We start from the raw sequence: 65,828 nt of genomic DNA, 5'->3' as shown, positions 1-65,828 counted from the left end.
CTCAGTGCTCGGGGTCCTGGGTGCTCCGTGCTCGGGGTGCTGGGTGCTCAGTGCTCTGGGTGCTTAGTGCTCAGTACTCAGGGTGCTGGGGGCTCAGTACTCAGGGTGCTGGGGGCTCAGTAATCAGGGTGCTCGGTTCTCAGTATTCAGGGTGCTGGGAGCTCATTCTCGGGGTGCTGGGTGCTCAGTGCTCAGGGTGCTGGGTGCTCAGTACTCTTGGTGCTGGGGGCTCAGTACTCAGGGTGCTGGGTGCTCAGTACTCAGGGTGCTGGGTGGTCAGTGCTCGGGGTTATGGGTGCTCAGTACTCGGGGTGCTCAGTGCTCAGTACTCAGGGTGCTGGGTGCTCAGTACTCAGGGTGCTGGGTGCTCAGTGCTCGGGGTGCTCGGTGCTCAGTGCTCGGGGTGCTGGGTGCTCAGTACTCGGGGTGCTGGGTGCTCAGTGCTCAGGGTGCTGGGTTCTCAGTGCTCGGGGTGCTGGGTGCTCAGTGCTGAGGGTGGTGCTGGGTGCTCAGTACTCAGGGTGCTGGGTGCTCAGTGCTCAGGGTGCTGGGTGCTCAGTACTAAGGGTGCTGGGTGCTCACTACTCAGGGTGCTCGGTGCTCAGTACTCAGGGTGCTGGGTGCTCAGTGCTCAGGGTGCTGGGTACTCAGTACTCAGTGTGCTGGGTGCTCAGTACTCAGGGTGCTGGGTGCTCAGTGCTCAGGGTGCTTGGTGCTCAGTGCTCCTGGTGCTGGGTGCTCAGTACTCAGGGTGCTGGGTGCTCAGTGCTCAGGGTGATCGGTGCTCAGTACTCAGGGTGCTCAGTACTCAGGGTGCTGGCTGCTCAGTGCTCGGGGTGCTGGGTGCTCAGTACTCGGGGTGCTGGGTGCTCTGTACTCAGGGTGCTGGGTGCTCAGTTCTCGGGGTCCTGGGTGCTCAGTGCTCAGGGTGATCGGTGCTCAGTACTCAGGGTGCTGGGTGCTCAATGCTCAGGGTGCTGGGTACTCAGTCCTCAGGGTGCTCAGTGCTCAGGGTGCTGGGTGCTCAGTGCTCGGGGTGCTCGGTGCTCAGTACTCAGGGTGCTGAGTGCTCAGTACTTAGGGTGCTGGGTGGTCAGTACTCATGGTGCTGGGTGCTCAGTACTCAGGGGGCTGGGTGCTCAGTGCTCAGTGTGCTGGGTGCTCAGTGCTCAGGGTGCTGGGTGCTCAGTGCTCGGGGTGCTGGGTGCTCAGTGCTCGGGGTGCTGGGTGCTCAGTGCTCAGTGCTCAGGGTGTTGGGTGCTCAGTGCTCAGTGCTCAGGGTGCTGGGTGCTCAGTACTCAGGGTGCTGGGTGCTCAGTACTCAGGGTGCTGGGTGCTCAGTGCTCAGGGTGCTGGGTGCTCAGGACTCTATGTGTTGGGTGCTCAGTACTCAGGGTGCTGGGTGCTCAATGCTCATGGTGCTGGGTGTTCAGTGCTCAGGGTGCTGGGTGCTCAGTGCTCGGGGTGCTGGGTGCTCAGGGCTGTGGTGCTGGGTGCTTAGTGCTCAGTGCTCAGGGTGCTGGGTGCTCAGTGCTCGGGGTGCTGGGTGCTCAGGGCTGTGGTGCTGGGTGCTTAGTGCTCAGTGCTCAGGGTGCTGGGTGCTCCGTGCTCGGGGTGCTGGGTGCTCATTGCTCACGGTGCTGGGTGCTCAGTGCTCAGGGTGCTGGGTGCTCAGTACTCAGGGTGCTGGGTGCTTAGTGCTCGAGGTGCTCGGTGCTCAGTACTCAAGGTGCTGGGTGCTCAGTGCTCAGGGTGCTGGGTGCTCTGTCCTCGGGGTGCTCCGTGCTCAGGGTGCTGGGTGCTCAGCGCTCAGGGTGCTGGGTGCTCAGTGATCGTGGTGCTGGGTGCTGAGTGCTCAGGGTGCTGGGTGCTCAGTGCTCGGGGTGCTCGGTGCTCAGTGCTCAGGGTCCTGGGTACTCAGTACTCAGGGTGCTGGGTGCTTAGTACTCAGGGTGCTCAGTGCTAAGTACACAGGGTGCTGGGTGCTCAGTGCTCGGGGTGCTGGTTGCTCAGTGCTCAGTACTCAGGGTGCTGGGTACTCAGTGCTCGGGGTGCTGGGTGCTCAGTGCTCAGGGTGCTGGGTGATCAGTGCTCAGGGTGCTGGGTGCTCAGTGATCGGGGTGCTGGGTGCTCAGTACTCAGGGTCCTCAGTGCTCGGGGAGCTCGGTGCTCAGTACTCAGGGTGCTGGGTGCTCAGTACTCAGTGCTCGGGGTCCTGGGTGCTCCGTGCTCGGGGTGCTGGGTGCTCAGTGCTCTGGGTGCTTAGTGCTCAGTACTCAGGGTGCTGGGGGCTCAGTACTCAGGGTGCTGGGTGCTCAGTGCTCAGGGTGCTGGGTGCTCAGTACTCTTGGTGCTGGGGGCTCAGTACTCAGGGTGCTGGGTGCTCAGTACTCAGGGTGATCTGTTCTCAGTACTCAGGTTGCTGGGTGGTCAGTGCTCGGGGTGATGGGTGCTCAGTACTCGGGGTGCTCAGTGCTCAGTACTCAGGGTGCTGGGTGCTCAGTACTCAGGGTGCTGGGTGCTCAGTGCTCGGGGTGCTCGGTGCTCAGTGCTCGGGGTGCTGGGTGCTCAGTACTCGGGGTGCTGGGTGCTCAGTGCTCAGGGTGCTGGGTGCTCAGTGCTCGGGGTGCTGGGTGCTCAGTATTGAGGGTGGTGCTGGGTGCTCAGTACTCAGGGTGCTGGGTGCTCAGTGCTCAGGGTGCTGGGTGCTCAGTACTAAGGGTGCTGGGTGCTCACTACTCAGGGTGCTCGGTGCTCAGTAATCAGGGTGCTGGCTGCTCAGTGCTCAGGGTGCTGGGTACTCAGTACTCAGGGTGCTGGGTGCTCAGTACTCAGGGTGCTGGGTGCTCAGTGCTCAGGGTGCTTGGTGCTCAGTGCTCCTGGTGCTGGGTGCTCAGTACTCAGGGTGCTGGGTGCTCAGTGCTCAGGGTGATCGGTGCTCAGTACTCAGGGTGCTCAGTACTCAGGGTGCTGGCTGCTCAGTGCTCGGGGTGCTGGGTGCTCAGTACTCGGGGTGCTGGGTGCTCTGTACTCAGGGTGCTGGGTGCTCAGTTCTCGGGGTCCTGGGTGCTCAGTGCTCAGGGTGATCGGTGCTCAGTACTCAGGGTGCTGGGTGCTCAGTGCTCAGGGTGCTGGGTACTCAGTCCTCAGGGTGCTCAGTGCTCAGGGTGCTGGGTGCTCAGTGCTCGGGGTGCTCGGTGCTCAGTACTCAGGGTGCTGAGTGCTCAGTACTTAGGTTGCTGGGTGGTCAGTACTCATGGTGCTGGGTGCTCAGTACTCAGGGGGCTGGGTGCTCAGTGCTCACGGTGCTGGGTGCTCAGTGCTCAGGGTGCTGGGTGCTCAGTGCTCGGGGTGCTGGGTGCTCAGTGCTCGGGGTGCTGGGTGCTCAGTGCTCAGTGCTCAGGGTGTTGGGTGCTCAGTGCTCAGTGCTCAGGGTGCTGGGTGCTCAGTACTCAGGGTGCTGGGTGCTCAGTACTCAGGGTGCTGGGTGCTCAGTGCTCAGGGTGCTGGGTGCTCAGGACTCTGGGTGTTGGGTGCTCAGTTCTCAGGGTGCTGGGTGCTCAATGCTCATGGTGCTGGGTGTTCAGTGCTCAGGGTGCTGGGTGCTCAGTGCTCGGGGTGCTGGGTGCTCAGGGCTGTGGTGCTGGGTGCTCAGTGCTCAGTGCTCAGGGTTCTGGGTGCTCAGTGCTCAGTGCTCAGGATGCTGGTTGCTCAGTACTCAGGGTGCTGGGTGCTCAGTACTCAGGGTGCTGGGTGCTCAGTGCTCAGGGTGCTCTGTGCTCAGTACTCAGTGTGCTGGGTGCTCAGTGCTCGGGGTGCTGCGTGCTCAGTGCTCAGGGTGCTGGGTGCTCAGTGCTCAAGGTGCTGGGTGCTCAGTGCTCAGGGTGCTGGGTGCTCAGTCCTCGGGGTGCTCCGTGCTCAGTGATCAGGGTGCTGGCTGCTCAGTACTCAGGGTGCTCGGTGCTCAGTACTCAGGGTTCTCAGTGCTCAGTACTCAGGGTGCTGGGTGCTCAGTGCTCAGGGTGCTGGGTGCTCAGTACTCAGGGTGCTCAGTGCTCAGTACTCGGAGTGCTTGGTGCTCAGTACTCAGGGTGCTCAGTGCTCAGTACTCGGGGTGCTGGGTGCTCAGTGCTCAGGGTGCTCAGTGCTCAGTGCTCGGGGTGCTGGGTGCTCAGTGCTCGGGGCGCTGGGTGCTCAGTGCTCGGGGTGCTGGGTGCTCAGTGCTCGGGGTGCTGGGTGCTCAGTGCTCGGGGCGCTGGGTGCTCAGTTCTCGGGGTGCTGGGTGCTCAGTACTCGGGGTGCTGGGTGCTCAGTGCTCAGGGTGCTCTGTGCTCAGTACTCAGTGCTCAGGGTGCTCAGTGCTCAGTGCTCAGGGTGCTGGGTGTTCAGTACTCAGGGTGCTGGGTGCTCAGTACTCAGGGTGCTGGGTGCTCAGTGCTCGGGGTGCTCGGTGCTCAGTACTCAAGGTGCTGGGTGCTCAGTGCTCAGGGTGCTGGGTGCTCAGTCCTCGGGGTGCTACGTGTTCAGTGATCAGGGTGCTGGGTGCTCAGTATTCAGGGTGCTCGGTGCTCAGTACTCAGGGTTCTCAGTGCTCAGGGTGCTGGGTCCTCAGTACTCAGGGTGCTCAGTGCTCAGTACTCGGGGTGCTGGGTTCTCAGTACTCAGGGTGCTCAGTGCTCAGTACTCGGGGTGCTGGGTGCTCAGTGCTCAGTGTGCTCAGTGCTCAGTGCTCGGGGTGGTGGGTTCTCAGTTCTCGGGGCGCTGGGTCCTCAGTGCTCGGGGTGCTGGGTGCTCAGTACTAACGGTGCTGTGTGCTCAGTGCTCAGTACTCAGCGTGCTGGGTGCTCAGTACTCAGAGTGTTGGGTGCTCAGTACTCAGGGTGCTGGGTGCTCAGTGCTCAGTGCTCAGGGTGCTCAGTGCTCAGGGTGCTCAGTGCTCAGGGTGCTGGGTGCTCAGGGTGCTGGGTGCTCAGTGCTCGGGGTGCTGGGTGCTCAGTGCTCAGTGCTCAGGTTGCTGGGTGCTCAGTGCTCAGTGCTCAGGGTGCTGGGTGTTCAGTACTCAGGGTGCTCGGTGCTCAGTGCTAAGGGTGCTGGGTGCCCAGTACTCAGGGTTCTGGGTGCTCAGTGCTCGGGGTGCTGGGTGCTCAGTGCTCAGTGTGATCAGTGCTCAGTACTCAGGGTGCTGGGTGCTCAGTGATCAGGGTGCTGGGTGCTCAGTCCTCAGGGTGCTCAGTACTCAGGGTGCTCGGTGCTCAGTGCTCAGTACTCAGGGTGCTCAGTACTCAGGGTGCTGGGTGCTCAGTGCTCAGGGTGCTCGGTGCTCAGTACTCAGGGTTCTCAGTGCTCAGGGTGCTGGGTGTTCAGTACTCAGGGTGCTCAGTGCTCAGTACCCGGGGTGCTGGGTGCTCAGTACTAAGGTGCTCAGTGCTCAGTACTCGGGGTGCTGGGTGCTCAGTGCTCAGTGTGCTCAGTGCTCAGTGCTCGGGGTGCTGGGTGCTCAGTTCTCGGGGCGCTTGGTGCTCAGTGCTCGGGGTGCTGGGTGCTCAGTACTCAGGGTGCTGTGTGCTCAGTGCTCAGTACTCAGCGTGCTGGGTGCTCAGTGCTCAGAGTTTTGGGTGCTCAGTACTCAAGGTGCTGGGTGCTCAGTGCTCAGTGCTCAGGGTGCTCAGTGCTCAGGGTGCTCAGTGCTCAGGGTGCTGGGTGCTCAGGGTGCTGGGTGCTCAGTGCTCGGGGTGCTGGGTGCTCAGTGCTCAGTGCTCAGGGTGCTGGGTGCTCAGTGCTCAGGGTGCTGGGTGTTCAGTACTCAGGGTGCTCGGTGCTCAGTGCTCAGGGTGCTGGGTGCTCAGTACTCAGGGTTCTGGGTGCTCAGTGCTCGGGGTGCTGGGTGCTCAGTGCTCAGGGTGATCAGTGCTCAGTACTCAGGGTGCTGGGTGCTCAGTGCTCAGGGTGCTGGGTGCTCAGTCCTCAGGGTGCTCAGTACTCAGGGTGCTCGGTGCTCAGTGCTCAGTACTCAGGGTGCTCAGTACTCAGGGTGCTGGGTGCTCAGTACTCGGGGTGCTGGGTGCTCAGTACCCAGGGTGCTGGGTGCTCAGTGCTCGGGGTGCTGGGTGCTCAGTGCTCAGGGTGATCGGTGCTCAGTGCTCAGGGTGCTGGGTGCTCAGTCCTCCGGGTGCTCAGTGCTCAGGGTGCTGGGTGCTCAGTGCTCGGGGTGCTCGGTGCTCAGTACTCAGTGTGCTGAGTGCTCAGTACTCAGGGTGCTGGGTGCTCAGTGCTCAGGGTGCTGGGTGCTCAGTGCTCGGGGTGCTGGGTGCTCAGGGCTGTGGTGCTGGGTGCTCAGTGCTCAGTGCTCAGGGTGCTGGGTGCTCAGTGCTCAGTGCTCAGGGTGCTGGTTGCTCAGTACTCAGGGTGCTGGGTGCTCAGTGCTCGGGGTGCTCGGTGCTCAGTACTCAAGGTGCTGGGTGCTCAGTGCTCAGGGTGCTGGGTGCTCAGTCCTCGGGGTGCTCCGTGCTCAGTGATCAGGGTGCTGGGTGCTCAGTACTCAGGGTGCTCGGTGCTCAGTACTCAGGGTTCTCAGTGCTCAGTACTCAGGGTGCTGGGTGCTCAGTGCTCAGGGTGCTGGGTGCTCAGTACTCGGGGTGCTGGGTGCTCAGTGCTCAGGGTGCTCAGTGCTCAGTACTCAGTGCTCAGGGTGCTCAGTGCTCAGTGCTCAGGGTGCTGGGTGTTCAGTACTCAGGGTGCTGGGTGCTCAGTACTCAGGGTGCTGGGTGCTCAGTGCTCAGGGTGCTGGGTGCTCAGTACTCTGGGTGTTGGGTGCTCAGTACTCAGGGTGCTGGGTGCTCCGTGCTCGGGGTGCTGGGTGCTCATTGCTCACGGTGCTGGGTGCTCAGTGCTCAGGGTGCTGGGTGCTCAGTACTCAGGGTGCTGGGTGCTTAGTGCTCGAGGTGCTCGGTGCTCAGTACTCAAGGTGCTGGGTGCTCAGTGCTCAGGGTGCTGGGTGGTCAGTCCTCGGGGTGCTCCGTGCTCAGGGTGCTGGGTGCTCAGCGCTCAGGGTGCTGGGTGCTCAGTGATCGGGGTGCTGGGTGCTGAGTGCTCAGGGTGCTGGGTGCTCAGTGCTCGGGGTGCTCGGTGCTCAGTGCTCAGGGTCCTGGGTACTCAGTACTCAGGGTGCTGGGTGCTTAGTACTCAGGGTGCTCAGTGCTAAGTACACAGGGTGCTGGGTGCTCAGTGCTCGGGGTGCTGGTTGCTCAGTGCTCAGTACTCAGGGTGCTGGGTACTCAGTGCTCGGGGTGCTGGGTGCTCAGTGCTCAGGGTGCTGGGTGATCAGTGCTCAGGGTGCTGGGTGCTCAGTGATCGGGGTGCTGGGTGCTCAGTACTCAGGGTGCTCAGTGCTCGGGGAGCTCGGTGCTCAGTACTCAGGGTGCTGGGTGCTCAGTACTCAGTGCTCGGGGTCCTGGGTGCTCCGTGCTCGGGGTGCTGGGTGCTCAGTGCTCTGGGTGCTTAGTGCTCAGTACTCAGGGTGCTGGGGGCTCAGTAATCAGGGTGCTCGGTTCTCAGTATTCAGGGTGCTGGGAGCTCATTCTCGGGGTGCTGGGTGCTCAGTGCTCAGGGTGCTGGGTGCTCAGTACTCTTGGTGCTGGGGGCTCAGTACTCAGGGTGCTGGGTGCTCAGTACTCAGGGTGATCTGTTCTCAGTACTCAGGTTGCTGGGTGGTCAGTGCTCGGGGTTATGGGTGCTCAGTACTCGGGGTGCTCAGTGCTCAGTACTCAGGGTGCTGGGTGCTCAGTACTCAGGGTGCTGGGTGCTCAGTGCTCGGGGTGCTCGGTGCTCAGTGCTCGGGGTGCTGGGTGCTCAGTACTCGGGGTGCTGGGTGCTCAGTGCTCAGGGTGCTGGGTTCTCAGTGCTCGGGGTGCTGGGTGCTCAGTACTGAGGGTGGTGCTGGGTGCTCAGTACTCAGGGTGCTGGGTGCTCAGTGCTCAGGGTGCTGGGTGCTCAGTACTAAGGGTGCTGGGTGCTCACTACTCAGGGTGCTCGGTGCTCAGTGCTCAGGGTGCTGGGTGCTCAGTGCTCAGGGTGCTGGGTACTCAGTACTCAGTGTGCTGGGTGCTCAGTACTCAGGGTGCTGGGTGCTCAGTGCTCAGGGTGCTTGGTGCTCAGTGCTCCTGGTGCTGGGTGCTCAGTACTCAGGGTGCTGGGTGCTCAGTGCTCAGGGTGATCGGTGCTCAGTACTCAGGGTGCTCAGTACTCAGGGTGCTGGCTGCTCAGTGCTCGGGGTGCTGGGTGCTCAGTACTCGGGGTGCTGGGTGCTCTGTACTCAGGGTGCTGGGTGCTCAGTTCTCGGGGTCCTGGGTGCTCAGTGCTCAGGGTGATCGGTGCTCAGTACTCAGGGTGCTGGGTGCTCAATGCTCAGGGTGCTGGGTACTCAGTCCTCAGGGTGCTCAGTGCTCAGGGTGCTGGGTGCTCAGTGCTCGGGGTGCTCGGTGCTCAGTACTCAGGGTGCTGAGTGCTCAGTACTTAGGGTGCTGGGTGGTCAGTACTCATGGTGCTGGGTGCTCAGTACTCAGGGGGCTGGGTGCTCAGTGCTCAGTGTGCTGGGTGCTCAGTGCTCAGGGTGCTGGGTGCTCAGTGCTCGGGGTGCTGGGTGCTCAGTGCTCGGGGTGCTGGGTGCTCAGTGCTCAGTGCTCAGGGTGTTGGGTGCTCAGTGCTCAGTGCTCAGGGTGCTGGGTGCTCAGTACTCAGGGTGCTGGGTGCTCAGTACTCAGGGTGCTGGGTGCTCAGTGCTCAGGGTGCTGGGTGCTCAGGACTCTATGTGTTGGGTGCTCAGTACTCAGGGTGCTGGGTGCTCAATGCTCATGGTGCTGGGTGTTCAGTGCTCAGGGCGCTGGGTGCTCAGTGCTCGGGGTGCTGGGTGCTCAGGGCTGTGGTGCTGGGTGCTTAGTGCTCAGTGCTCAGGGTGCTGGGAGCTCAGTGCTCGGGGTGCTGGGTGCTCAGGGCTGTGGTGCTGGGTGCTTAGTGCTCAGTGCTCAGGGTGCTGGGTGCTCAGTGCTCAGTGCTCAGGGTGCTGGGTGTTCAGTACTCAGGGTGCTGGGTGCTCAGTACTCAGGGTGCTGGGTGCTCAGTGCTCAGGGTGCTGGGTGCTCAGTACTCTGGGTGTTGGGTGCTCAGTACTCAGGGTGCTGGGTGCTCCGTGCTCGGGGTGCTGGGTGCTCATTGCTCACGGTGCTGGGTGCTCAGTGCTCAGGGTGCTGGGTGCTCAGTACTCAGGGTGCTGGGTGCTTAGTGCTCGAGGTGCTCGGTGCTCAGTACTCAAGGTGCTGGGTGCTCAGTGCTCAGGGTGCTGGGTGCTCTGTCCTCGGGGTGCTCCGTGCTCAGGGTGCTGGGTGCTCAGCGCTCAGGGTGCTGGGTGCTCAGTGATCGGGGTGCTGGGTGCTCAGTGATCGGGGTGCTGGGTGCTCAGTACTCAGGGTGCTCAGTGCTCGGGGAGCTCGGTGCTCAGTACTCAGGGTGCTGGGTGCTCAGTACTCAGTGCTCGGGGTCCTGGGTGCTCCGTGCTCGGGGTGCTGGGTGCTCAGTGCTCTGGGTGCTTAGTGCTCAGTACTCAGGGTGCTGGGGGCTCAGTACTCAGGGTGCTGGGGGCTCAGTAATCAGGGTGCTCGGTTCTCAGTATTCAGGGTGCTGGGAGCTCATTCTCGGGGTGCTGGGTGCTCAGTGCTCAGGGTGCTGGGTGCTCAGTACTCTTGGTGCTGGGGGCTCAGTACTCAGGGTGCTGGGTGCTCAGTACTCAGGGTGATCTGTTCTCAGTACTCAGGTTGCTGGGTGGTCAGTGCTCGGGGTTATGGGTGCTCAGTACTCGGGGTGCTCAGTGCTCAGTACTCAGGGTGCTGGGTGCTCAGTACTCAGGGTGCTGGGTGCTCAGTGCTCGGGGTGCTCGGTGCTCAGTGCTCGGGGTGCTGGGTGCTCAGTACTCGGGGTGCTGGGTGCTCAGTGCTCAGGGTGCTGGGTTCTCAGTGCTCGGGGTGCTGGGTGCTCAGTACTGAGGGTGGTGCTGGGTGCTCAGTACTCAGGGTGCTGGGTGCTCAGTGCTCAGGGTGCTGGGTGCTCAGTACTAAGGGTGCTGGGTGCTCACTACTCAGGGTGCTCGGTGCTCAGTACTCAGGGTGCTGGGTGCTCAGTGCTCAGGGTGCTGGGTACTCAGTACTCAGTGTGCTGGGTGCTCAGTACTCAGGGTGCTGGGTGCTCAGTGCTCAGGGTGCTTGGATGCTCAGTGCTCCTGGTGCTGGGTGCTCAGTACTCAGGGTGCTGGGTGCTCAGTGCTCAGGGTGATCGGTGCTCAGTACTCAGGGTGCTCAGTACTCAGGGTGCTGGCTGCTCAGTGCTCGGGGTGCTGGGTGCTCAGTACTCGGGGTGCTGGGTGCTCTGTACTCAGGGTGCTGGGTGCTCAGTTCTCGGGGTCCTGGGTGCTCAGTGCTCAGGGTGATCGGTGCTCAGTACTCAGGGTGCTGGGTGCTCAATGCTCAGGGTGCTGGGTACTCAGTCCTCAGGGTGCTCAGTGCTCAGGGTGCTGGGTGCTCAGTGCTCGGGGTGCTCGGTGCTCAGTACTCAGGGTGCTGAGTGCTCAGTACTTAGGGTGCTGGGTGGTCAGTACTCATGGTGCTGGGTGCTCAGTACTCAGGGGGCTGGGTGCTCAGTGCTCAGTGTGCTGGGTGCTCAGTGCTCAGGGTGCTGGGTGCTCAGTGCTCGGGGTGCTGGGTGCTCAGTGCTCGGGGTGCTGGGTGCTCAGTGCTCAGTGCTCAGGGTGTTGGGTGCTCAGTGCTCAGTGCTCAGGGTGCTGGGTGCTCAGTACTCAGGGTGCTGGGTGCTCAGTACTCAGGGTGCTGGGTGCTCAGTGCTCAGGGTGCTGGGTGCTCAGGACTCTATGTGTTGGGTGCTCAGTACTCAGGGTGCTGGGTGCTCAATGCTCATGGTGCTGGGTGTTCAGTGCTCAGGGTGCTGGGTGCTCAGTGCTCGGGGTGCTGGGTGCTCAGGGCTGTGGTGCTGGGTGCTTAGTGCTCAGTGCTCAGGGTGCTGGGTGCTCAGTGCTCGGGGTGCTGGGTGCTCAGGGCTGTGGTGCTGGGTGCTTAGTGCTCAGTGCTCAGGGTGCTGGGTGCTCAGTGCTCAGTGCTCAGGGTGCTGGGTGTTCAGTACTCAGGGTGCTGGGTGCTCAGTACTCAGGGTGCTGGGTGCTCAGTGCTCAGGGTGCTGGGTGCTCAGTACTCTGGGTGTTGGGTGCTCAGTACTCAGGGTGCTGGGTGCTCCGTGCTCGGGGTGCTGGGTGCTCATTGCTCACGGTGCTGGGTGCTCAGTGCTCAGGGTGCTGGGTGCTCAGTACTCAGGGTGCTGGGTGCTTAGTGCTCGAGGTGCTCGGTGCTCAGTACTCAAGGTGCTGGGTGCTCAGTGCTCAGGGTGCTGGGTGCTCTGTCCTCGGGGTGCTCCGTGCTCAGGGTGCTGGGTGCTCAGCGCTCAGGGTGCTGGGTGCTCAGTGATCGGGGTGCTGGGTGCTGAGTGCTCAGGGTGCTGGGTGCTCAGTGCTCGGGGTGCTCGGTGCTCAGTGCTCAGGGTCCTGGGTACTCAGTACTCAGGGTGCTGGGTGCTTAGTACTCAGGGTGCTCAGTGCTAAGTACACAGGGTGCTGGGTGCTCAGTGCTCGGGGTGCTGGTTGCTCAGTGCTCAGTACTCAGGGTGCTGGGTACTCAGTGCTCGGGGTGCTGGGTGCTCAGTGCTCAGGGTGCTGGGTGATCAGTGCTCAGGGTGCTGGGTGCTCAGTGATCGGGGTGCTGGGTGCTCAGTACTCAGGGTCCTCAGTGCTCGGGGAGCTCGGTGCTCAGTACTCAGGGTGCTGGGTGCTCAGTACTCAGTGCTCGGGGTCCTGGGTGCTCCGTGCTCGGGGTGCTGGGTGCTCAGTGCTCTGGGTGCTTAGTGCTCAGTACTCAGGGTGCTGGGGGCTCAGTACTCAGGGTGCTGGGTGCTCAGTGCTCAGGGTGCTGGGTGCTCAGTACTCTTGGTGCTGGGGGCTCAGTACTCAGGGTGCTGGGTGCTCAGTACTCAGGGTGATCTGTTCTCAGTACTCAGGTTGCTGGGTGGTCAGTGCTCGGGGTGATGGGTGCTCAGTACTCGGGGTGCTCAGTGCTCAGTACTCAGGGTGCTGGGTGCTCAGTACTCAGGGTGCTGGGTGCTCAGTGCTCGGGGTGCTCGGTGCTCAGTGCTCGGGGTGCTGGGTGCTCAGTACTCAGGGTGCTGGGTGCTCAGTGCTCAGGGTGCTGGGTGCTCAGTGCTCGGGGTGCTGGGTGCTCAGTATTGAGGGTGGTGCTGGGTGCTCAGTACTCAGGGTGCTGGGTGCTCAGTGCTCAGGGTGCTGGGTGCTCAGTACTAAGGGTGCTGGGTGCTCACTACTCAGGGTGCTCGGTGCTCAGTAATCAGGGTGCTGGCTGCTCAGTGCTCAGGGTGCTGGGTACTCAGTACTCAGGGTGCTGGGTGCTCAGTACTCAGGGTGCTGGGTGCTCAGTGCTCAGGGTGCTTGGTGCTCAGTGCTCCTGGTGCTGGGTGCTCAGTACTCAGGGTGCTGGGTGCTCAGTGCTCAGGGTGATCGGTGCTCAGTACTCAGGGTGCTCAGTACTCAGGGTGCTGGCTGCTCAGTGCTCGGGGTGCTGGGTGCTCAGTACTCGGGGTGCTGGGTGCTATGTACTCAGGGTGCTGGGTGCTCAGTTCTCGGGGTCCTGGGTGCTCAGTGCTCAGGGTGATCGGTGCTCAGTACTCAGGGTGCTGGGTGCTCAGTGCTCAGGGTGCTGGGTACTCAGTCCTCAGGGTGCTCAGTGCTCAGGGTGCTGGGTGCTCAGTGCTCGGGGTGCTCGGTGCTCAGTACTCAGGGTGCTGAGTGCTCAGTACTTAGGGTGCTGGGTGGTCAGTACTCATGGTGCTGGGTGCTCAGTACTCAGGGGGCTGGGTGCTCAGTGCTCACGGTGCTGGGTGCTCAGTGCTCAGGGTGCTGGGTGCTCAGTGCTCGGGGTGCTGGGTGCTCAGTGCTCGGGGTGCTGGGTGCTCAGTGCTCAGTGCTCAGGGTGTTGGGTGCTCAGTGCTCAGTGCTCAGGGTGCTGGGTGCTCAGTACTCAGGGTGCTGGGTGCTCAGTACTCAGGGTGCTGGGTGCTCAGTGCTCAGGGTGCTGGGTGCTCAGGACTCTGGGTGTTGGGTGCTCAGTTCTCAGGGTGCTGGGTGCTCAATGCTCATGGTGCTGGGTGTTCAGTGCTCAGGGTGCTGGGTGCTCAGTGCTCGGGGTGCTGGGTGCTCAGGGCTGTGGTGCTGGGTGCTCAGTGCTCAGTGCTCAGGGTTCTGGGTGCTCAGTGCTCAGTGCTCAGGATGCTGGTTGCTCAGTACTCAGGGTGCTGGGTGCTCAGTACTCAGGGTGCTGGGTGCTCAGTGCTCAGGGTGCTCTGTGCTCAGTACTCAGGGTGCTGGGTGCTCAGTGCTCGGGGTGCTGCGTGCTCAGTGCTCAGGGTGCTGGGTGCTCAGTGCTCAAGGTGCTGGGTGCTCAGTGCTCAGGGTGCTGGGTGCTCAGTCCTCGGGGTGCTCCGTGCTCAGTGATCAGGGTGCTGGGTGCTCAGTACTCAGGGTGCTCGGTGCTCAGTACTCAGGGTTCTCAGTGCTCAGTACTCAGGGTGCTGGGTGCTCAGTGCTCAGGGTGCTGGGTGCTCAGTACTCAGGGTGCTCAGTGCTCAGTACTCGGAGTGCTTGGTGCTCAGTACTCAGGGTGCTCAGTGCTCAGTACTCGGGGTGCTGGGTGCTCAGTGCTCAGGGTGCTCAGTGCTCAGTGCTCGGGGTGCTGGGTGCTCAGTGCTCGGGGCGCTGGGTGCTCAGTGCTCGGGGTGCTGGGTGCTCAGTGCTCGGGGTGCTGGGTGCTCAGTGCTCGGGGCGCTGGGTGCTCAGTTCTCGGGGTGCTGGGTGCTCAGTACTCGGGGTGCTGGGTGCTCAGTGCTCAGGGTGCTCTGTGCTCAGTACTCAGTGCTCAGGGTGCTCAGTGCTCAGTGCTCAGGGTGCTGGGTGTTCAGTACTCAGGGTGCTGGGTGCTCAGTACTCAGGGTGCTGGGTGCTCAGTGCTCAGGGTGCTGGGTGCTCAGTACTCAGGGTGCTGGGTGCTTAGTGCTCGAGGTGCTCGGTGCTCAGTACTCAAGGTGCTGGGTGCTCAGTGCTCAGGGTGCTGGGTGCTCAGTCATCGGGGTGCTCCGTGCTCAGGGTGCTGGGTGCTCAGGGCTCAGGGTGCTGGGTGCTCAGTGCTCGGGGTGCTGGGTGCTGAGTGCTCAGGGTGCTGGGTGCTCAGTGCTCGGGGTGCTCGGTGCTCAGTGCTCAGGGTCCTGGGTACTCAGTACTCAGGGTGCTGGGTGCTTAGTACTCAGTGTGCTCAGTGCTAAGTACACAGGGTGCTGGGTGCTCAGTGCTCGGCGTGCTGGTTGCTCAGTGCTCAGTACTCAGGGTGCTGGGTACTCAGTGCTCAGGGTGCTGGGAGATCAGTGCTCAGGGTGCTGGGTGCTCAGTGATCGGGGTGCTGGGTGCTCAGTACTCAGGGTGCTCAGTGCTCGGGGTGCTCGGTGCTCAGTACTCAGGGTGCTGGGTGCTCAGTGCTCAGGGTGCTGGGTGCTCAGGACTCTATGTGTTGGGTGCTCAGTACTCAGGGTGCTGGGTGCTCAATGCTCATGGTGCTGGGTGTTCAGTGCTCAGGGTGCTGGGTGCTCAGTGCTCGGGGTGCTGGGTGCTCAGGGCTGTGGTGCTGGGTGCTTAGTGCTCAGTGCTCAGTGTGCTGGGTGCTCAGTGCTCGGGGTGCTGGGTGCTCAGGGCTGTGGTGCTGGGTGCTTAGTGCTCAGTGCTCAGGGTGCTGGGTGCTCAGTGCTCAGTGCTCAGGGTGCTGGGTGTTCAGTACTCAGGGTGCTGGGTGCTCAGTACTCAGGGTGCTGGGTGCTCAGTGCTCAGGGTGCTGGGTGCTCAGTACTCTGGGTGTTGGGTGCTCAGTACTCAGGGTGCTGGGTGCTCCGTGCTCGGGGTGCTGGGTGCTCATTGCTCACGGTGCTGGGTGCTCAGTGCTCAGGGTGCTGGGTGCTCAGTACTCAGGGTGCTGGGTGCTTAGTGCTCGAGGTGCTCGGTGCTCAGTACTCAAGGTGCTGGGTGCTCAGTGCTCAGGGTGCTGGGTGCTCTGTCCTCGGGGTGCTCCGTGCTCAGGGTGCTGGGTGCTCAGCGCTCAGGGTGCTGGGTGCTCAGTGATCGGGGTGCTGGGTGCTGAGTGCTCAGGGTGCTGGGTGCTCAGTGCTCGGGGTGCTCGGTGCTCAGTGCTCAGGGTCCTGGGTACTCAGTACTCAGGGTGCTGGGTGCTTAGTACTCAGGGTGCTCAGTGCTAAGTACACAGGGTGCTGGGTGCTCAGTGCTCGGGGTGCTGGTTGCTCAGTGCTCAGTACTCAGGGTGCTGGGTACTCAGTGCTCGGGGTGCTGGGTGCTCAGTGCTCAGGGTGCTGGGTGATCAGTGCCCAGGGTGCTGGGTGCTCAGTGATCGGGGTGCTGGGTGCTCAGTACTCAGGGTCCTCAGTGCTCGGGGAGCTCGGTGCTCAGTACTCAGGGTGCTGGGTGCTCAGTACTCAGTGCTCAGGGTCCTGGGTGCTCCGTGCTCGGGGTGCTGGGTGCTCAGTGCTCTGGGTGCTTAGTGCTCAGTACTCAGGGTGCTGGGGGCTCAGTACTCAGGGTGCTGGGTGCTCAGTGCTCAGGGTGCTGGGTGCTCAGTACTCTTGGTGCTGGGGGCTCAGTACTCAGGGTGCTGGGTGCTCAGTACTCAGGGTGATCTGTTCTCAGTACTCAGGTTGCTGGGTGGTCAGTGCTCGGGGTGATGGGTGCTCAGTACTCGGGGTGCTCAGTGCTCAGTACTCAGGGTGCTGGGTGCTCAGTACTCAGGGTGCTGGGTGCTCAGTACTCAGGGTGCTGGGTGCTCAGTGCTCGGGGTGCTCGGTGCTCAGTGCTCGGGGTGCTGGGTGCTCAGTACTCGGGGTGCTGGGTGCTCAGTGCTCAGGGTGCTGGGTGCTCAGTGCTCGGGGTGCTGGGTGCTCAGTATTGAGGGTGGTGCTGGGTGCTCAGTACTCAGGGTGCTGGGTGCTCAGTGCTCAGGGTGCTGGGTGCTCAGTACTAAGGGTGCTGGGTGCTCACTACTCAGGGTGCTCGGTGCTCAGTAATCAGGGTGCTGGCTGCTCAGTGCTCAGGGTGCTGGGTACTCAGTACTCAGGGTGCTGGGTGCTCAGTACTCAGGGTGCTGGGTGCTCAGTGCTCAGGGTGCTTGGTGCTCAGTGCTCCTGGTGCTGGGTGCTCAGTACTCAGGGTGCTGGGTGCTCAGTGCTCAGGGTGATCGGTGCTCAGTACTCAGGGTGCTCAGTACTCAGGGTGCTGGCTGCTCAGTGCTCGGGGTGCTGGGTGCTCAGTACTCGGGGTGCTGGGTGCTCTGTACTCAGGGTGCTGGGTGCTCAGTTCTCGGGGTCCTGGGTGCTCAGTGCTCAGGGTGATCGGTGCTCAGTACTCAGGGTGCTGGGTGCTCAGTGCTCAGGGTGCTGGGTACTCAGTCCTCAGGGTGCTCAGTGCTCAGGGTGCTGGGTGCTCAGTGCTCGGGGTGCTCGGTGCTCAGTACTCAGGGTGCTGAGTGCTCAGTACTTAGGGTGCTGGGTGGTCAGTACTCATGGTGCTGGGTGCTCAGTACTCAGGGGGCTGGGTGCTCAGTGCTCACGGTGCTGGGTGCTCAGTGCTCAGGGTGCTGGGTGCTCAGTGCTCGGGGTGCTGGGTGCTCAGTGCTCGGGGTGCTGGGTGCTCAGTGCTCAGTGCTCAGGGTGTTGGGTGCTCAGTGCTCAGTGCTCAGGGTGCTGGGTGCTCAGTACTCAGGGTGCTGGGTGCTCAGTACTCAGGGTGCTGGGTGCTCAGTGCTCAGGGTGCTGGGTGCTCAGGACTCTGGGTGTTGGGTGCTCAGTTCTCAGGGTGCTGGGTGCTCAATGCTCATGGTGCTGGGTGTTCAGTGCTCAGGGTGCTGGGTGCTCAGTGCTCGGGGTGCTGGGTGCTCAGGGCTGTGGTGCTGGGTGCTCAGTGCTCAGTGCTCAGGGTTCTGGGTGCTCAGTGCTCAGTGCTCAGGATGCTGGTTGCTCAGTACTCAGGGTGCTGGGTGCTCAGTACTCAGGGTGCTGGGTGCTCAGTGCTCAGGGTGCTCTGTGCTCAGTACTCAGGGTGCTGGGTGCTCAGTGCTCGGGGTGCTGCGTGCTCAGTGCTCAGGGTGCTGGGTGCTCAGTGCTCAAGGTGCTGGGTGCTCAGTGCTCAGGGTGCTGGGTGCTCAGTCCTCGGGGTGCTCCGTGCTCAGTGATCAGGGTGCTGGGTGCTCAGTACTCAGGGTGCTCGGTGCTCAGTACTCAGGGTTCTCAGTGCTCAGTACTCAGGGTGCTGGGTGCTCAGTGCTCAGGGTGCTGGGTGCTCAGTACTCAGGGTGCTCAGTGCTCAGTACTCGGAGTGCTTGGTGCTCAGTACTCAGGGTGCTCAGTGCTCAGTACTCGGGGTGCTGGGTGCTCAGTGCTCAGGGTGCTCAGTGCTCAGTGCTCGGGGTGCTGGGTGCTCAGTGCTCGGGGCGCTGGGTGCTCAGTGCTCGGGGTGCTGGGTGCTCAGTGCTCGGGGTGCTGGGTGCTCAGTGCTCGGGGCGCTGGGTGCTCAGTTCTCGGGGTGCTGGGTGCTCAGTACTCGGGGTGCTGGGTGCTCAGTGCTCAGGGTGCTCTGTGCTCAGTACTCAGTGCTCAGGGTGCTCAGTGCTCAGTGCTCAGGGTGCTGGGTGTTCAGTACTCAGGGTGCTGGGTGCTCAGTACTCAGGGTGCTGGGTGCTCAGTGCTCAGGGCGCTGGGTGCTCAGTACTCAGGGTGCTGGGTGCTTAGTGCTCGAGGTGCTCGGTGCTCAGTACTCAAGGTGCTGGGTGCTCAGTGCTCAGGGTGCTGGGTGCTCAGTATTCAGGGTGCTGGGTGCTCAGTGCTCAGGGTGCTCAGTGCTCAGTACTCAGGGTGCTGGGTGCTCAGTACTCAGGGTGCTGGGTGCTCAATGCTCATGGTGCCTGGTGCTCAGTGCTCAGGGTGCTGGGGGCTCAGTGCTCGGGGTGCTGGGTGCTCAGGGCTGTGGTGCTGGGTGCTCAGTGCTCAGTGCTCAGGGTGCTGGGTGCTCAGTGCTCAGTGCTCAGGGTGCTGGTTGCTCAGTACTCAGGGTGCTGGGTGCTCAGTACTCAGGGTGCTGGGTGCTCAGTGCTCGGGGTGCTCGGTGCTCAGTACTCAAGGTGCTGGGTGCTCAGTGCTCAGGGTGCTGGGTGCTCAGTCCTCGGGGTGCTACGTGCTCAGTGATCAGGGTGCTGGGTGCTCAGTATTCAGGGTGCTCGGTGCTCAGTACTCAGGGTTCTCAGTGCTCAGGGTGCTGGGTCCTCAGTACTCAGGGTGCTCAGTGCTCAGTACTCGGGGTGCTGGGTTCTCAGTACTCAGGGTGCTCAGTGCTCAGTACTCGGGGTGCTTGGTGCTCAGTGCTCAGTGTGCTCAGTGCTCAGTGCTCGGGGTGGTGGGTGCTCAGTTCTCGGGGCGCTGGGTCCTCAGTGCTCGGGGTGCTGGGTGCTCAGTACTAACGGTGCTGTGTGCTCAGTGCTCAGTACTCAGCGTGCTGGGTGCTCAGTACTCAGAGTGTTGGGTGCTCAGTACTCAGGGTGCTGGGTGCTCAGTGCTCAGTGCTCAGGGTGCTCAGTGCTCAGGGTGCTCAGTGCTCAGGGTGCTGGGTGCTCAGGGTGCTGGGTGCTCAGTGCTCGGGGTGCTGGGTGCTCAGTGCTCAGTGCTCAGGTTGCTGGGTGCTCAGTGCTCAGTGCTCAGGGTGCTGGGTGTTCAGTACTCAGGGTGCTCGGTGCTCAGTGCTAAGGGTGCTGGGTGCCCAGTACTCAGGGTTCTGGGTGCTCAGTGCTCGGGGTGCTGGGTGCTCAGTGCTCAGTGTGATCAGTGCTCAGTACTCAGGGTGCTGGGTGCTCAGTGATCAGGGTGCTGGGTGCTCAGTCCTCAGGGTGCTCAGTACTCAGGGTGCTCGGTGCTCAGTGCTCAGTACTCAGGGTGCTCAGTACTCAGGGTGCTGGGTGCTCAGTGCTCAGGGTGCTCGGTGCTCAGTACTCAGGGTTCTCAGTGCTCAGGGTGCTGGGTGTTCAGTACTCAGGGTGCTCAGTGCTCAGTACCCGGGGTGCTGGGTGCTCAGTACTAAGGTGCTCAGTGCTCAGTACTCGGGGTGCTGGGTGCTCAGTGCTCAGTGTGCTCAGTGCTCAGTGCTCGGGGTGCTGGGTGCTCAGTTCTCGGGGCGCTTGGTGCTCAGTGCTCGGGGTGCTGGGTGCTCAGTACTCAGGGTGCTGTGTGCTCAGTGCTCAGTACTCAGCGTGCTGGGTGCTCAGTGCTCAGAGTTTTGGGTGCTCAGTACTCAAGGTGCTGGGTGCTCAGTGCTCAGTGCTCAGGGTGCTCAGTGCTCAGGGTGCTCAGTGCTCAGGGTGCTGGGTGCTCAGGGTGCTGGGTGCTCAGTGCTCGGGGTGCTGGGTGCTCAGTGCTCAGTGCTCAGGGTGCTGGGTGCTCAGTGCTCAGGGTGCTGGGTGTTCAGTACTCAGGGTGCTCGGTGCTCAGTGCTCAGGGTGCTGGGTGCTCAGTACTCAGGGTTCTGGGTGCTCAGTGCTCGGGGTGCTGGGTGCTCAGTGCTCAGGGTGATCAGTGCTCAGTACTCAGGGTGCTGGGTGCTCAGTGCTCAGGGTGCTGGGTGCTCAGTCCTCAGGGTGCTCAGTACTCAGGGTGCTCGGTGCTCAGTGCTCAGTACTCAGGGTGCTCAGTACTCAGGGTGCTGGGTGCTCAGTACTCGGGGTGCTGGGTGCTCAGTACCCAGGGTGCTGGGTGCTCAGTGCTCGGGGTGCTGGGTGCTCAGTGCTCAGGGTGATCGGTGCTCAGTGCTCAGGGTGCTGGGTGCTCAGTCCTCCGGGTGCTCAGTGCTCAGGGTGCTGGGTGCTCAGTGCTCGGGGTGCTCGGTGCTCAGTACTCAGGGTGCTGAGTGCTCAGTACTCAGGGTGCTGGGTGCTCAGTGCTCAGGGTGCTGGGTGCTCAGTGCTCGGGGTGCTGGGTGCTCAGGGCTGTGGTGCTGGGTGCTCAGTGCTCAGTGCTCAGGGTGCTGGGTGCTCAGTGCTCAGTGCTCAGGGTGCTGGTTGCTCAGTACTCAGGGTGCTGGGTGCTCAGTGCTCGGGGTGCTCGGTGCTCAGTACTCAAGGTGCTGGGTGCTCAGTGCTCAGGGTGCTGGGTGCTCAGTCCTCGGGGTGCTCCGTGCTCAGTGATCAGGGTGCTGGGTGCTCAGTACTCAGGGTGCTCGGTGCTCAGTACTCAGGGTTCTCAGTGCTCAGTACTCAGGGTGCTGGGTGCTCAGTGCTCAGGGTGCTGGGTGCTCAGTACTCGGGGTGCTGGGTGCTCAGTGCTCAGGGTGCTCAGTGCTCAGTACTCAGTGCTCAGGGTGCTCAGTGCTCAGTGCTCAGGGTGCTGGGTGTTCAGTACTCAGGGTGCTGGGTGCTCAGTACTCAGGGTGCTGGGTGCTCAGTGCTCAGGGTGCTGGGTGCTCAGTACTCTGGGTGTTGGGTGCTCAGTACTCAGGGTGCTGGGTGCTCCGTGCTCGGGGTGCTGGGTGCTCATTGCTCACGGTGCTGGGTGCTCAGTGCTCAGGGTGCTGGGTGCTCAGTACTCAGGGTGCTGGGTGCTTAGTGCTCGAGGTGCTCGGTGCTCAGTACTCAAGGTGCTGGGTGCTCAGTGCTCAGGGTGCTGGGTGGTCAGTCCTCGGGGTGCTCCGTGCTCAGGGTGCTGGGTGCTCAGCGCTCAGGGTGCTGGGTGCTCAGTGATCGGGGTGCTGGGTGCTGAGTGCTCAGGGTGCTGGGTGCTCAGTGCTCGGGGTGCTCGGTGCTCAGTGCTCAGGGTCCTGGGTACTCAGTACTCAGGGTGCTGGGTGCTTAGTACTCAGGGTGCTCAGTGCTAAGTACACAGGGTGCTGGGTGCTCAGTGCTCGGGGTGCTGGTTGCTCAGTGCTCAGTACTCAGGGTGCTGGGTACTCAGTGCTCGGGGTGCTGGGTGCTCAGTGCTCAGGGTGCTGGGTGATCAGTGCTCAGGGTGCTGGGTGCTCAGTGATCGGGGTGCTGGGTGCTCAGTACTCAGGGTGCTCAGTGCTCGGGGAGCTCGGTGCTCAGTACTCAGGGTGCTGGGTGCTCAGTACTCAGTGCTCGGGGTCCTGGGTGCTCCGTGCTCGGGGTGCTGGGTGCTCAGTGCTCTGGGTGCTTAGTGCTCAGTACTCAGGGTGCTGGGGGCTCAGTACTCAGGGTGCTGGGGGCTCAGTAATCACTGTGCTCGGTTCTCAGTATTCAGGGTGCTGGGAGCTCATTCTCGGGGTGCTGGGTGCTCAGTGCTCAGGGTGCTGGGTGCTCAGTACTCTTGGTGCTGGGGGCTCAGTACTCAGGGTGCTGGGTGCTCAGTACTCAGGGTGATCTGTTCTCAGTACTCAGGTTGCTGGGTGGTCAGTGCTCGGGGTTATGGGTGCTCAGTACTCGGGGTGCTCAGTGCTCAGTACTCAGGGTGCTGGGTGCTCAGTACTCAGGGTGCTGGGTGCTCAGTGCTCGGGGTGCTCGGTGCTCAGTGCTCGGGGTGCTGGGTGCTCAGTACTCGGGGTGCTGGGTGCTCAGTGCTCAGGGTGCTGGGTTCTCAGTGCTCGGGGTGCTGGGTGCTCAGTACTGAGGGTGGTGCTGGGTGCTCAGTACTCAGGGTGCTGGGTGCTCAGTGCTCAGGGTGCTGGGTGCTCAGTACTAAGGGTGCTGGGTGCTCACTACTCAGGGTGCTCGGTGCTCAGTACTCAGGGTGCTGGGTGCTCAGTGCTCAGGGTGCTGGGTACTCAGTACTCAGTGTGCTGGGTGCTCAGTACTCAGGGTGCTGGGTGCTCAGTGCTCAGGGTGCTTGGTGCTCAGTGCTCCTGGTGCTGGGTGCTCAGTACTCAGGGTGCTGGGTGCTCAGTGCTCAGGGTGATCGGTGCTCAGTACTCAGGGTGCTCAGTACTCAGGGTGCTGGCTGCTCAGTGCTCGGGGTGCTGGGTGCTCAGTACTCGGGGTGCTGGGTGCTCTGTACTCAGGGTGCTGGGTGCTCAGTTCTCGGGGTCCTGGGTGCTCAGTGCTCAGGGTGATCGGTGCTCAGTACTCAGGGTGCTGGGTGCTCAATGCTCAGGGTGCTGGGTACTCAGTCCTCAGGGTGCTCAGTGCTCAGGGTGCTGGGTGCTCAGTGCTCGGGGTGCTCGGTGCTCAGTACTCAGGGTGCTGAGTGCTCAGTACTTAGGGTGCTGGGTGGTCAGTACTCATGGTGCTGGGTGCTCAGTACTCAGGGGGCTGGGTGCTCAGTGCTCAGTGTGCTGGGTGCTCAGTGCTCAGGGTGCTGGGTGCTCAGTGCTCGGGGTGCTGGGTGCTCAGTGCTCGGGGTGCTGGGTGCTCAGTGCTCAGTGCTCAGGGTGTTGGGTGCTCAGTGCTCAGTGCTCAGGGTGCTGGGTGCTCAGTACTCAGGGTGCTGGGTGCTCAGTACTCAGGGTGCTGGGTGCTCAGTGCTCAGGGTGCTGGGTGCTCAGGACTCTATGTGTTGGGTGCTCAGTACTCAGGGTGCTGGGTGCTCAATGCTCATGGTGCTGGGTGTTCAGTGCTCAGGGCGCTGGGTGCTCAGTGCTCGGGGTGCTGGGTGCTCAGGGCTGTGGTGCTGGGTGCTTAGTGCTCAGTGCTCAGGGTGCTGGGTGCTCAGTGCTCGGGGTGCTGGGTGCTCAGGGCTGTGGTGCTGGGTGCTTAGTGCTCAGTGCTCAGGGTGCTGGGTGCTCAGTGCTCAGTGCTCAGGGTGCTGGGTGTTCAGTACTCAGGGTGCTGGGTGCTCAGTACTCAGGGTGCTGGGTGCTCAGTGCTCAGGGTGCTGGGTGCTCAGTACTCTGGGTGTTGGGTGCTCAGTACTCAGGGTGCTGGGTGCTCCGTGCTCGGGGTGCTGGGTGCTCATTGCTCACGGTGCTGGGTGCTCAGTGCTCAGGGTGCTGGGTGCTCAGTACTCAGGGTGCTGGGTGCTTAGTGCTCGAGGTGCTCGGTGCTCAGTACTCAAGGTGCTGGGTGCTCAGTGCTCAGGGTGCTGGGTGCTCTGTCCTCGGGGTGCTCCGTGCTCAGGGTGCTGGGTGCTCAGCGCTCAGGGTGCTGGGTGCTCAGTGATCGGGGTGCTGGGTGCTCAGTGATCGGGGTGCTGGGTGCTCAGTACTCAGGGTGCTCAGTGCTCGGGGAGCTCGGTGCTCAGTACTCAGGGTGCTGGGTGCTCAGTACTCAGTGCTCGGGGTCCTGGGTGCTCCGTGCTCGGGGTGCTGGGTGCTCAGTGCTCTGGGTGCTTAGTGCTCAGTACTCAGGGTGCTGGGGGCTCAGTACTCAGGGTGCTGGGGGCTCAGTAATCAGGGTGCTCGGTTCTCAGTATTCAGGGTGCTGGGAGCTCATTCTCGGGGTGCTGGGTGCTCAGTGCTCAGGGTGCTGGGTGCTCAGTACTCTTGGTGCTGGGGGCTCAGTACTCAGGGTGCTGGGTGCTCAGTACTCAGGGTGATCTGTTCTCAGTACTCAGGTTGCTGGGTGGTCAGTGCTCGGGGTTATGGGTGCTCAGTACTCGGGGTGCTCAGTGCTCAGTACTCAGGGTGCTGGGTGCTCAGTGCTCGGGGTGCTCGGTGCTCAGTGCTCGGGGTGCTGGGTGCTCAGTACTCGGGGTGCTGGGTGCTCAGTGCTCAGGGTGCTGGGTTCTCAGTGCTCGGGGTGCTGGGTGCTCAGTACTGAGGGTGGTGCTGGGTGCTCAGTACTCAGGGTGCTGGGTGCTCAGTGCTCAGGGTGCTGGGTGCTCAGTACTAAGGGTGCTGGGTGCTCACTACTCAGGGTGCTCGGTGCTCAGTACTCAGGGTGCTGGGTGCTCAGTGCTCAGGGTGCTGGGTACTCAGTACTCAGTGTGCTGGGTGCTCAGTACTCAGGGTGCTGGGTGCTCAGTGCTCAGGGTGCTTGGTGCTCAGTGCTCCTGGTGCTGGGTGCTCAGTACTCAGGGTGCTGGGTGCTCAGTGCTCAGGGTGATCGGTGCTCAGTACTCAGGGTGCTCAGTACTCAGGGTGCTGGCTGCTCAGTGCTCGGGGTGCTGGGTGCTCAGTACTCGGGGTGCTGGGTGCTCTGTACTCAGGGTGCTGGGTGCTCAGTTCTCGGGGTCCTGGGTGCTCAGTGCTCAGGGTGATCGGTGCTCAGTACTCAGGGTGCTGGGTGCTCAATGCTCAGGGTGCTGGGTACTCAGTCCTCAGGGTGCTCAGTGCTCAGGGTGCTGGGTGCTCAGTGCTCGGGGTGCTCGGTGCTCAGTACTCAGGGTGCTGAGTGCTCAGTACTTAGGGTGCTGGGTGGTCAGTACTCATGGTGCTGGGTGCTCAGTACTCAGGGGGCTGGGTGCTCAGTGCTCAGTGTGCTGGGTGCTCAGTGCTCAGGGTGCTGGGTGCTCAGTGCTCGGGGTGCTGGGTGCTCAGTGCTCGGGGTGCTGGGTGCTCAGTGCTCAGTGCTCAGGGTGTTGGGTGCTCAGTGCTCAGTGCTCAGGGTGCTGGGTGCTCAGTACTCAGGGTGCTGGGTGCTCAGTACTCAGGGTGCTGGGTGCTCAGTGCTCAGGGTGCTGGGTGCTCAGGACTCTATGTGTTGGGTGCTCAGTACTCAGGGTGCTGGGTGCTCAATGCTCATGGTGCTGGGTGTTCAGTGCTCAGGGTGCTGGGTGCTCAGTGCTCGGGGTGCTGGGTGCTCAGGGCTGTGGTGCTGGGTGCTTAGTGCTCAGTGCTCAGGGTGCTGGGTGCTCAGTGCTCGGGGTGCTGGGTGCTCAGGGCTGTGGTGCTGGGTGCTTAGTGCTCAGTGCTCAGGGTGCTGGGTGCTCAGTGCTCAGTGCTCAGGGTGCTGGGTGTTCAGTACTCAGGGTGCTGGGTGCTCAGTACTCAGGGTGCTGGGTGCTCAGTGCTCAGGGTGCTGGGTGCTCAGTACTCTGGGTGTTGGGTGCTCAGTACTCAGGGTGCTGGGTGCTCCGTGCTCGGGGTGCTGGGTGCTCATTGCTCACGGTGCTGGGTGCTCAGTGCTCAGGGTGCTGGGTGCTCAGTACTCAGGGTGCTGGGTGCTTAGTGCTCGAGGTGCTCGGTGCTCAGTACTCAAGGTGCTGGGTGCTCAGTGCTCAGGGTGCTGGGTGCTCTGTCCTCGGGGTGCTCCGTGCTCAGGGTGCTGGGTGCTCAGCGCTCAGGGTGCTGGGTGCTCAGTGATCGGGGTGCTGGGTGCTGAGTGCTCAGGGTGCTGGGTGCTCAGTGCTCGGGGTGCTCGGTGCTCAGTGCTCAGGGTCCTGGGTACTCAGTACTCAGGGTGCTGGGTGCTTAGTACTCAGGGTGCTCAGTGCTAAGTACACAGGGTGCTGGGTGCTCAGTGCTCGGGGTGCTGGTTGCTCAGTGCTCAGTACTCAGGGTGCTGGGTACTCAGTGCTCGGGGTGCTGGGTGCTCAGTGCTCAGGGTGCTGGGTGATCAGTGCTCAGGGTGCTGGGTGCTCAGTGATCGGGGTGCTGGGTGCTCAGTACTCAGGGTCCTCAGTGCTCGGGGAGCTCGGTGCTCAGTACTCAGGGTGCTGGGTGCTCAGTACTCAGTGCTCGGGGTCCTGGGTGCTCCGTGCTCGGGGTGCTGGGTGCTCAGTGCTCTGGGTGCTTAGTGCTCAGTACTCAGGGTGCTTGGGGCTCAGTACTCAGGGTGCTGGGTGCTCAGTGCTCAGGGTGCTGGGTGCTCAGTACTCTTGGTGCTGGGGGCTCAGTACTCAGGGTGCTGGGTGCTCAGTACTCAGGGTGATCTGTTCTCAGTACTCAGGTTGCTGGGTGGTCAGTGCTCGGGGTGATGGGTGCTCAGTACTCGGGGTGCTCAGTGCTCAGTACTCAGGGTGCTGGGTGCTCAGTACTCAGGGTGCTGGGTGCTCAGTGCTCGGGGTGCTCGGTGCTCAGTGCTCGGGGTGCTGGGTGCTCAGTACTCGGGGTGCTGGGTGCTCAGTGCTCAGGGTGCTGGGTGCTCAGTGCTCGGGGTGCTGGGTGCTCAGTATTGAGGGTGGTGCTGGGTGCTCAGTACTCAGGGTGCTGGGTGCTCAGTGCTCAGGGTGCTGGGTGCTCAGTACTAAGGGTGCTGGGTGCTCACTACTCAGGGTGCTCGGTGCTCAGTAATCAGGGTGCTGGCTGCTCAGTGCTCAGGGTGCTGGGTACTCAGTACTCAGGGTGCTGGGTGCTCAGTACTCAGGGTGCTGGGTGCTCAGTGCTCAGGGTGCTTGGTGCTCAGTGCTCCTGGTGCTGGGTGCTCAGTACTCAGGGTGCTGGGTGCTCAGTGCTCAGGGTGATCGGTGCTCAGTACTCAGGGTGCTCAGTACTCAGGGTGCTGGCTGCTCAGTGCTCGGGGTGCTGGGTGCTCAGTACTCGGGGTGCTGGGTGCTCTGTACTCAGGGTGCTGGGTGCTCAGTTCTCGGGGTCCTGGGTGCTCAGTGCTCAGGGTGATCGGTGCTCAGTACTCAGGGTGCTGGGTGCTCAGTGCTCAGGGTGCTGGGTACTCAGTCCTCAGGGTGCTCAGTGCTCAGGGTGCTGGGTGCTCAGTGCTCGGGGTGCTCGGTGCTCAGTACTCAGGGTGCTGAGTGCTCAGTACTTAGGGTGCTGGGTGGTCAGTACTCATGGTGCTGGGTGCTCAGTACTCAGGGGGCTGGGTGCTCAGTGCTCACGGTGCTGGGTGCTCAGTGCTCAGGGTGCTGGGTGCTCAGTGCTCGGGGTGCTGGGTGCTCAGTGCTCGGGGTGCTGGGTGCTCAGTGCTCAGTGCTCAGGGTGTTGGGTGCTCAGTGCTCAGTGCTCAGGGTGCTGGGTGCTCAGTACTCAGGGTGCTGGGTGCTCAGTACTCAGGGTGCTGGGTGCTCAGTGCTCAGGGTGCTGGGTGCTCAGGACTCTGGGTGTTGGGTGCTCAGTTCTCAGGGTGCTGGGTGCTCAATGCTCATGGTGCTGGGTGTTCAGTGCTCAGGGTGCTGGGTCCTCAGTGCTCGGGGTGCTGGGTGCTCAGGGCTGTGGTGCTGGGTGCTCAGTGCTCAGTGCTCAGGGTTCTGGGTGCTCAGTGCTCAGTGCTCAGGATGCTGGTTGCTCAGTACTCAGTGTGCTGGGTGCTCAGTACTCAGGGTGCTGGGTGCTCAGTGCTCAGGGTGCTCTGTGCTCAGTACTCAGGGTGCTGGGTGCTCAGTGCTCGGGGTGCTGCGTGCTCAGTGCTCAGGGTGCTGGGTGCTCAGTGCTCAAGGTGCTGGGTGCTCAGTGCTCAGGGTGGTGGGTGCTCAGTCCTCGGGGTGCTCCGTGCTCAGTGATCAGGGTGCTGGGTGCTCAGTACTCAGGGTGCTCGGTGCTCAGTACTCAGGGTTCTCAGTGCTCAGTACTCAGGGTGCTGGGTGCTCAGTGCTCAGGGTGCTGGGTGCTCAGTACTCAGGGTGCTCAGTGCTCAGTACTCGGAGTGCTTGGTGCTCAGTACTCAGGGTGCTCAGTGCTCAGTACTCGGGGTGCTGGGTGCTCAGTGCTCAGGGTGCTCAGTGCTCAGTGCTCGGGGTGCTGGGTGCTCAGTGCTCGGGGCGCTGGATGCTCAGTGCTCGGGGTGCTGGGTGCTCAGTGCTCGGGGTGCTGGGTGCTCAGTGCTCGGGGCGCTGGGTGCTCAGTTCTCGGGGTGCTGGGTGCTCAGTACTCAGGGTGCTGAGTGCTCAGTACTTAGGGTGCTGGGTGGTCAGTACTCATGGTGCTGGGTGCTCAGTACTCAGGGGGCTGGGTGCTCAGTGCTCAGTGTGCTGGGTGCTCAGTGCTCAGGGTGCTGGGTGCTCAGTGCTCGGGGTGCTGGGTGCTCAGTGCTCGGGGTGCTGGGTGCTCAGTGCTCAGTGCTCAGGGTGTTGGGTGCTCAGTGCTCAGTGCTCAGGGTGCTGGGTGCTCAGTACTCAGGGTGCTGGGTGCTCAGTACTCAGGGTGCTGGGTGCTCAGTGCTCAGGGTGCTGGGTGCTCAGGACTCTATGTGTTGGGTGCTCAGTACTCAGGGTGCTGGGTGCTCAATGCTCATGGTGCTGGGTGTTCAGTGCTCAGGGTGCTGGGTGCTCAGTGCTCGGGGTGCTGGGTGCTCAGGGCTGTGGTGCTGGGTGCTTAGTGCTCAGTGCTCAGGGTGCTGGGTGCTCAGTGCTCGGGGTGCTGGGTGCTCAGGGCTGTGGTGCTGGGTGCTTAGTGCTCAGTGCTCAGGGTGCTGGGTGCTCAGTGCTCAGTGCTCAGGGTGCTGGGTGTTCAGTACTCAGGGTGCTGGGTGCTCAGTACTCAGGGTGCTGGGTGCTCAGTGCTCAGGGTGCTGGGTGCTCAGTACTCTGGGTGTTGGGTGCTCAGTACTCAGGGTGCTGGGTGCTCCGTGCTCGGGGTGCTGGGTGCTCATTGCTCACGGTGCTGGGTGCTCAGTGCTCAGGGTGCTGGGTGCTCAGTACTCAGGGTGCTGGGTGCTTAGTGCTCGAGGTGCTCGGTGCTCAGTACTCAAGGTGCTGGGTGCTCAGTGCTCAGGGTGCTGGGTGCTCTGTCCTCGGGGTGCTCCGTGCTCAGGGTGCTGGGTGCTCAGCGCTCAGGGTGCTGGGTGCTCAGTGATCGGGGTGCTGGGTGCTGAGTGCTCAGGGTGCTGGGTGCTCAGTGCTCGGGGTGCTCGGTGCTCAGTGCTCAGGGTCCTGGGTACTCAGTACTCAGGGTGCTGGGTGCTTAGTACTCAGGGTGCTCAGTGCTAAGTACACAGGGTGCTGGGTGCTCAGTGCTCGGGGTGCTGGTTGCTCAGTGCTCAGTACTCAGGGTGCTGGGTACTCAGTGCTCGGGGTGCTGGGTGCTCAGTGCTCAGGGTGCTGGGTGATCAGTGCTCAGGGTGCTGGGTGCTCAGTGATCGGGGTGCTGGGTGCTCAGTACTCAGGGTCCTCAGTGCTCGGGGAGCTCGGTGCTCAGTACTCAGGGTGCTGGGTGCTCAGTACTCAGTGCTCGGGGTCCTGGGTGCTCCGTGCTCGGGGTGCTGGGTGCTCAGTGCTCTGGGTGCTTAGTGCTCAGTACTCAGGGTGCTGGGGGCTCAGTACTCAGGGTGCTGGGTGCTCAGTGCTCAGGGTGCTGGGTGCTCAGTACTCTTGGTGCTGGGGGCTCAGTACTCAGGGTGCTGGGTGCTCAGTACTCAGGGTGATCTGTTCTCAGTACTCAGGTTGCTGGGTGGTCAGTGCTCGGGGTGATGGGTGCTCAGTACTCGGGGTGCTCAGTGCTCAGTACTCAGGGTGCTGGGTGCTCAGTACTCAGGGTGCTGGGTGCTCAGTGCTCGGGGTGCTCGGTGCTCAGTGCTCGGGGTGCTGGGTGCTCAGTACTCGGGGTGCTGGGTGCTCAGTGCTCAGGGTGCTGGGTGCTCAGTGCTCGGGGTGCTGGGTGCTCAGTATTGAGGGTGGTGCTGGGTGCTCAGTACTCAGGGTGCTGGGTGCTCAGTGCTCAGGGTGCTGGGTGCTCAGTACTAAGGGTGCTGGGTGCTCACTACTCAGGGTGCTCGGTGCTCAGTAATCAGGGTGCTGGCTGCTCAGTGCTCAGGGTGCTGGGTACTCAGTACTCAGGGTGCTGGGTGCTCAGTACTCAGGGTGCTGGGTGCTCAGTGCTCAGGGTGCTTGGTGCTCAGTGCTCCTGGTGCTGGGTGCTCAGTACTCAGGGTGCTGGGTGCTCAGTGCTCAGGGTGATCGGTGCTCAGTACTCAGGGTGCTCAGTACTCAGGGTGCTGGCTGCTCAGTGCTCGGGGTGCTGGGTGCTCAGTACTCGGGGTGCTGGGTGCTCTGTACTCAGGGTGCTGGGTGCTCAGTTCTCGGGGTCCTGGGTGCTCAGTGCTCAGGGTGATCGGTGCTCAGTACTCAGGGTGCTGGGTGCTCAGTGCTCAGGGTGCTGGGTACTCAGTCCTCAGGGTGCTCAGTGCTCAGGGTGCTGGGTGCTCAGTGCTCGGGGTGCTCGGTGCTCAGTACTCAGGGTGCTGAGTGCTCAGTACTTAGGGTGCTGGGTGGTCAGTACTCATGGTGCTGGGTGCTCAGTACTCAGGGGGCTGGGTGCTCAGTGCTCACGGTGCTGGGTGCTCAGTGCTCAGGGTGCTGGGTGCTCAGTGCTCGGGGTGCTGGGTGCTCAGTGCTCGGGGTGCTGGGTGCTCAGTGCTCAGTGCTCAGGGTGTTGGGTGCTCAGTGCTCAGTGCTCAGGGTGCTGGGTGCTCAGTACTCAGGGTGCTGGGTGCTCAGTACTCAGGGTGCTGGGTGCTCAGTGCTCAGGGTGCTGGGTGCTCAGGACTCTGGGTGTTGGGTGCTCAGTTCTCAGGGTGCTGGGTGCTCAATGCTCATGGTGCTGGGTGTTCAGTGCTCAGGGTGCTGGGTCCTCAGTGCTCGGGGTGCTGGGTGCTCAGGGCTATGGTGCTGGGTGCTCAGTGCTCAGTGCTCAGGGTTCTGGGTGCTCAGTGCTCAGTGCTCAGGATGCTGGTTGCTCAGTACTCAGGGTGCTGGGTGCTCAGTACTCAGGGTGCTGGGTGCTCAGTGCTCAGGGTGCTCTGTGCTCAGTACTCAGGGTGCTGGGTGCTCAGTGCTCGGGGTGCTGCGTGCTCAGTGCTCAGGGTGCTGGGTGCTCAGTGCTCAAGGTGCTGGGTGCTCAGTGCTCAGGGTGGTGGGTGCTCAGTCCTCGGGGTGCTCCGTGCTCAGTGATCAGGGTGCTGGGTGCTCAGTACTCAGGGTGCTCGGTGCTCAGTACTCAGGGTTCTCAGTGCTCAGTACTCAGGGTGCTGGGTGCTCAGTGCTCAGGGTGCTGGGTGCTCAGTACTCAGGGTGCTCAGTGCTCAGTACTCGGAGTGCTTGGTGCTCAGTACTCAGGGTGCTCAGTGCTCAGTACTCGGGGTGCTGGGTGCTCAGTGCTCAGGGTGCTCAGTGCTCAGTGCTCGGGGTGCTGGGTGCTCAGTGCTCGGGGCGCTGGATGCTCAGTGCTCGGGGTGCTGGGTGCTCAGTGCTCGGGGTGCTGGGTGCTCAGTGCTCGGGGCGCTGGGTGCTCAGTTCTCGGGGTGCTGGGTGCTCAGTACTCGGGGTGCTGGGTGCTCAGTGCTCAGGGTGCTCTGTGCTCAGTACTCAGTGCTCAGGGTGCTCAGTGCTCAGTGCTCAGGGTGCTGGGTGTTCAGTACTCAGGGTGCTGGGTGCTCAGTACTAAGGGTGCTGGGTGCTCAGTGCTCAGGGTGCTGGGTGCTCAGTACTCAGGGTGCTGGGTGCTTAGTGCTCGAGGTGCTCGGTGCTCAGTACTCAAGGTGCTGGGTGCTCAGTGCTCAGGGTGCTGGGTGCTCAGTCATCGGGGTGCTCCGTGCTCAGGGTGCTGGGTGCTCAGGGCTCAGGGTGCTGGGTGCTCAGTGCTCGGGGTGCTGGGTGCTGAGTGCTCAGGGTGCTGGGTGCTCAGTGCTCGGGGTGCTCGGTGCTCAGTGCTCAGGGTCCTGGGTACTCAGTACTCAGGGTGCTGGGTGCTTAGTACTCAGTGTGCTCAGTGCTAAGTACACAGGGTGCTGGGTGCTCAGTGCTCGGCGTGCTGGTTGCTCAGTGCTCAGTACTCAGGGTGCTGGGTACTCAGTGCTCAGGGTGCTGGGAGATCAGTGCTCAGGGTGCTGGGTGCTCAGTGATCGGGGTGCTGGGTGCTCAGTACTCAGGGTGCTCAGTGCTCGGGGAGCTCGGTGCTCAGTACTCAGGGTGCTGGGTGCTCAGTACTCAGGGTGCTGGGTGCTCAGTACTCAGTGCTCGGGGTCCTGGGTGCTCCGTGCTCGGGGTGCTGGGTGCTCAGTGCTCTGGGTGCTTAGTGCTCAGTACTCAGGGTGCTGGGTGCTCAGTACTCATGGTGCTGGGTGCTCATTCTCAGGGTGCTGGGTGCTCAGTGCTCGGGTTGCTGGGTGCTCAGTACTCAGGGTGCTGGGGGCTCAGTACTGAGGGTGGTGCTGGGTGCTCAGTACTCAGGGTGCTGGGTGCTCAGTGCTCAGGGTGCTGGGTGCTCAGTACTAAGGGTGCTGGGTGCTCACTACTCAGGGTGCTCGGTGCTCAGTACTCAGGGTGCTGGGTGCTCAGTGCTCAGGGTGCTGGGTACTCAGTACTCAGGGTGCTGGGTGCTCAGTACTCACGGTGCTGGGTGCTCAGTGCTCAGGGTGCTTGGTGCTCAGTGCTCCTGGTGCTGGGTGCTCAGTACTCAGGGTGCTGGGTGCTCAGTGCTCAGGGTGATCGGTGCTCAGTACTCAGGGTGCTCAGTACTCAGGGTGCTGGCTGCTCAGTGCTCGGGGTGCTGGGTGCTCAGTACTCGGGGTGCTGGGTGCTCTGTACTCAGGGTGCTGGGTGCTCAGTTCTCGGGGTCCTGGGTGCTCAGTGCTCAGGGTGATCGGTGCTCAGTACTCAGGGTGCTGGGTGCTCAGTGCTCAGGGTGCTGGGTACTCAGTCCTCAGGGTGCTCAGTGCTCAGGGTGCTGGGTGCTCAGTGCTCGGGGTGCTCGGTGCTCAGTACTCAGGGTGCTGAGTGCTCAGTACTTAGGGTGCTGGGTGGTCAGTACTCATGGTCCTGGGTGCTCAGTACTCAGGGGGCTGGGTGCTCAGTGCTCAGGGTGCTCGGTGCTCAGTGCTCAGTACTCAGGGTGCTCAGTACTCAGGGTGCTGGGTGCTCAGTGCTCGGGGTGCTGGGTGCTCAGTACTCAGGGTGCTGGGTGCTCAGTACTCGGGGTGCTGGGTGCTCAGTACCCAGGGTGCTGGGTGCTCAGTGCTCGGGGTGCTGGGTGCTCAGTGCTCAGGGTGATCGGTGCTCAGTGCTCAGGGTGCTGGGTGCTCAGTGCTCGGGGTGCTCGGTGCTCAGTACTCAGGGTGCTGAGTGCTCAGTACTCAGGGTGCTGGGTGCTCAGTACTCAGGGTGCTGGGTGCTCAGTACTCAGGGTGCTGGGTGCTCAATGCTCATGGTGCTGGGTGCTCAGTGCTCAGGGTGCTGGGTGCTCAGTGCTCGGGGTGCTGGGTGCTCAGGGCTGTGGTGCTGGGTGCTCAGTGCTCAGTGCTCAGGGTGCTGGGTGCTCAGTGCTCAGTGCTCAGGGTGCTGGTTGCTCAGTACTCAGTGTGCTGGGTGCTCAGTACTCAGGGTGCTGGGTGCTCAGTGCTCGGGGTGCTCGGTGCTCAGTACTCAAGGTGCTGGGTGCTCAGTGCTCAGGGTGCTGGGTGCTCAGTCCTCGGGGTGCTCCGTGCTCAGTGATCAGGGTGCTGGGTGCTCAGTACTCAGGGTGCTCGGTGCTCAGTACTCAGGGTTCTCAGTGCTCAGTACTCAGGGTGCTGGGTGCTCAGTGCTCAGGGTGCTGGGTGCTCAGTACTCGGGGTGCTGGGTGCTCAGTGCTCAGGGTGCTCAGTGCTCAGTACTCAGTGCTCAGGGTGCTCAGTGCTCAGTGCTCAGGGTGCTGGGTGTTCAGTACTCAGGGTGCTGGGTGCTCAGTACTCAGGGTGCTGGGTGCTCAGTGCTCAGGGTGCTGGGTGCTCAGTACTCTGGGTGTTGGGTGCTCAGTACTCAGGGTGCTGGGTGCTCCGTGCTCGGGGTGCTGGGTGCTCATTGCTCACGGTGCTGGGTGCTCAGTGCTCAGGGTGCTGGGTGCTCAGTACTCAGGGTGCTGGGTGCTTAGTGCTCGAGGTGCTCGGTGCTCAGTACTCAAGGTGCTGGGTGCTCAGTGCTCAGGGTGCTGGGTGCTCTGTCCTCGGGGTGCTCCGTGCTCAGGGTGCTGGGTGCTCAGCGCTCAGGGTGCTGGGTGCTCAGTGATCGGGGTGCTGGGTGCTGAGTGCTCAGGGTGCTGGGTGCTCAGTGCTCGGGGTGCTCGGTGCTCAGTGCTAAGGGTCCTGGGTACTCAGTACTCAGGGTGCTGGGTGCTTAGTACTCAGGGTGCTCAGTGCTAAGTACACAGGGTGCTGGGTGCTCAGTGCTCGGGGTGCTGGTTGCTCAGTGCTCAGTACTCAGGGTGCTGGGTACTCAGTGCTCGGGGTGCTGGGTGCTCAGTGCTCAGGGTGCTGGGTGATCAGTGCTCAGGGTGCTGGGTGCTCAGTGATCGGGGTGCTGGGTGCTCAGTACTCAGGGTCCTCAGTGCTCGGGGAGCTCGGTGCTAAGTACTCAGGGTGCTGGGTGCTCAATACTCAGTGCTCGGGGTCCTGGGTGCTCCGTGCTCGGGGTGCTGGGTGCTCAGTGCTCTGGGTGCTTAGTGCTCAGTACTCAGGGTGCTGGGGGCTCAGTACTCAGGGTGCTGGGGGCTCAGTAATCAGGGTGCTCGGTTCTCAGTATTCAGGGTGCTGGGTGCTCATTCTCGGGGTGCTGGGTGCTCAGTGCTCAGGGTGCTGGGTGCTCAGTACTCTTGGTGCTGGGGGCTCAGTACTCAGGGTGCTGGGTGCTCAGTACTCAGGGTGATCTGTTCTCAGTACTCAGGTTGCTGGGTGGTCAGTGCTCGGGGTGATGGGTGCTCAGTACTCGGGGTGCTCAGTGCTCAGTACTCAGGGTGCTGGGTGCTCAGTACTCAGGGGGCTGGGTGCTCAGTGCTCGGGGTGCTCGGTGCTCAGTGCTCGGGGTGCTGGGTGCTCAGTACTCGGGGTGCTGGGTGCTCAGTGCTCAGGGTGCTGGGTGCTCAGTGCTCGGGGTGCTGGGTGCTCAGTATTGAGGGTGGTGCTGGGTGCTCAGTACTCAGGGTGCTGGGTGCTCAGTGCTCAGGGTGCTGGGTGCTCAGTACTAAGGGTGCTGGGTGCTCACTACTCAGGGTGCTCGGTGCTCAGTACTCAGGGTGCTGGCTGCTCAGTGCTCAGGGTGCTGGGTACTCAGTACTCAGGGTGCTGGGTGCTCAGTACTCAGGGTGCTGGGTGCTCAGTGCTCAGGGTGCTTGGTGCTCAGTGCTCCTGGTGCTGGGTGCTCAGTACTCAGGGTGCTGGGTGCTCAGTGCTCAGGGTGATCGGTGCTCAGTACTCAGGGTGCTCAGTACTCAGGGTGCTGGCTGCTCAGTGCTCGGGGTGCTGGGTGCTCAGTACTCGGGGTGCTGGGTGCTCTGTACTCAGGGTGCTGGGTGCTCAGTTCTCGGGGTCCTGGGTGCTCAGTGCTCAGGGTGATCGGTGCTCAGTACTCAGGGTGCTGGGTGCTCAGTGCTCAGGGTGCTGGGTACTCAGTCCTCAGGGTGCTCAGTGCTCAGGGTGCTGGGTGCTCAGTGCTCGGGGTGCTCGGTGCTCAGTACTCAGGGTGCTGAGTGCTCAGTACTTAGGGTGCTGGGTGGTCAGTACTCATGGTGCTGGGTGCTCAGTACTCAGGGGGCTGGGTGCTCAGTGCTCACGGTGCTGGGTGCTCAGTGCTCAGGGTGCTGGGTGCTCAGTGCTCGGGGTGCTGGGTGCTCAGTGCTCGGGGTTCTGGGTGCTCAGTGCTCAGTGCTCAGGGTGTTGGGTGCTCAGTGCTCAGTGCTCAGGGTGCTGGGTGCTCAGTACTCAGGGTGCTGGGTGCTCAGTACTCAGGGTGCTGGGTGCTCAGTGCTCAGGGTGCTGGGTGCTCAGGACTCTGGGTGTTGGGTGCTCAGTTCTCAGGGTGCTGGGTGCTCAATGCTCATGGTGCTGGGTCTTCAGTGCTCAGGGTGCTGGGTGCTCAGTGCTCGGGGTGTTGGGTGCTCAGGGCTGTGGTGCTGGGTGCTCAGTGCTCAGTGCTCAGGGTTCTGGGTGCTCAGTGCTCAGTGCTCAGGGTGCTGGTTGCTCAGTACTCAGGGTGCTGGGTGCTCAGTACTCAGGGTGCTGGGTGCTCAGTGCTCAGGGTGCTCTGTGCTCAGTACTCAGGGTGCTGGGTGCTCAGTGCTCGGGGTGCTGCGTGCTCAGTGCTCAGGGTGCTGGGTGCTCAGTGCTCAAGGTGCTGGGTGCTCAGTGCTCAGGGTGCTGGGTGCTCAGTCCTCGGGGTGCTCCGTGCTCAGTGATCAGGGTGCTGGGTGCTCAGTACTCAGGGTGCTCGGTGCTCAGTACTCAGGGTTCTCAGTGCTCAGTACTCAGGGTGCTGGGTGCTCAGTGCTCAGGGTGCTGGGTGCTCAGTACTCAGGGTGCTCAGTGCTCAGTACTCGGAGTCCTTGGTGCTCAGTACTCAGGGTGCTCAGTGCTCAGTACTCGGGGTGCTGGGTGCTCAGTGCTTAGGGTGCTCAGTGCTCAGTGCTCGGGGTGCTGGGTGCTCAGTGCTCGGGGCGCTGGGTGCTCAGTGCTCGGGGTGCTGGGTGCTCAGTGCTCGGGGTGCTGGGTGCTCAGTGCTCGGGGCGCTGGGTGCTCAGTGCTCGGGGTGCTGGGTGCTCAGTACTCGGGGTGCTGGGTGCTCAGTGCTCGGGGCGCTGGGTGCTCAGTGCTCGGGGCGCTGGGTGCTCAGTACTCAGGGTGCTGGGTGCTCAGTGCTCAGGGTGCTGGGTGCTCAGTACTCAGGGTGCTGGGTGCTTAGTGCTCGAGGTGCTCGGTGCTCAGTACTCAAGGTGCTGGGTGCTCAGTGCTCAGGGTGCTGGGTGCTCAGTCATCGGGGTGATCCGTGCTCAGGGTGCTGGGTGCTCAGGGCTCAGGGTGCTGGGTGCTCAGTGCTCGGGGTGCTGGGTGCTGAGTGCTCAGGGTGCTGGGTGCTCAGTGCTCGGGGTGCTCAGTGCTCAGTGCTCAGGGTCCTGGGTACTCAGTACTCAGGGTGCTGGGTGCTTAGTACTCAGTGTGCTCAGTGCTAAGTACACAGGGTGCTGGGTGCTCAGTGCTCGGCATGCTCCTTGCTCAGTGCTCAGTACTCAGGGTGCTGGGTACTCAGTGCTCAGGGTGCTGGGAGATCAGTGCTCAGGGTGCTGGGTGCTCAGTGATCGGGGTGCTGGGTGCTCAGTACTCAGGGTGCTCAGTGCTCGGGGAGCTCGGTGCTCAGTACTCAGGGTGCTGGGTGCTCAGTACTCAGGGTGCTGGGTGCTCAGTACTCAGTGCTCGGGGTCCTGGGTGCTCCGTGCTCGGGGTGCTGGGTGCTCAGTGCTCTGGGTGCTTAGTGCTCAGTACTCAGGGTGCTGGGTGCTCAGTACTCATGGTGCTGGGTGCTCAGTTCTCGGGGTCCTGGGTGCTCAGTGCTCAGGGTGATCGGTGCTCAGTACTCAGGGTGCTGGGTGCTCAGTGCTCAGGGTGCTGGGTACTCAGTGCTCGGGGTGCTGGGTGCTCAGTGCTCAGTGCTCAGGGTGCTGGGTGCTCAGTGCTCAGTGCTCAGGGTGCTGGGTGTTCAGAACTCAGGGTGCTGGGTGCTCAGTGCTCAGGGTGCTGGGTGCTCAGTGCTCAGGGTGATCAGTGCTCAGTACTCAGGGTGCTGGGTGCTCAGTGCTCAGGGTGCTGGGTGCTCAGTCCTCAGGGTGCTCAGTACTCAGGGTGCTCGGTGCTCAGTGCTCAGTACTCAGGGTGCTCAGTACTCAGGGTGCTGGGTGCTCAGTGCTCGGGGTGCTGGGTGCTCAGTACTCAGGGTGCTGGGTGCTCAGTACTCGGGGTGCTGGGTGCTCATGACTCAGGGTCCTGGGTGCTCAGTGCTCGGGGTGCTGGGTGCTCAGTGCTCAGGGTGATCGGTGCTCAGTGCCCAGGGTGCTGGGTGCTCAGTCCTCCGGGTGCTCAGTACTCAGGGTGCTGGGTGCTCAGTGCTCGGGGTGCTCGGTGCTCAGTACTCAGGGTGCTGAGTGCTCAGTACTCAGGGTGCTGGGTGCTCAGTACTCAGGGTGCTGGGTGCTCAGTACTCAGGGTGCTGGGTGCTCAATGCTCATGGTGCTGGGTGCTCAGTGCTCAGGGTGCTGGGTGCTCAGTGCTCGGGGTGCTGGGTGCTCAGGGCTGTGGTGCTGGGTGCTCAGTGCTCAGGGTGCTCAGTGCTCGGGGAGCTCGGTGCTCAGTACTCAGGGTGCTGGGTGCTCAGTACTCAGTGCTCGGGGTCCTGGGTGCTCCGTGCTCGGGGTGCTGGGTGCTCAGTGCTCTGGGTGCTTAGTGCTCAGTACTCAGGGTGCTGGGTGCTCAGTACTCAGGGTGCTGGGTGCTCATTCTCGGGGTGCTGGGTGCTCAGTGCTTGGGGTGCTGGGTGCTCAGTACTCAGGGTGCTGGGTGCTCAGTGCTCAGGGTGATCGGTGCTCAGTACTCAGGGTGCTGGGTGCTCAGTGCTCGGGGTGCTGGGTGCTCAGTACTCAGGGTGCTCAGTGCTCAGGGTGCTGGGTGCTCAGTGCTCGGGGTGCTCGGTGCTCAGTACTCAGGGTGCGGAGTGCTCAGTACTCAGGGTGCTGGGTGGTCAGTACTCATGGTGCTGGGTGCTCAGTACTCAGGGGGCTGTGTTCTCAGTGCTCAGGGTGCTGGGTGCTCAGTGCTCAGGGTGCTGGGTGCTCAGTGCTCGGGGTGCTGGTTGCTCAGTGCTCGGGGTGCTGGCTGCTCAGTGCTCAGTGCTCAGGGTGTTGGGTGCTCAGTGCTCAGAGTGCTGGGTGCTCAGTACTCAGGGTGCTGGGTGCTCAGTACTCAGGGTGCTGGGTGCTCAGTGCTCAGGGTGCTGGGTGCTCAGGACTCTGGGTGTTGGGTGCTCAGTACTCAGGGTGCTGGGTGCTCAATGCTCATGGTGCTGGGTGCTCAGTGCTCAGGGTGCTGGGTGCTCAGTGCTCGGGGTGCTGGGTGCTCAGGGCTGTGGTGCTGGGTGCTCAGTGCTCAGTGCTCAGGGTGCTGGGTGCTCAGTGCTCAGTGCTCAGGGTGCTGGTTGCTCAGTACTCAGGGTGCTGGGTGCTCAGTACTCAGGGTGCTGGGTGCTCAGTGCTCAGGGTGCTCTGTGCTCAGTGCTCAGGGTGCTGGGTGCTCAGTGCTCGGGGTGCTGCGTGCTCAGTGCTCAGGGTGCTGGGTGCTCAGTGCTCAGGGTGCTGGGGGCTCAGTACTCAGGGGGCTGGGTGCTCAGTGCTCGGGGTGCTCGGTGCTCAGTACTCAAGGTGCTGGGTGCTCAGTGCTCAGGGTGCTGGGTGCTCAGTCCTCGGGGTGCTCCGTGCTCAGTGATCAGGGTGCTGGGTGCTCAGTACTCAGGGTGCTCGGTGCTCAGTACTCAGGGTTCTCAGTGCTCAGTACTCAGGGTGCTGGGTGCTCAGTGCTCAGGGTGCTGGGTGCTCAGTACTCAGGGTGCTCAGTGCTCAGTACTCGGAGTGCTTGGTGCTCAGTACTCAGGGTGCTCAGTGCTCAGTACTCGGGGTGCTGGGTGCTCAGTGCTCAGGGTGCTCAGTGCTCAGTGCTCGGGGTGCTGGGTGCTCAGTGCTCGGGGCGCTGGGTGCTCAGTGCTCGGGGTGCTGGGTGCTCAGTGCTCGGGGTGCTGGGTGCTCAGTGCTCGGGGCGCTGGGTGCTCCGTGCTCGGGGTGCTGGGTGCTCAGTACTCGGGGTGCTTGGTGCTCAGTGCTCAGGGTGCTCAGTGCTCAGTACTCAGTGCTCAGGGTGCTCAGTGCTCAGTGCTCAGGGTGCTGGGTGTTCAGTACTCAGGGTGCTGGGTGCTCAGTACTCAGGGTGCTGGGTGCTGAGTGCTCAGGGTGCTGGGTGCTCAGTACTCTGGGTGTTGGGTGCTCAGTACTCAGGCTGCTGGGTGCTCCGTGCTCGGGGTGGGGGGTGCTCATTGCTCACGGTGCTGGGTGCTCAGTGCTCAGGGTGCTGGGTGCTCAGTACTCAGGGTGCTGGGTGCTTAGTGCTCGAGGTGCTCGGTGCTCAGTACTCAAGGTGCTGGGTGCTCAGTGCTCAGGGTGCTGGGTGCTCAGTCCTCGGGGTGCTCCGTGCTCAGGGTGCTGGGTGCTCAGCGCTCAGGGTGCTGGGTGCTCAGTGCTCGGGGTGCTGGGTGCTGAGTGCTCAGGGTGCTGGGTGCTCAGTACTCGGGGTGCTCGGTGCTCAGTGCTCAGGGTCCTGGGTACTCAGTACTCAGGGTGCTGGCTGCTTACTACTCAGGGTGCTCAGTGCTAAGTACACAGGGTGCTGGGTGCTCAGTGCTCGGCGTGCTGGTTGCTCAGTGCTCAGGGTGCTGGGTGATCAGTGCTCAGGGTGCTGGGTGCTCAGTGATCGGGGTGCTGGGTGCTCAGTACTCAGGGTGCTCAGTGCTCGGGTTGCTCGGTGCTCAGTACTCAGGGTGCTGGGTGCTCAGTACTCAGTGCTCGGGGTCCTGGGTGCTCCCTGCTCAGGGTGCTGGGTGCTCAGTGTTCTGGGTGCTTAGTGCTCAGTACTCAGGGTGCTGGGTGCTCAGTACTCAGGGTGCTGGGTGCTCATTCTCGGGGTGCTGGGTGCTCAGTGCTCGGGGTGCTGGGTGCTCAGTACTCAGGGTGCTGGGGGCTCAGTACTCAGGGTGCTGCGTGCTCAGTAATCAGGGTGCTCGGTTCTCAGTATTCAGGGTGCTGGGTGCTCATTCTAGGGGTGCTGGGTGCTCAGTGCTCAGGGTGCTCAGTGCTCAGGGTGCTGGGTGCTCAGTACTCTTGGTGCTGGGGGCTCAGTACTCAGGGTGCTGGGTGCTCAGTACTCAGGGTGATCTGTTCTCAGTACTCAGGTTGCTGGGTGGTCAGTGCTCGGGGTGATGGGTACTCAGTACTCGGGGTGCTCAGTGCTCAGTACTCAGGGTGCTGGGTGCTCAGTACTCAGGGTGCTGGGTGCTCAGTGCTCGGGGTGCTCGGTGCTCAGTGCTCGGGTTGCTGGGTGCTCAGTACTCGGGGTGCTGGGTGCTCAGTGCTCAGGGTGCTGGGTGCTCAGTGCTCGGGGTGCTGGGTGCTCAGTACTGAGGGTGGTGCTGGGTGCTCAGTACTCAGGGTGCTGGGTGCTCAGTGCTCAGGGTGCTGGGTGCTCAGTACTAAGGGTGCTGGGTGCTCAGTACTCGGGGTGCTCGGTGCTCAGTACTCAGGGTGCTGGGTGCTCAGTGCTCAGGGTGATGGGTACTCAGTACTCAGGGTGCTGGGTGCTCAGTACTCAGGGTGCTGGGTGCTCAGTGCTCAGGGTGCTTGGTGCTCAGTGCTCCTGGTGCTGGGTGCTCAGTACTCAGGGTGCTGGGTGCTCAGTGCTCAGGGTGATCGGTGCTCAGTACTCAGGGTGCTCAGTAATCAGGGTGCTGGCTGCTCAGTGCTCGGGGTGCTGGGTACTCAGTGCTCAGGGTGATCGGTGCTCAGTACTCAGGGTGCTGGGTGCTCAGTGCTCAGGGTGCTGGGTACTCAGTCCTCAGGGTGCTCAGTGCTCAGGGTGCTGGGTGCTCAGTGCTCGGGGTGCTCGGTGCTCAGTACTCAGGGTGCTGAGTGCTCAGTACTCAGGGTGCTGGGTGTTCAGTACTCATGGTGCTGGGTGCTCAGTACTCAGGGGGCTGGGTGCTCAGTGCTCAGGGTGCTGGGTGCTCAGTGCTCGGGGTGCTGGGTGCTCAGTGCTCGGGGTGCTGGGTGCTCAGTGCTCAGTGCTCAGGGTGTTGGGTGCTCAGTGCTCAGTGCTCAGGGTGCTGGGTGCTCAGTACTCAGGGTGCTGGGTGCTCAGTACTCAGGGTGCTGGGTGCTCAGTGCTCAGGGTGCTGGGTGCTCAGGACTCTGGGTGTTGGGTGCTCAGTACTCAGGGTGCTGGGTGCTCAGTGCTCGGGGTGCTGGGTGCTCAGTGCTCGGGGCGCTGGGTGCTCCGTGCTCGGGGTGCTGGGTGCTCAGTACTCGGGGTGCTTGGTGCTCAGTGCTCAGGGTGCTCAGTGCTCAGTACTCAGTGCTCAGGGTGCTCAGTGCTCAGTGCTCAGGGTGCTGGGTGTTCAGTACTCAGGGTGCTGGGTGCTCAGTACTCAGGGTGCTGGGTGCTGAGTGCTCAGGGTGCTGGGTGCTCAGTACTCTGGGTGTTGGGTGCTCAGTACTCAGGCTGCTGGGTGCTCCGTGCTCGGGGTGCCGGGTGCTCATTGCTCACGGTGCTGGGTGCTCAGTGCTCAGGGTGCTGGGTGCTCAGTACTCAGGGTGCTGGGTGCTTAGTGCTCGAGGTGCTCGGTGCTCAGTACTCAAGGTGCTGGGTGCTCAGTGCTCAGGGTGCTGGGTGCTCAGTCCTCGGGGTGCTCCGTGCTCAGGGTGCTGGGTGCTCAGCGCTCAGGGTGCTGGGTGCTCAGTGCTCGGGGTGCTGGGTGCTGAGTGCTCAGGGTGCTGGGTGCTCAGTGCTCGGGGTGCTTGGTGCTCAGTGCTCAGGGTCCTGGGTACTCAGTACTCAGGGTGCTGGCTGCTTACTACTCAGGGTGCTCAGTGCTAAGTACACAGGGTGCTGGGTGCTCAGTGCTCGGCGTGCTGGTTGCTCAGTGCTCAGGGTGCTGGGTGATCAGTGCTCAGGGTGCTGGGTGCTCAGTGATCGGGGTGCTGGGTGCTCAGTACTCAGGGTGCTCAGTGCTCGGGTTGCTCGGTGCTCAGTACTCAGGGTGCTGGGTGCTCAGTACTCAGTGCTCGGGGTCCTGGGTGCTCCCTGCTCGGGGTGCTGGGTGCTCAGTGTTCTGGGTGCTTAGTGCTCAGTACTCAGGGTGCTGGGTGCTCAGTACTCAGGGTGCTGGGTGCTCATTCTCGGGGTGCTGGGTGCTCAGTGCTCGGGGTGCTGGGTGCTCAGTACTCAGGGTGCTGGGGGCTCAGTACTCAGGGTGCTGCGTGCTCAGTAATCAGGGTGCTCGGTTCTCAGTATTCAGGGTGCTGGGTGCTCATTCTAGGGGTGCTGGGTGCTCAGTGCTCAGGGTGCTCAGTGCTCAGGGTGCTGGGTGCTCAGTACTCTTGGTGCTGGGGGCTCAGTACTCAGGGTGCTGGGTGCTCAGTACTCAGGGTGATCTGTTCTCAGTACTCAGGTTGCTGGGTGGTCAGTGCTCGGGGTGATGGGTACTCAGTACTCGGGGTGCTCAGTGCTCAGTACTCAGGGTGCTGGGTGCTCAGTACTCAGGGTGCTGGGTGCTCAGTGCTCGGGGTGCTCGGTGCTCAGTGCTCGGGGTGCTGGGTGCTCAGTACTCGGGGTGCTGGGTGCTCAGTGCTCAGGGTGCTGGGTGCTCAGTGCTCGGGGTGCTGGGTGCTCAGTACTGAGGGTGGTGCTGGGTGCTCAGTACTCAGGGTGCTGGGTGCTCAGTGCTCAGGGTGCTGGGTGCTCAGTACTAAGGGTGCTGGGTGCTCAGTACTCAGGGTGCTCGGTGCTCAGTACTCAGGGTGCTGGGTGCTCAGTGCTCAGGGTGATGGGTACTCAGTACTCAGGGTGCTGGGTGCTCAGTACTCAGGGTGCTGGGTGCTCAGTGCTCAGGGTGCTTGGTGCTCAGTGCTCCTGGTGCTGGGTGCTCAGTACTCAGGGTGCTGGGTGCTCAGTGCTCAGGGTGATCGGTGCTCAGTACTCAGGGTGCTCAGTAATCAGGGTGCTGGCTGCTCAGTGCTCGGGGTGCTGGGTACTCAGTGCTCAGGGTGATCGGTGCTCAGTACTCATGGTGCTGGGTGCTCAGTGCTCAGGGTGCTGGGTACTCAGTCCTCAGGGTGCTCAGTGCTCAGGGTGCTGGGTGCTCAGTGCTCGGGGTGCTCGGTGCTCAGTACTCAGGGTGCTGAGTGCTCAGTACTCAGGGTGCTGGGTGGTCAGTACTCATGGTGCTGGGTGCTCAGTACTCAGGGGGCTGGGTGCTCAGTGCTCAGGGTGCTGGGTGCTCAGTGCTCGGGGTGCTGGGTGCTCAGTGCTCGGGGTGCTGGGTGCTCAGTGCTCAGTGCTCAGGGTGTTGGGTGCTCAGTGCTCAGTGCTCAGGGTGCTGGGTGCTCAGTACTCAGGGTGCTGGGTGCTCAGTACTCAGGGTGCTGGGTGCTCAGTGCTCAGGGTGCTGGGTGCTCAGGACTCTGGGTTTTGGGTGCTCAGTACTCAGGGTGCTGGGTGCTCAGTGCTCGGGGTGCTGGGTGCTCAGTGCTCGGGGTGCTGGGTGCTCAGTGCTCAGGGTGCTGGGTGCTCAGTATTCAGGGTGCTGGGTGCTCAGTGCTCGGGGTGCTCGGTGCTCAGTACTCAAGGTGCTGGGTGCTCAGTGCTCAGGGTGTTGGGTGCTCAGTCCTCGGGGTGCTCCGTGCTCAGTACTCAGGGTGCTGGGTGCTCAGTACTCAGGGTGCTCGGTGCTCAGTACTCAGGGATCTCAGTGCTCAGGGTGCTGGGTGCTCAGTACTCAGGGTGCTCAGTGCTCAGTACTCGGGGTGCTGGGTGCTCAGTACTCTGGGTGCTCAGTGCTCAGTACTCGGGGTGCTGGGTACTCAGTGCTCGGGGCGCTGGGTGCTCAGTGCTCGAGGTGCTGGTTGCTCAGTACTCAGGGTGCTGTGTGCTCAGTGCTCAGTACTCAGCGTGCTGGGTGCTCAGTGCTCAGGGTGCTGGGTGCTCAGTGCTCGGGGTGCTCGGTGCTCAGTACTCAGGGTCCTGAGTGCTCAGTACTCAGGGTGCTGGGTGCTCAGTACTCAGGGTGCTGGGTGCTCAGTACTCAGGGTGCTGGGTGCTCAATGCTCATGGTGCTGGGTGCTCAGTGCTCAGGGTGCTGGGTGCTCAGTGCTCGGGGTGCTGGGTGCTCAGGGCTGTGGTGCTGGGTGCTCAGTGCTCAGTGCTCAGTGCTCAGGGTGCTGGGTGCTCAGTGCTCAGTGCTCAGGGTGCTGGTTGCTCAGTACTCAGGGTCCTGGGTGCTCAGTACTCAGGGTGCTGGGTGCTCAGTGCTCAGGGTGCTCTGTGCTCAGTACTCAGAATGATGGGTGCTCAGTGCTCGGGGTGCTGCGTGCTCAGTGCTCAGGGTGCTGGGTGCTCAGTGCTCAGGGTGCTGGGTGCTCAGTACTCAGGGTGCTGGGTGCTCAGTGCTCGGGGTGCTCGGTGCTCAGTACTCAAGCTGCTGGGTGCTCAGTGCTCAGGGTGCTGGGTGCTCAGTCCTCGGGGTGCTCCGTGCTCAGTTATCAGGGTGCTGGGTGCTCAGTACTCAGGGTACTCAGTGCTCAGTACTCAGGGTTCTCAGTGCTCAGTACTCAGGGTGCTGGGTGCTCAGTGCTCAGGGTGCTCAGTGCTCAGTGCTTGGGGTGCTGGGTGCTCAGTGCTCGGGGAGCTCGGTGCTCAGTACTCAGGGTGCTGGGTGCTCAGTACTCAGTGCTCGGGGTCCTGGGTGCTCCGTGTTCGGGGTGCTGGGTGCTCAGTGCTCTGGGTGCTTAGTGCTCAGTACTCAGGGTGCTGGGTGCTCAGTACTCAGGGTGCTGGGTGCTCATTCTCGGGGTGCTGGGTGCTCAGTGCTCGGGGTGCTGGGTGCTCAGTACTCAGGGTGCTCAGTGCTCAGGGTGCTGGGTGCTCAGTACTCTTGGTGCTGGGGGCTCAGTACTCAGGGTGCTGGGTGCTCAGTACTCAGGGTGATCTGTTCTCTGTACTCAGGTTGCTGGGTGGTCAGTGCTCGGGGTGATGGGTACTCAGTACTCGGGGTGCTCAGTGCTCAGTACTCAGGGTGCTGGGTGCTCAGTACTCAGGGTGCTGGGTGCTCAGTGCTCGGGGTGCTCGGTGCTCAGTGCTCGGGTTGCTGGGTGCTCAGTACTCGGGGTGCTGGGTGCTCAGTGCTCAGGGTGCTGGGTGCTCAGTGCTCGGGGTGCTGGGTGCTCAGTACTGAGGGTGGTGCTGGGTGCTCAGTACTCAGGGTGCTGGGTGCTCAGTGCTCAGGGTGCTGGGTGCTCAGTACTAAGGGTGCTGGGTGCTCAGTACTCAGGGTGCTCGGTGCTCAGTACTCAGGGTGCTGGGTGCTCAGTGCTCAGGGTGATGGGTACTCAGTACTCAGGGTGCTGGGTGCTCAGTACTCAGGGTGCTGGGTGCTCAGTGCTCAGGGTGCTTGGTGCTCAGTGCTCCTGGTGCTGGGTGCTCAGTACTCAGGGTGCTGGGTGCTCAGTGCTCAGGGTGATCGGTGCTCAGTACTCAGGGTGCTCAGTAATCAGGGTGCTGGCTGCTCAGTGCTCGGGGTGCTGGGTACTCAGTGCTCAGGGTGATCGGTGCTCAGTACTCAGGGTGCTGGGTGCTCAGTGCTCAGGGTGCTGGGTACTCAGTCCTCAGGGTGCTCAGTGCTCAGGGTGCTGGGTGCTCAGTGCTCGGGGTGCTCGGTGCTCAGTACTCAGGGTGCTGAGTGCTCAGTACTCAGGGTGCTGGGTGGTCAGTACTCATGGTGCTGGGTGCTCAGTACTCAGGGGGCTGGGTGCTCAGTGCTCAGGGTGCTGGGTGCTCAGTGCTCGGGGTGCTGGGTGCTCAGTGCTCGGGGTGCTGGGTGCTCAGTGCTCAGTGCTCAGGGTGTTGGGTGCTCAGTGCTCAGTGCTCAGGGTGCTGGGTGCTCAGTACTCAGGGTGCTGGGTGCTCAGTACTCAGGGTGCTGGGTGCTCAGTGCTCAGGGTGCTGGGTGCTCAGGACTCTGGGTGTTGGGTGCTCAGTACTCAGGGTGCTGGGTGCTCAGTGCTCGGGGTGCTGGGTGCTCAGTGCTCGGGGCGCTGGGTGCTCCGTGCTCGGGGTGCTGGGTGCTCAGTACTCGGGGTGCTTGGTGCTCAGTGCTCAGGGTGCTCAGTGCTCAGTACTCAGTGCTCAGGGTGCTCAGTGCTCAGTGCTCAGGGTGCTGGGTGTTCAGTACTCAGGGTGCTGGGTGCTCAGTACTCAGGGTGCTGGGTGCTGAGTGCTCAGGGTGCTGGGTGATCAGTACTCTGGGTGTTGGGTGCTCAGTACTCAGGCTGCTGGGTGCTCCGTGCTCGGGGTGCCGGGTGCTCATTGCTCACGGTGCTGGGTGCTCAGTGCTCAGGGTGCTGGGTGCTCAGTACTCAGGGTGCTGGGTGCTTAGTGCTCGAGGTGCTCGGTGCTCAGTACTCAAGGTGCTGGGTGCTCAGTGCTCAGGGTGCTGGGTGCTCAGTCCTCGGGGTGCTCCGTGCTCAGGGTGCTGGGTGCTCAGCGCTCAGGGTGCTGGGTGCTCAGTGCTCGGGGTGCTGGGTGCTGAGTGCTCAGGGTGCTGGGTGCTCAGTGCTCGGGGTGCTCGGTGCTCAGTGCTCAGGGTCCTGGGTACTCAGTACTCAGGGTGCTGGCTGCTTACTACTCAGGGTGCTCAGTGCTAAGTACACAGGGTGCTGGGTGCTCAGTGCTCCGCGTGCTGGTTGCTCAGTGCTCAGGGTGCTGGGTGATCAGTGCTCAGGGTGCTGGGTGCTCAGTGATCGGGGTGCTGGGTGCTCAGTACTCAGGGTGCTCAGTGCTCGGGTTGCTCGGTGCTCAGTACTCAGGGTGCTGGGTGCTCAGTACTCAGTGCTCGGGGTCCTGGGTGCTCCCTGCTCGGGGTGCTGGGTGCTCAGTGTTCTGGGTGCTTAGTGCTCAGTACTCAGGGTGCTGGGTGCTCAGTACTCAGGGTGCTGGGTGCTCATTCTCGGGGTGCTGGGTGCTCAGTGCTCGGGGTGCTGGGTGCTCAGTACTCAGGGTGCTGGGGGCTCAGTACTCAGGGTGCTGCGTGCTCAGTAATCAGGGTGCTCGGTTCTCAGTATTCAGGGTGCTGGGTGCTCATTCTAGGGGTGCTGGGTGCTCAGTGCTCAGGGTGCTCAGTGCTCAGGGTGCTGGGTGCTCAGTACTCTTGGTGCTGGGGGCTCAGTACTCAGGGTGCTGGGTGCTCAGTACTCAGGGTGATCTGTTCTCAGTACTCAGGTTGCTGGGTGGTCAGTGCTCGGGGTGATGGGTACTCAGTACTCGGGGTGCTCAGTGCTCAGTACTCAGGGTGCTGGGTGCTCAGTACTCAGGGTGCTGGGTGCTCAGTGCTCGGGGTGCTCGGTGCTCAGTGCTCGGGGTGCTGGGTGCTCAGTACTCGGGGTGCTGGGTGCTCAGTGCTCAGGGTGCTGGGTGCTCAGTGCTCGGGGTGCTGGGTGCTCAGTACTGAGGGTGGTGCTGGGTGCTCAGTACTCAGGGTGCTGGGTGCTCAGTGCTCAGGGTGCTGGGTGCTCAGTACTAAGGGTGCTGGGTGCTCAGTACTCAGGGTGCTCGGTGCTCAGTACTCAGGGTGCTGGGTGCTCAGTGCTCAGGGTGATGGGTACTCAGTACTCAGGGTGCTGGGTGCTCAGTACTCAGGGTGCTGGGTGCTCAGTGCTCAGGGTGCTTGGTGCTCAGTGCTCCTGGTGCTGGGTGCTCAGTACTCAGGGTGCTGGGTGCTCAGTGCTCAGGGTGATCGGTGCTCAGTACTCAGGGTGCTCAGTAATCAGGGTGCTGGCTGCTCAGTGCTCGGGGTGCTGGGTACTCAGTGCTCAGGGTGATCGGTGCTCAGTACTCATGGTGCTGGGTGCTCAGTGCTCAGGGTGCTGGGTACTCAGTCCTCAGGGTGCTCAGTGCTCAGGGTGCTGGGTGCTCAGTGCTCGGGGTGCTCGGTGCTCAGTACTCAGGGTGCTGAGTGCTCAGTACTCAGGGTGCTGGGTGGTCAGTACTCATGGTGCTGGGTGCTCAGTACTCAGGGGGCTGGGTGCTCAGTGCTCAGGGTGCTGGGTGCTCAGTGCTCGGGGTGCTGGGTGCTCAGTGCTCGGGGTGCTGGGTGCTCAGTGCTCAGTGCTCAGGGTGTTGGGTGCTCAGTGCTCAGTGCTCAGGGTGCTGGGTGCTCAGTACTCAGGGTGCTGGGTGCTCAGTACTCAGGGTGCTGGGTGCTCAGTGCTCAGGGTGCTGGGTGCTCAGGACTCTGGGTGTTGGGTGCTCAGTACTCAGGGTGCTGGGTGCTCAGTGCTCGGGGTGCTGGGTGCTCAGTGCTCGGGGTGCTGGGTGCTCAGTGCTCAGGGTGCTGGGTGCTCAGTATTCAGGGTGCTGGGTGCTCAGTGCTCGGGGTGCTCGGTGCTCAGTACTCAAGGTGCTGGGTGCTCAGTGCTCAGGGTGTTGGGTGCTCAGTCCTCGGGGTGCTCCGTGCTCAGTACTCAGGGTGCTGGGTGCTCAGTACTCAGGGTGCTCGGTGCTCAGTACTCAGGGTTCTCAGTGCTCAGGGTGCTGGGTGCTCAGTACTCAGGGTGCTCAGTGCTCAGTACTCGGGGTGCTGGGTGCTCAGTACTCTGGGTGCTCAGTGCTCAGTACTCGGGGTGCTGGGTACTCAGTGCTCGGGGCGCTGGGTGCTCAGTGCTCGAGGTGCTGGTTGCTCAGTACTCAGGGTGCTGTGTGCTCAGTGCTCAGTACTCAGCGTGCTGGGTGCTCAGTGCTCAGGGTGCTGGGTGCTCAGTGCTCGGGGTGCTCGGTGCTCAGTACTCAGGGTCCTGAGTGCTCAGTACTCAGGGTGCTGGGTGCTCAGTACTCAGGGTGCTGGGTGCTCAGTACTCAGGGTGCTGGGTGCTCAATGCTCATGGTGCTGGGTGCTCAGTGCTCAGGGTGCTGGGTGCTCAGTGCTCGGGGTGCTGGGTGCTCAGGGCTGTGGTGCTGGGTGCTCAGTGCTCAGTGCTCAGTGCTCAGGGTGCTGGGTGCTCAGTGCTCAGTGCTCAGGGTGCTGGTTGCTCAGTACTCAGGGTCCTGGGTGCTCAGTACTCAGGGTGCTGGGTGCTCAGTGCTCAGGGTGCTCTGTGCTCAGTACTCAGAATGATGGGTGCTCAGTGCTCGGGGTGCTGCGTGCTCAGTGCTCAGGGTGCTGGGTGCTCAGTGCTCAGGGTGCTGGGTGCTCAGTACTCAGGGTGCTGGGTGCTCAGTGCTCGGGGTGCTCGGTGCTCAGTACTCAAGCTGCTGGGTGCTCAGTGCTCAGGGTGCTGGGTGCTCAGTCCTCGGGGTGCTCCGTGCTCAGTTATCAGGGTGCTGGGTGCTCAGTACTCAGGGTACTCAGTGCTCAGTACTCAGGGTTCTCAGTGCTCAGTACTCAGGGTGCTGGGTGCTCAGTGCTCAGGGTGCTCAGTGCTCAGTGCTTGGGGTGCTGGGTGCTCAGTGCTCGGGGAGCTCGGTGCTCAGTACTCAGGGTGCTGGGTGCTCAGTACTCAGTGCTCGGGGTCCTGGGTGCTCCGTGTTCGGGGTGCTGGGTGCTCAGTGCTCTGGGTGCTTAGTGCTCAGTACTCAGGGTGCTGGGTGCTCAGTACTCAGGGTGCTGGGTGCTCATTCTCGGGGTGCTGGGTGCTCAGTGCTCGGGGTGCTGGGTGCTCAGTACTCAGGGTGCTCAGTGCTCAGGGTGCTGGGTGCTCAGTGCTCGGGGTGCTCGGTGCTCAGTACTCAGGGTGCTGAGTGCTCAGTACTCAGGGTGCTGGGTGCTCACTACTCAGGGGGCTGGGTTCTCAGTGCTCAGGGTGCTGGGTGCTCAGTGCTCAGGGTGCTGGGTGCTCAGTGCTCGGGGTGCTGGGTGCTCAGTGCTCGGGGTGCTGGGTGCTCAGTGCTCAGTGCTCAGGGTGTTGGGTGCTCAGTGCTCAGTGCTCAGGGTGCTGGGTGCTCAGTACTCAGGGTGCTGGGTGCTCAGTACTCAGGGTGCTGGGTGCTCAGTGCTCAGGGTGCTGGGTGCTCAGGACTCTGGGTGTTGGGTGCTCAGTACTCAGGGTGCTGGGTGCTCAATGCTCATGGTGCTGGGTGCTCAGTGCTCAAGGTGCTGGGTGCTCAGTGCTCGGGGTGCTGGGTGCTCATGACTCAGGGTCCTGGGTGCTCAGTGCTCGGGGTGCTGGGTGCTCAGTGCTCAGGGTGATCGGTGCTCAGTGCCCAGGGTGCTGGGTGCTCAGTCCTCCGGGTGTTCAGTACTCAGGGTGCTGGGTGCTCAGTGCTCGGGGTGCTCGGTGCTCAGTACTCAGGGTGCTGAGTGCTCAGTACTCAGGGTGCTGGGTGCTCAGTACTCAGGGTGCTGGGTGCTCAGTACTCAGGGTGCTGGGTGCTCAATGCTCATGGTGCTGGGTGCTCAGTGCTCAGGGTGCTGGGTGCTCAGTGCTCGGGGTGCTGGGTGCTCAGGGCTGTGGTGCTGGGTGCTCAGTGCTCAGGGTGCTCAGTGCTCGGGGAGCTCGGTGCTCAGTACTCAGGGTGCTGGGTGCTCAGTACTCAGTGCTCGGGGTCCTGGGTGCTCCGTGCTCGGGGTGCTGGGTGCTCAGTGCTCTGGGTGCTTAGTGCTCAGTACTCAGGGTGCTGGGTGCTCAGTACTCAGGGTGCTGGGTGCTCATTCTCGGGGTGCTGGGTGCTCAGTGCTTGGGGTGCTGGGTGCTCAGTACTCAGGGTGCTGGGTGCTCAGTGCTCAGGGTGATCGGTGCTCAGTACTCAGGGTGCTGGGTGCTCAGTGCTCGGGGTGCTGGGTGCTCAGTACTCAGGGTGCTCAGTGCTCAGGGTGCTGGGTGCTCAGTGCTCGGGGTGCTCGGTGCTCAGTACTCAGGGTGCTGAGTGCTCAGTACTCAGGGTGCTGGGTGGTCAGTACTCATGGTGCTGGGTGCTCAGTACTCAGGGGGCTGTGTTCTCAGTGCTCAGGGTGCTGGGTGCTCAGTGCTCAGGGTGCTGGGTGCTCAGTGCTCGGGGTGCTGGCTGCTCAGTGCTCAGTGCTCAGGGTGTTGGGTGCTCAGTGCTCAGGGTGCTGGGTGCTCAGGACTCTGGGTGTTGGGTGCTCAGTACTCAAGGTGCTGGGTGCTCAATGCTCATGGTGCTGGGTGCTCAGTGCTCAGGGTGCTGGGTGCTCAGTGCTCGGGGTGCTGGGTGCTCAGGGCTGTGGTGCTGGGTGCTCAGTGCTCAGTGCTCAGGGTGCTGGGTGCTCAGTGCTCAGTGCTCAGGGTGCTGGTTGCTCAGTACTCAGGGTGCTGGGTGCTCAGTACTCAGGGTGCTGGGTGCTCAGTGCTCAGGGTGCTCTGTGCTCAGTGCTCAGGGTGCTGGGTGCTCAGTGCTCGGGGTGCTGCGTTCTCAGTCCTCGGGGTGCTCCGTGCTCAGTGATCAGGGTGCTGGGTGCTCAGTACTCAGGGTGCTCGGTGCTCAGTACTCAGGGTTCTCAGTGCTCAGTACTCAGGGTGCTGGGTGCTCAGTGCTCAGGGTGCTGGGTGCTCAGTACTCAGGGTGCTCAGTGCTCAGTACTCGGAGTGCTTGGTGCTCAGTACTCAGGGTGCTCAGTGCTCAGTACTCGGGGTGCTGGGTGCTCAGTGCTCAGGGTGCTCAGTGCTCAGTGCTCGGGGTGCTGGGTGCTCAGTGCTCGGGGCGCTGGGTGCTCAGTGCTCGGGGTGCTGGGTGCTCAGTGCTCGGGGTGCTGGGTGCTCAGTGCTCGGGGTGCTGGGTGCTCAGTACTCGGGGTGCTTGGTGCTCAGTGCTCAGGGTGCTCAGTGCTCAGTACTCAGTGCTCAGGGTGCTCAGTGCTCAGTGCTCAGGGTGCTGGGTGTTCAGTACTCAGGGTGCTGGGTGCTCAGTACTCAGGGTGCTGGGTGCTGAGTGCTCAGGGTGCTGGGTGCTCAGTACTCTGGGTGTTGGGTGCTCAGTACTCAGGCTGCTGGGTGCTCCGTGCTCGGGGTGCCGGGTGCTCATTGCTCACGGTGCTGGGTGCTCAGTGCTCAGGGTGCTGGGTGCTCAGTACTCAGGGTGCTGGGTGCTTAGTGCTCGAGGTGCTCGGTGCTCAGTACTCAAGGTGCTGGGTGCTCAGTGCTCAGGGTGCTGGGTGCTCAGTCCTCGGGGTGCTCCGTGCTCAGGGTGCTGGGTGCTCAGCGCTCAGGGTGCTGGGTGCTCAGTGCTCGGGGTGCTGGGTGCTGAGTGCTCAGGGTGCTGGGTGCTCAGTGCTCGGGGTGCTCGGTGCTCAGTGCTCAGGGTCCTGGGTACTCAGTTCTCAGGGTGCTGGCTGCTTACTACTCAGGGTGCTCAGTGCTAACTACACAGGGTGCTGGGTGCTCAGTGCTCGGCGTGCTGGTTGCTCAGTGCTCAGGGTTCTGGGTGATCAGTGCTCAGGGTGCTGGGTGCTCAGTGATCGGGGTGCTGGGTGCTCAGTACTCAGGGTGCTCAGTGCTCGGGGAGCTCGGTGCTCAGTACTCAGGGTGCTGGGTGCTCAGTACTCAGTGCTCGGGGTCCTGGGTGCTCCCTGCTCGGGGTGCTGGGTGCTCAGTGTTCTGGGTGCTTAGTGCTCAGTACTCAGGGTGCTGGGTGCTCATTCTCGGGGTGCTGGGTGCTCAGTGCTCGGGGTGCTGGGTGCTCAGTACTCAGGGTGCTGGGTGCTCAGTACTCAGGGTGCTGCGTGCTCAGTAATCAGGGTGCTCGGTTCTCAGTATTCAGGGTGCTGGGTGCTCATTCTAGGGGTGCTGGGTGCTCAGTGCTCAGGGTGCTGGGTGCTCAGTACTCTTGGTGCTGGGGGCTCAGTACTCAGGGTGCTGGGTGCTCAGTACTCAGGGTGATCTGTTCTCAGTACTCAGGTTGCTGGGTGGTCAGTGATCGGGGTGATGGGTACTCAGTACTCGGGGTGCTCAGTGCTCAGTACTCAGGGTGCTGGGTGCTCAGTACTCAGGGTGCTGGGTGCTCAGTGCTCGGGGTGCTCGGTGCTCAGTGCTCGGGGTGCTGGGTGCTCAGTACTCGGGGTGCTGGGTGCTCAGTGCTCAGGGTGCTGGGTGCTCAGTGCTCGGGGTGCTGGCTGCTCAGTACTGAGGGTGGTGCTGGGTGCTCAGTACTCAGGGTGCTGGGTGCTCAGTGCTCAGGGTGCTGGGTGCTCAGTACTAAGGGTGCTGGGTGCTCAGTACTCAGGGTGCTCGGTGCTCAGTACTCAGGGTGCTGGGTGCTCAGTGCTCAGGGTGATGGGTACTCAGTACTCAGGGTGCTGGGTGCTCAGTACTCAGGGTGCTGGGTGCTCAGTGCTCAGGGTGCTTGGTGCTCAGTGCTCCTGGTTCTGGGTGCTCAGTACTCAGGGTGCTGGGTGCTCAGTGCTCAGGGTGATCGGTGCTCAGTACTCAGGGTGCTCAGTACTCAGGGTGCTGGCTGCTCAGTGCTCGGGGTGCTGGGTACTCAGTGCTCAGGGTGATCGGTGCTCAGTACTCAGGGTGCTGGGTGCTCAGTGCTCAGGGTGCTGGGTACTCAGTCCTCAGGGTGCTCAGTGCTCAGGGTGCTGGGTGCTCAGTGCTCGGGTTGCTCGGTGCTCAGTACTCAGGGTGCTGAGTGCTCAGTACTCAGGGTGCTGGGTGGTCAGTACTCATGGTGCTGGGTGCTCAGTATTCAGGGGGCTGGGTGCTCAGTGCTTAGGGTGCTGGGTGCTCAGTGCTCAGGGTGCTGGGTGCTCAGTGCTCGGGGTGCTGGGTGCTCAGTGCTCGGGGTGCTGGGTGCTGAGTGCTCAGTGCTCAGGGTGTTGGGTGCTCAGTGCTCAGTGCTCAGGGTGCTGGGTGCTCAGTACTCAGGGTGCTGGGTGCTCAGTACTCAGGGTGCTGGGTGCTCAGTGCTCAGGGTGCTGGGTGCTCAGGACTCTGGGTGTTGGGTGCTCAGTACTCAGGGTGCTGGGTGCTCAGTGCTCGGGGTGCTGGGTGCTCAGTGCTCGGGGTGCTGGGTGCTCAGTGCTCAGGGTGCTGGGTGCTCAGTATTCAGGGTGCTGGGTGCTCAGTGCTCGGGGTGCTCGGTGCTCAGTACTCAAGGTGCTGGGTGCTCAGTGCTCAGGGTGTTGGGTGCTCAGTCCTCGGGGTGCTCCGTGCTCAGTACTCAGGGTGCTGGGTGCTCAGTACTCAGGGTGCTCGGTGCTCAGTACTCAGGGTTCTCAGTGCTCAGGGTGCTGGGTGCTCAGTACTCAGGGTGCTCAGTGCTCAGTACTCGGGGTGCTGGGTGCTCAGTACTCTGGGTGCTCAGTGCTCAGTACTCGGGGTGCTGGGTACTCAGTGCTCGGGGCGCTGGGTGCTCAGTGCTCGAAGTGCTGGTTGCTCAGTACTCAGGGTGCTGTGTGCTCAGTGCTCAGTACTCAGCGTGCTGGGTGCTCAGTGCTCAGGGTGCTGGGTGCTCAGTGCTCGGGGTGCTCGGTGCTCAGTACTCAGGGTCCTGAGTGCTCAGTACTCAGGGTGCTGGGTGCTCAGTACTCAGGGTGCTGGGTGCTCAGTACTCAGGTTGCTGGGTGCTCAATGCTCATGGTGCTGGGTGCTCAGTGCTCAGGGTGCTGGGTGCTCAGTGCTCGGGTTGCTGGGTGCTCAGGGCTGTGGTGCTGGGTGCTCAGTGCTCAGTGCTCAGTGCTCAGGGTGCTGGGTGCTCAGTGCTCAGTGCTCAGTGCTCAGTGTGCTGGTTGCTCAGTACTCAGGGTCCTGGGTGCTCAGTACTCAGGGTGCTGGGTGCTCAGTGCTCAGGGTGCTCTGTGCTCAGTACTCAGAATGATGGGTGCTCAGTGCTCGGGGTGCTGCGTGCTCAGTGCTCAGGGTGCTGGGTGCTCAGTGCTCAGGGTGCTGGGTGCTCAGTACTCAGGGTGCTGGGTGCTCAGTGCTCGGGGTGCTCGGTGCTCAGTACTCAAGGTGCTGGGTGCTCAGTGCTCAGGGTGCTGGGTGCTCAGTCCTCGGGGTGCTCCGTGCTCAGTGATCAGGGTGCTGGGTGCTCAGTACTCAGGGTACTCAGTGCTCAGTACTCAGGGTTCTCAGTGCTCAGTACTCAGGGTGCTGGGTGCTCAGTGCTCGGGGTGCTGGGTGCTCAGTACTGAGGGTGGTGCTGGGTGCTCAGTACTCAGGGTGCTGGGTGCTCAGTGCTCAGGGTGCTGGGTGCTCAGTACTAAGGGTGCTGGGTGCTCAGTACTCAGGGTGCTCGGTGCTCAGTACTCAGGGTGCTGGGTGCTCAGTGCTCAGGGTGATGGGTACTCAGTACTCAGGGTGCTGGGTGCTCAGTACTCAGGGTGCTGGGTGCTCAGTGCTCAGGGTGCTTGGTGCTCAGTGCTCCTGGTGCTGGGTGCTCAGTACTCAGGGTGCTGGGTGCTCAGTGCTCAGGGTGATCGGTGCTCAGTACTCAGGGTGCTCAGTACTCAGGGTGCTGGCTGCTCAGTGCTCGGGGTGCTGGGTACTCAGTGCTCAGGGTGATCGGTGCTCAGTACTCAGGGTGCTGGGTGCTCAGTGCTCAGGGTGCTGGGTACTCAGTCCTCAGGGTGCTCAGTGCTCAGTGTGCTGGGTGCTCAGTGCTCGGGGTGCTCGGTGCTCAGTACTCAGGGTGCTGAGTGCTCAGTACTCAGGGTGCTGGGTGGTCAGTACTCATGGTGCTGGGTGCTCAGTACTCAGGGGGCTGGGTGCTCAGCGCTCAGGGTGCTGGGTGCTCAGTGCTCAGGGTGCTGGGTGCTCAGTGCTCGGGGTGCTGGGTGCTCAGTGCTCGGGGTGCTGGGTGCTCAGTGCTCAGTGCTCAGGGTGTTGGGTGCTCAGGGCTCAGTGCTCAGGGTGTTGGGTGCTCAGTACTCAGGGTGCTGGGTGCTCAGTACTCAGGGTGCTGGGTGCTCAGTGCTCAGGGTGCTGGGTGCTCAGGACTCTGGGTGTTGGGTGCTCAGTACTCAGGGTGCTGGGTGCTCAGTGCTCGGGGTGCTGGGTGCTCAGTGCTCGGGGTGCTGGGTGCTCAGTGCTCAGGGTGCTGGGTGCTCAGTATTCAGGGTGCTGGGTGCTCAGTGCTCGGGGTGCTCGGTGCTCAGTACTCAAGGTGCTGGGTGCTCAGTGCTCAGGGTGTTGGGTGCTCAGTCCTCGGGGTGCTCCGTGCTCAATACTCAGGGTGCTGGGTGCTCAGTACTCAGGGTGCTCGGTGCTCAGTACTCAGGGTTCTCAGTGCTCAGGGTGCTGGGTGCTCAGTACTCAGGGTGCTCAGTGCTCAGTACTCGGGGTGCTGGGTGCTCAGTACTCTGGGTGCTCAGTGCTCAGTACTCGGGTTGCTGGGTACTCAGTGCTCGGGGCGCTGGGTGCTCAGTGCTCGAGGTGCTGGTTGCTCAGTACTCAGGGTGCTGTGTGCTCAGTGCTCAGTACTCAGCGTGCTGGGTGCTCAGTGCTCAGGGTGCTGGGTGCTCAGTGCTCGGGGTGCTCGGTGCTCAGTACTCAGGGTCCTGAGTGCTCAGTACTCAGGGTGCTGGGTGCTCAGTACTCAGGGTGCTGGGTGCTCAGTACTCAGGGTGCTGGGTGCTCAATGCTCATGGTGCTGGGTGCTCAGTGCTCAGGGTGCTGGGTGCTCAGTGCTCGGGGTGCTGGGTGCTCAGGGCTGTGGTGCTGGGTGCTCAGTGCTCAGTGCTCAGTGCTCAGGGTGCTGGGTGCTCAGTGCTCAGTGCTCAGGGTGCTGGTTGCTCAGTACTCAGGGTCCTGGGTGCTCAGTACTCAGGGTGCTGGGTGCTCAGTGCTCAGGGTGCTCTGTGCTCAGTACTCAGAATGATGGGTGCTCAGTGCTCGGGGTGCTGCGTGCTCAGTGCTCAGGGTGCTGGGTGCTCAGTGCTCAGGGTGCTGGGTGCTCAGTACTCAGGGTGCTGGGTGCTCAGTGCTCGGGGTGCCCGGTGCTCAGTACTCAAGGTGCTGGGTGCTCAGTGCTCAGGGTGCTGGGTGCTCAGTCCTCGGGGTGCTCCGTGCTCAGTGATCAGGGTGCTGGGTGCTCAGTACTCAGGGTTCTCAGTGCTCAGTACTCAGGGTGCTGGGTGCTCAGTGCTCAGGGTGCTCAGTGCTCAGTGCTTGGGGTGCTGGGTGCTCAGTGCTCGGGGAGCTCGGTGCTCAGTACTCAGGGTGCTGGGTGCTCAGTACTCAGTGCTCGGGGTCCTGGGTGCTCCGTGTTCGGGGTGCTGGGTGCTCAGTGCTCTGGGTGCTTAGTGCTCAGTACTCAGGGTGCTGGGTGCTCAGTACTCAGGGTGCTGGGTGCTCATTCTCGGGGTGCTGGGTGCTCAGTGCTCGGGGTGCTGGGTGCTCAGTACTCAGGGTGCTCAGTGCTCAGGGTGCTGAGTGCTCAGTACTCAGGGTGCTGGGTGCTCACTACTCAGGGGGCTGGGTTCTCAGTGCTCAGGGTGCTGGGTGCTCAGTGCTCAGGGTGCTGGGTGCTCAGTGCTCGGGGTGCTGGGTGCTCAGTGCTCGGGGTGCTGGGTGCTCAGTGCTCAGTGCTCAGGGTGTTGGGTGCTCAGTGCTCAGTGCTCAGGGTGCTGGGTGCTCAGTACTCAGGGTGCTGGGTGCTCAGTACTCAGGGTGCTGGGTGCTCAGTGCTCAGGGTGCTGGGTGCTCAGGACTCTGGGTGTTGGGTGCTCAGTACTCAGGGTGCTGGGTGCTCAATGCTCATGGTGCTGGGTGCTCAGTGCTCAAGGTGCTGGGTGCTCAGTGCTCGGGGTGCTGGGTGCTCAGGGCTCAGGGTGCTGGGTGCTCAGTACTCAGGGTGCTGGGTGCTTAGTGCTCGAGGTGCTCGGTGCTCAGTACTCAAGGTGCTGGGTGCTCAGTGCTCAGGGTGCTGGGTGCTCAGTCCTCGGGGTGCTCCGTGCTCAGGGTGCTGGGTGCTCAGCGCTCAGGGTGCTGGGTGCTCAGTGCTCGGGGTGCTGGGTGCTGAGTGCTCAGGGTGCTGGGTGCTCAGTGCTCGGGGTGCTCGGTGCTCAGTGCTCAGGGTCCTGGGTACTCAGTACTCAGGGTGCTGGGTGCTTACTACTCAGGGTGCTCAGTGCTAAGTACACAGGGTGCTGGGTGCTCAGTGCTCGGCGTGCTGGTTGCTCAGTGCTCAGCGTGCTGGGTGATCAGTGCTCAGGGTGCTGGGTGCTCAGTGATCGGGGTGCTGGGTGCTCAGTACTCAGGGTGCTCAGTGCTCGGGGAGCTCGGTGCTCAGTACTCAGGGTGCTGGGTGCTCAGTACTCAGTGCTCGGGGTCCTGGGTGCTCCCTGCTCGGGGTGCTGGGTGCTCAGTGTTCTGGGTGCTTAGTGCTCAGTACTCAGGGTGCTGGGTGCTCAGTACTCAGGGTGCTGGGTGCTCATTCTCGGGGTGCTGGGTGCTCAGTGCTCGGGGTGCTGGGTGCTCAGTACTCAGGGTGCTGGGGGCTCAGTACTCAGGGTGCTGCGTGCTCAGTAATCAGGGTGCTCGGTTCTCAGTATTCAGGGTGCTGGGTGCTCATTCTAGGGGTGCTGGGTGCTCAGTGCTCAGGGTGCTGGGTGCTCAGTACTCTTGGTGCTGGGGGCTCAGTTCTCAGGGTGCTGGGTGCTCAGTACTCAGGGTGATCTGTTCTCAGTACTCAGGTTGCTGGGTGGTCAGTGCTCGGGGTGATGGGTACTCAGTACTCGGGGTGCTCAGTGCTCAGTACTCAGGGTGCTGGGTGCTCAGTACTCAGGGTGCTGGGTGCTCAGTGCTCGGGGTGCTCGGTGCTCAGTGCTCGGGGTGCTGGGTGCTCAGTACTCGGGGTGCTGGGTGCTCAGTGCTCAGGGTGCAGGGTGCTCAGTGCTCGGGGTGCTGGGTGCTCAGTGCTCGGGGTGCTGGGTGCTCAGTGCTCAGTGCTCAGGGTGTTGGGTGCTCAGTGCTCAGTGCTCAGGGTGCTGGGTGCTCAGTACTCAGGGTGCTGGGTGCTCAGTACTCAGGGTGCTGGGTGCTCAGTGCTCAGGGTGCTGGGTGCTCAGGACTCTGGGTGTTGGGTGCTCAGTACTCAGGGTGCTGGGTGCTCAATGCTCATGGTGCTGGGTGCTCAGTGCTCAAGGTGCTGGGTGCTCAGTGCTCGGGGTGCTGGGTGCTCAGGGCTCAGGGTGCTGGGTGCTCAGTACTCAGGGTGCTGGGTGCTTAGTGCTCGAGGTGCTCGGTGCTCAGTACTCAAGGTGCTGGGTGCTCAGTGCTCAGGGTGCTGGGTGCTCAGTCCTCGGGGTGCTCCGTGCTCAGGGTGCTGGGTGCTCAGCGCTCAGGGTGCTGGGTGCTCAGTGCTCGGGGTGCTGGGTGCTGAGTGCTCAGGGTGCTGGGTGCTCAGTGCTCGGGGTGCTCGGTGCTCAGTGCTCAGGGTCCTGGGTACTCAGTACTCAGGGTGCTGGGTGCTTACTACTCAGGGTGCTCAGTGCTAAGTACACAGGGTGCTGGGTGCTCAGTGCTCGGCGTGCTGGTTGCTCAGTGCTCAGGGTGCTGGGTGATCAGTGCTCAGGGTGCTGGGTGCTCAGTGATCGGGGTGCTGGGTGCTCAGTACTCAGGGTGCTCAGTGCTCGGGGAGCTCGGTGCTCAGTACTCAGGGTGCTGGGTGCTCAGTACTCAGTGCTCGGGGTCCTGGGTGCTCCCTGCTCGGGGTGCTGGGTGCTCAGTGTTCTGGGTGCTTAGTGCTCAGTACTCAGGGTGCTGGGTGCTCAGTACTCAGGGTGCTGGGTGCTCATTCTCGGGGTGCTGGGTGCTCAGTGCTCGGGGTGCTGGGTGCTCAGTACTCAGGGTGCTGGGGGCTCAGTACTCAGGGTGCTGCGTGCTCAGTAATCAGGGTGCTCGGTTCTCAGTATTCAGGGTGCTGGGTGCTCATTCTAGGGGTGCTGGGTGCTCAGTGCTCAGGGTGCTGGGTGCTCAGTACTCTTGGTGCTGGGGGCTCAGTACTCAGGGTGCTGGGTGCTCAGTACTCAGGGTGATCTGTTCTCAGTACTCAGGTTGCTGGGTGGTCAGTGCTCGGGGTGATGGGTACTCAGTACTCGGGGTGCTCAGTGCTCAGTACTCAGGGTGCTGGGTGCTCAGTACTCAGGGTGCTGGGTGCTCAGTGCTCGGGGTGCTCGGTGCTCAGTGCTCGGGGTGCTGGGTGCTCAGTACTCGGGGTGCTGGGTGCTCAGTGCTCAGGGTGCTGGGTGCTCAGTGCTCGGGGTGCTGGGTGCTCAGTACTGAGGGTGGTGCTGGGTGCTCAGTACTCAGGGTGCTGGGTCCTCAGTGCTCAGGGTGCTGGGTGCTCAGTACTAAGGGTGCTGGGTGCTCAGTACTCAGGGTGCTCGGTGCTCAGTACTCAGGGTGCTGGGTGCTCAGTGCTCAGGGTGATGGGTACTCAGTACTCAGGGTGCTGGGTGCTCAGTACTCAGGGTGCTGGGTGCTCAGTGCTCAGGGTGCTTGGTGCTCAGTGCTCCTGGTGCTGGGTGCTCAGTACTCAGGGTGCTGGGTGCTCAGTGCTGAGGGTGATCGGTGCTCAGTACTCAGGGTGCTCAGTACTCAGGGTGCTGGCTGCTCAGTGCTCGGGGTGCTGGGTACTCAGTGCTCAGGGTGATCGGTGCTCAGTACTCAGGGTGCTGGGTGCTCAGTGCTCAGGGTGCTGGGTACTCAGTCCTCAGGGTGCTCAGTGCTCAGGGTGCTGGGTGCTCAGTGCTCGGGGTGCTCGGTGCTCAGTACTCAGGGTGCTGAGTGCTCAGTACTCAGGGTGCTGGGTGGTCAGTACTCATGGTGCTGGGTGCTCAGTACTCAGGGGGCTGGGTGCTCAGTGCTCAGGGTGCTGGGTGCTCAGTGCTCAGGGTGCTGGGTGCTCAGTGCTCGGGGTGCTGGGTGCTCAGTGCTCGGGGTGCTGGGTGCTCAGTGCTCAGTGCTCAGGGTGTTGGGTGCTCAGTGCTCAGTGCTCAGGGTGCTGGGTGCTCAGTACTCAGGGTGCTGGGTGCTCAGTACTCAGGGTGCTGGGTGCTCAGTGCTCAGGGTGCTGGGTGCTCAGGACTCTGGGTGTTGGGTGCTCAGTACTCAGGGTGCTGGGTGCTCAGTGCTCGGGGTGCTGGGTTCTCAGTGCTCGGGGTGCTGGGTGCTCAGTGCTCAGGGTGCTGGGTGCTCAGTATTCAGGGTGCTGGGTGCTCAGTGCTCGGGGTGCTCGGTGCTCAGTACTCAAGGTGCTGGGTGCTCAGTGCTCAGGGTGTTGGGTGCTCAGTCCTCGGGGTGCTCCGTGCTCAGTACTCAGGGTGCTGGGTGCTCAGTACTCAGGGTGCTCGGTGCTCAGTAATCAGGGTTCTCAGTGCTCAGGGTGCTGGGTGCTCAGTACTCAGGGTGCTCAGTGCTCAGTACTCGGGGTGCTGGGTGCTCAGTACTCTGGGTGCTCAGTGCTCAGTACTCGGGGTGCTGGGTACTCAGTGCTCGGGGCGCAGGGTGCTCAGTGCTCGAGGTGCTGGTTGCTCAGTACTCAGGGTGCTGTGTGCTCAGTTCTCAGTACTCAGCGTGCTGGGTGCTCAGTGCTCAGGGTGCTGGGTGCTCAGTGCTCGGGGTGCTCGGTGCTCAGTACTCAGGGTCCTGAGTGCTCAGTACTCAGGGTGCTGGGTGCTCAGTACTCAGGGTGCTGGGTGCTCAGTACTCAGGGTGCTGGGTGCTCAATGCTCATGGTGCTGGGTGCTCAGTGCTCAGGGTGCTGGGTGCTCAGTGCTCGGGGTGCTGGGTGCTCAGGGCTGTGGTGCTGGGTGCTCAGTGCTCAGTGCTCAGTGCTCAGGGTGCTGGGTGCTCAGTGCTCAGTGCTCAGGGTGCTGGTTGCTCAGTACTCAGGGTCCTGGGTGCTCAGTACTCAGGGTGCTGGGTGCTCAGTGCTCAGGGTGCTCTGTGCTCAGTACTCAGAATTATGGGTGCTCAGTGCTCGGGGTGCTGCGTGCTCAGTGCTCAGGGTGCTGGGTGCTCAGTGCTCAGGGTGCTGGGTGCTCAGTACTCAGGGTGCTGGGTGCTCAGTGCTCGGGGTGCTCGGTGCTCAGTACTCAAGGTGCTGGGTGCTCAGGGCTCAGGGTGCTGGGTGCTCAGTCCTCGGGGTGCTCCGTGCTCAGTGATCAGGGTGCTGGGTGCTCAGTACTCAGGGTACTCAGTGCTCAGTACTCAGGGTTCTCAGTGCTCAGTACTCAGGGTGCTGGGTGCTCAGTGCTCAGGGTGCTCAGTGCTCAGTGCTTGGGGTGCTGGGTGCTCAGTGCTCGGGGAGCTCGGTGCTCAGTACTCAGGGTGCTGGGTGCTCAGTACTCAGGGTGCTGGGTGCTCATTCTCGGGGTGCTGGGTGCTCAGTGCTCGGGGTGCTGGGTGCTCAGTACTCAGGGTGCTCAGTGCTCAGGGTGCTGGGTGCTCAGTGCTCGGGGTGCTCGGTGCTCAGTACTCAGGGTGCTGAGTGCTCAGTACTCAGGGTGCTGGGTGGTCAGTACTCATGGTGCTGGGTGCTCACTACTCAGGGGGCTGGGTTCTCAGTGCTCAGGGTGCTGGGTGCTCAGTGCTCAGGGTGCTGGGTGCTCAGTGCTCGGGGTGCTGGGTGCTCAGTGCTCGGGGTGCTGGGTGCTCAGTGCTCAGTGCTCAGGGTGTTGGGTGCTCAGTGCTCAGTGCTCAGGGTGCTGGGTGCTCAGTACTCAGGGTGCTGGGTGCTCAGTACTCAGGGTGCTGGGTGCTCAGTGCTCAGGGTGCTGGGTGCTCAGGACTCTGGGTGTTGGGTGCTCAGTACTCAGGGTGCTGGGTGCTCAATGCTCATGGTGCTGGGTGCTCAGTGCTCAAGGCGCTGGGTGCTCAGTGCTCGGGGTGCTGGGTGCTCAGGGCTGTGGTGCTGGGTGCTCAGTGCTCAGTGCTCAGGGTGCTGGGTGCTCAGTGCTCGGGGTGCTGGGTGCTCAGTGCTCGGGGCGCTGGGTGCTCAGTGCTCGGTGTGCTGGGTGCTCAGTACTCGGGGTGCTTGGTGCTCAGTGCTCAGGGTGCTCAGTGCTCAGTACTCAGTGCTCAGGGTGCTCAGTGCTCAGTGCTCAGGGTGCTGGGTGTTCAGTACTCAGGGTGCTGGGTGCTCAGTACTCAGGGTGCTGGGTGCTGAGTGCTCAGGGTGCTGGGTGCTCAGTACTCTGGGTGTTGGGTGCTCAGTACTCAGGGTGCTGGGTGCTCCGTGCTCAGGGTGCCGGGTGCTCATTGCTCACGGTGCTGGGTGCTCAGTGCTCAGGGTGCTGGGTGCTCAGTACTCAGGGTGCTGGGTGCTTAGTGCTCGAGGTGCTCGGTGCTCAGTACTCATGGTGCTGGGTGCTCAGTGCTCAGGGTGCTGGGTGCTCAGTCCTCGGGGTGCTCCGTGCTCAGGGTGCTGGGTGCTCAGCGCTCAGGGTGCTGGGTGCTCAGTGCTCGGGGTGCTGGGTTCTGAGTGCTCAGGGTGCTGGGTGCTCAGTGCTCGGGGTGCTCGGTGCTCAGTGCTCAGGGTCCTGGGTACTCAGTACTCAGGGTGCTGGGTGCTTACTACTCAGGGTGCTCAGTGCTAAGTACACAGGGTGCTGGGTGCTCAGTGCTCGGCGTGCTGGTTGCTCAGTGCTCAGTACTCAGGGTGCTGGGTACTCAGTGCTCGGGGTGCTGTGTGCTCAGTGCTCAGGGTGCTGGGTGATCAGTGCTCAGGGTGCTGGGTGCTCAGTGATCGGGGTGCTGGGTGCTCAGTACTCAGGGTGCTCAGTGCTCGGGGAGCTCGGTGCTCAGTACTCAGGGTGCTGGGTGCTCAGTACTCAGTGCTCGGGGTCCTGGGTGCTCCCTGCTCGGGGTGCTGGGTGCTCAGTGCTCTGGGTGCTTAGTGCTCAGTACTCAGGGTGCTGGGTGCTCAGTACTCAGGGTGCTGGGTGCTCATTCTCGGGGTGCTGGGTGCTCAGTGCTCGGGGTGCTGGGTGCTCAGTACTCAGGGTGCTGGGGGCTCAGTACTCAGGGTGCTGCGTGCTCAGTAATCAGGGTGCTCGGTTCTCAGTATTCAGGGTGCTGGGTGCTCATTCTAGGGGTGCTGGGTGCTCAGTGCTCAGGGTGCTGGCTGCTCAGTACTCTTGGTGCTGGGGGCTCAGTACTCAGGGTGCTGGGTGCTCAGTACTCAGGGTGATCTGTTCTCAGTACTCAGGTTGCTGGGTGGTCAGTGCTCGGGGTGATGGGTACTCAGTACTCGGGGTGCTCAGTGCTCAGTACTCAGGGTGCTGTGTGCTCAGTACTCAGGGTGCTGGGTGCTCAGTGCTCGGGGTGCTCGGTGCTCAGTGCTCGGGGTGCTGGGTGCTCAGTACTCGGGGTGCTCGGTGCTCAGTGCTCGGGGTGCTGGGTGCTCAGTACTCGGGGTGCTGGGTGCTCAGCGCTCAGGGTGCTGGGTGCTCAGTGCTCGGGGTGCTGGGTGCTGAGTGCTCAGGGTGCTGGGTGCTCAGTGCTCGGGGTGCTCGGTGCTCAGTGCTCAGGGTCCTGGGTACTCAGTACTCAGGGTGCTGGGTGCTTACTACTCAGGGTGCTCAGTGCTAAGTACACAGGGTGCTGGGTGCTCAGTGCTCGGCGTGCTGGTTGCTCAGTGCTCAGTACTCAGGGTGCTGGGTACTCAGTGCTCGGGGTGCTGTGTGCTCAGTGCTCAGGGTGCTGGGTGATCAGTGCTCAGGGTGCTGGGTGCTCAGTGATCGGGGTGCTGGGTGCTCAGTACTCAGGGTGCTCAGTGCTCGGGGAGCTCGGTGCTCAGTACTCAGGGTGCTGGGTGCTCAGTACTCAGTGCTCGGGGTCCTGGGTGCTCCCTGCTCGGGGTGCTGGGTGCTCAGTGCTCTGGGTGCTTAGTGCTCAGTACTCAGGGTGCTGGGTGCTCAGTACTCAGGGTGCTGGGTGCTCATTCTCGGGGTGCTGGGTGCTCAGTGCTCGGGGTGCTGGGTGCTCAGTACTCAGGGTGCTGGGGGCTCAGTACTCAGGGTGCTGCGTGCTCAGTAATCAGGGTGCTCGGTTCTCAGTATTCAGGGTGCTGGGTGCTCATTCTAGGGGTGCTGGGTGCTCAGTGCTCAGGGTGCTGGCTGCTCAGTACTCTTGGTGCTGGGGGCTCAGTACTCAGGGTGCTGGGTGCTCAGTACTCAGGGTGATCTGTTCTCAGTACTCAGGTTGCTGGGTGGTCAGGGCTCGGGGTGATGGGTACTCAGTACTCGGGGTGCTCAGTGCTCAGTACTCAGGGTGCTGGGTGCTCAGTACTCAGGGTGCAGGGTGCTCAGTGCTCGGGGTGCTCGGTGCTCAGTGCTCGGGGTGCTGGGTGCTC

This window comes from Microtus oregoni, unplaced genomic scaffold, assembly GCF_018167655.1.
Source record: "Microtus oregoni isolate MIOR12 unplaced genomic scaffold, Mior012 000084F_ref0000050, whole genome shotgun sequence".
In the NCBI taxonomy this organism is placed as follows: domain Eukaryota; kingdom Metazoa; phylum Chordata; class Mammalia; order Rodentia; family Cricetidae; genus Microtus; species Microtus oregoni.
The sequence above is the reverse complement of the archived record's forward strand: the minus strand, read 5'-3'. Positions refer to the sequence as shown.